The following is a 72,089-nucleotide window of genomic DNA, read 5'->3' as shown; positions in this document are numbered from 1 at the left end:
CAGGCACGCGCCATGCCAAGCACAGGCGAGCCTTTAGAGCCCGTAAAGGGAACGGGTCGAAAATGAAGATGTATTGGGGGAACAGGAATTACAACACCGCTGATTAAGTGATGAAGTGAACGGAAATGAAAAAGATGGCATCAATTATTAAGAAAATGCTGGTTGCTCCAGGCAAAGGCAGCCGACGAAGGAGGCTGGATATTGTTAAAGGTTATAGAAAGAACCCGCAGCTGTAACCCGAGGCCTCCCGGTGACACAAAGGAGAGGAATTTTACCCCAGCGTTTTCTATACTTGTTACTGGTTTCTGTATTTTCAAAGTTGTCTTTGATTCCCTAGTTAGCTGGCTCTGTCCACTGAATAAATAAAGGAAATGACCTCAGACGAACAGAAGAACACAAGTTTACACCTAGAATCAAAAGAGTTGAGCTGAAATATTGAGCTAGGCCATTTGGATTCCAGAGATCGTATTTTGAAAAACAATTCAGAGTGACAACTTCAAAATGCTTTCCTGATCAGCTCTACAGAGACCTGGATAGAATCCGCAAGTTTGTTGTTGTTGTTTTTATAATAATTTTTTATTATATTATGTTAGTCACCATACAGTACATCCCTAGTTTTTAAGGTAATGTTCCATGATTCATTACTTGCGTATAACACCCAGTGCACCATGCAATACGTGCCCTCCTTAATACCTATCACCAGCCTATCCCAATCCCCCACCCCCCTTCCCTCTGAAGCCCTCAATTTGTTTCCCAGAGTCCATAGTCTCTCGTGGTTCATTTCCCCTTCTGTTTACCCCCCCGCTTTCATTCTTCCCTTCCTTCTCCTACCAATCTCCCTGCTGTTTCTTATGTTCCATAAATGAGTGAAACCATATGATAATTGTCTACTCTGCTTGACTTATTTCACTTAGCATAATCTCCTCCAGTCCCGTCCATGTTGCTGCAAATGTTGAGAAATCGTTCTTTCTGATGGCTGAGTAATACTCCATTGTATATATGGACCACATCTTCTTAATCCAGTCATCTGCTGAAGGGCATCTTGGCTCCTTCCACAATTTAGCTATGGTGGACAATGCTGTTGTGCACATTGGGGTGCATATGGCCCTTCTCTTCACTACATCTGTATCTTTGGGGTAAACACCCAGTAGTGCAATGGCTGGATCATAGGGTAGCTCAATTTTTAACTTTTTAAGGGACCTCCACACTGTTTTCCACAGTGACTGTACCAAAATTTACATTCCCACCAATAGTGTAAGAGGGATCCCCTTTCTCCATATCCTCTCCAACATTTGTTGTTTCCTGCCTTGTCAATTTTTGCCATTCTAACTGGTGTAAGGTGGTATCTCAATGTGGTTTTGATTTGAATTTCCCTGATGGCTAAAGATTTTGAACATTTTTTCATGTGTCTGTTAGCCATTTGTATGTCTTCATTGGAAAAGTGTCTGTTCAGATCTTCTGCCCATTTTTTGATTTGATTATTTGTTTCCTGTGTATTGAGTTTGAGAAGTTCTTTGTAGATCTTGGATACTAATCTTTTATCTGTAGTGTCATTTGCAAATATCTTCTCCCATTCCGTGGGCTGCCTCTTAGTTTTTTTGACTGTTTCCTTGGCTGTGCAGAAGATTTTTATCTTGATGAAGTCCCACAGGTTCATTTTTTCTTTTGTTTCCTTTGCCTTTGGAGATGTGTCATGAAAAAAGTTGCTTTGGCCGATGTCAAAGAGGTTGCAGCCTATGTTCTCCTCTAGGATTTTGATAGATTCCTGTCTCACATCGAGGTCTTTCATCCATTTGAAGTTTATCTTTGTGTGTGGTGTGAGAAAGTGGTCAAGTTATCACTGCAGTGTCAAACGATCTGATCAAGAAGAGGAGAGGCAATGGGGTAGATTTTGGTAAATGGTAACGGTAAACGGTAATGTGAAAATTGGCCACATACAGACGTACAACCTTTTGGAAGGTTTGAGCATGTCTACCAATCAGTATAGTTCTCATTATTTTTTTTAAGATTTATTTATTTATTTGAGAGAGAGAGAGAGAGCAAGGGGAGGGGCAGAGAGGGAGGGAGAGAATCTTAAGTAAACTCTATGCGGAGTGCAGAGACCAACTCAGGGCTCAATCCCACAACCCTGAGATCACAAACTAAGTGGAAATCAAGAGTCAGACACTCACCAACTGCCTCCCAGGGGCCCAATTTCTCATTACTTTAAATTGTTGTGATAATGCTGTCAGTCCTGCCTCCTGCTGACCACAGGTGCATGACTGAATGGGAATCCATCTCTGTCTCTGTCTCTCTCTGTCTTTTTCCTCTCTCCTTCTCTTTTTACCTAGGTGCACTGTCTCCACGAGTTTGTTGGAGGACGGATTCTGTGCCTTAAAGATGGCGCTAGCAAAGATTATACAAGATGCAAGTGCAGAAGAAGAGCAGGGAACAGAGAAACTTCACAACCCCTGAGAGAGTGACTGCCTGGGCTCTCAATGACTTTGCCAGCACCATCAACCCAGTTCCTAGAAACTTAGCTGTGCTTCCTCTTCTGTTCAGGATCAAGGATCCTGCCAATAAGCCCCTCTCTCCTTGAACTAGTTTGAGGGAGCACCTCAGATCTAACAAAGGTAACCAGCTGGTTTATATGAGGCTGAAGGTCTCTCTACCATGTTCCTGATAAGTGGCATTCGGACTTTGCTTGATTACCTCTTATGACAGCAAACTCATTATCTTACAATGTCACTCATGCCATTTCTGAATTACTCAGGTACATAGGTGGAAATAAGTGCTTCCATCAATTAATTAATCAATTAATGGCATTAAGTCAAGGCTGAGGATGCAGATAGAACCAAAGTAAGAAAGGCTGGTCACAATCCTGTTATACATCCTTCCCCCAAACTGTCTTCCCTACAGGTTGGCAGCCATGCACACACCACTGGATCAGGAGTAGAGTCCTTTTTGTCACCTTGACCTCTGCTTAGATTTGGACCACCAGAAGGATGGCATCAAAAGAAAGACAAGAAATTACTCAGGAAATAACACAAAGCACTATGTCTGACTCTATTGAATTATACCTGGGGAATCATTAAAAAAAAAAAAAAAAAAAAAAAAACCTTTGTAACTTTTTTTGTCCATAGTTCCTTATGTAAAATTGTGTTTTTAATCCTGATGACAGAAGTAATAAATTTTCATTGAGGAAAATCCAAAAGATTGTAAAGCACAAAGAAGAAAGAAGAAAGTCATTTAGCATCCCACCACACACAGACAAATACTATCAATTCAGTGCATATCCTTTCGGGGGGGTTTGCCTGTTTGCTGTATTACTTAATTGGGATCATATTTTTCATGGTGTTTTATAGTTTTTATTTTAATATAACAATGTACTGTGAACATTTTTATGTTATTAAATTTTTTCAACATAATCTATAGCATTTGTGCAAAAAAAGTACCGATTTTGTTTATACTCCTACTTAGAGTGTACACACATGCTATTTATGTATTTGTATATCTGTTTATAGTGCTACTGACGGGCGCTTAGGCTATTGGCAGCTTTAGATAATATGACATGTGATGGAGGAAGAATCAGGAGCTCTGGAATCAGAGAAGAAGAGCTCAGTATCTGGACCTACTGGGGCAAGGAGAGCTTCCTGGAGGAAGCAACACTTGAATATTACTTTTCAGATTATAAGGTGTGATAGCGTACGTTAAACTATTTAGTCCCCACAATTGACCAAGATGGTCTTATAGTCCCCCTCAGTTGACTAAACTTCAGATAGATTTCTTCCTGACTCTAGGTTCTGACCTCCCTTTTCTAAAAGCCTTTGCTTTAGAAAACTTGTAATTGTAAATTCTCTCTCGGCTCCTTTGAGATGTAAACCTTTTTAAAAGCTTCTTGCCAGTTTTACAGCCCAAGAATTTCTCCAGAACCCAGGAGCCACCCACTGGAAACATAATCTTGGAGGAAGGCAATCTCTCCGGTTCTGTGGAAGGGGAGGAGCTTAACTTCTGTAGCCTAACTTCCTGCTGTGAAGACAGGAGAAGGTTTACTTTTCCTTTAGGTGAACGCAGTTAGCACACAGATGGCCTGTAAGCCCCTATTCCAACTCTTAACTCTCCTGGCCTTTGTTTCAGCAGAAATGAGCTCTCACTGAGTTCTGGCCTTTCTTTCCTATTACAATAGTCTGGAATAAAGTCTTCCTTGCCTGTTAAACTTTGACCCATGCTAGTTTTTTTTTTTTTTTTCACACAATAAAAGTCTTGAAAGGTGTCATATCCTATTGCACAGGAAAACATAACTGAGCCAGAAGTCCCCAGCTAGGAACTCCATGAGAACCTGCGGTAGGTGTTGGGAAAGTGTCTGAATCCTCTGAATTTCTACATCCTGCACTGGAAAAAAGAAGCTGAGAGTAACTAGAGTGGTTAAATTATACAAATGAGATCCTTGTTGATAAACTGTCTGGCTCCTCCTTGGCTTCTTCCTCCACAAAATGAGACCAATAATAGTACCTATTTACAGGGTTGTTGTTAGGATTAAATGAATTAGTACCTGAAAAGTGAAAGATTAGTACTGGCACACACAGAGGGCTGTTTGTATTACCATTGTTATTAATGCTATGAAACAGCCCCAATTTTAGAGCCAGAAGAGGCTGCGATCGAAAGGCACCTTCATCACCTCCTGGGAGAGTGAATTAGGCAACTAACTTGTGTCCGAGATTGTCCAAAGGTTTAAATTAAACAGCATATGCAGAGCAAATGATTCACATTGGTCCTGTGGTAGGCAGAATTCTGAAATGGCCTTGCAGGGTTTCTCAATCCAGTTATTCAATCAAACACTGATTCAAGTACTGCTATAAAGGGATTTTGCTGATGTCATTAAAGTCCCAAATCAGTTGACCTTAAAACACTGAGATATCCGAATGGGCCTCATCTAATCACACAAGCCCTTTAAATATTAGAAAATTCCCTCTGCTGTTCAAGGAAGATCAAGTCAGAAAGAGTCCAAATGTGAAAATGTTTCGGTGTGCAGTTGATAGCCTTTAAGAATGAGGGGACCACTGGAAGGAACTAAGGAGAACAGCTTCCAGGTGCTGAAGTTGACCCTCACCTGACAACCAGCAAGAAAGGATTCCTATATCCCAAAAAGCCTACACTCCAAGGAATCGATTCTTCCAGCAACTGAAATGAGCTTAAAAGTGGATTCTTCTCCGCATCCTACAAAGGAGAGCACAGCTTGGTCAGCATCTTGATTTCAGCCTTATAAGACTCTAAGCAAAGTTCCCAGCCAAGCAGCCCCAACTTCTGACCTTCAGAGCTGTAAGATGATAAAGGAGGGTTGGTTTAAGCCACTACGTTTGTGGTAATTTGTTAAGCATGCATCAGTGGAAAACTACCTCAGGCTCTTGGCAATGTGAAGTTTCTTTTTTTCACCCCAAACCTTTCTACCCCTGTCAAACCCCAACAAAGGTGAAATGGGGGGGGGGTGCAGCCATGCAACCTGCTCTTTCCTAGGTGTCCATATACCTTGACCCAAGGTCAAGGTACCACTTATCCCCCAAAGGACACCCTGGCCACACAGGCAGGCACCCCAGTTAAAACACGAGGGCAGCCTCAAGAGTCCCTTTGAAAATATACTTGCTTTTCAAGCCTCAGCACCAATTCACTAAAGAGATCAGACTGTTTTCAGAATTGAGAATCACAGGCAAGTCCATTTGTACCTTTTTATTGACATTTCTGACCTTGCTGGAAAAGCATGTTATGTTTTGCTATAAAAATTATCAGAGAGCGCAGCTTGCCGAGTGATATTTTATATTACAGGACAGAGCACTCAAAGCCACTCTCCTCAAAGAAGGGCTCCTGCCCTGAAGAGCTCCCGGATCTCGGTGAGCCTTTTTCTCCCCTGCACCGTGTCCACACTGTTAACGGGGCTGCCACGAGAGTCAGTAATTCGGTAGATGGAACCCCAGTGTGACATTTCCTTGATTGAGTTACTCCAAGTTTAGATGCAGTTTTAAGTAAAATACTAAAAGTAAACTTAAAATCTTAGGCCTTTCAAGAAAGAAAAATCATCATTTCCTAAAAGTTCTTGGTGTATATTGAGGGTATCTGTGAACACTGGGTTTGTTCAGAGGTTGATTCTTCCGACAAGTCTCAAGACAAAAAGGAAATCAAAAACCAATGGGGATCAAATAAATAAACAAGCCCTCTGGGCTCTATATCATTTTGTCTAGGTTTCTTGTCTTAAGATAGAAAACTTTTTATGTTTAAGATAACAGTGCTATGTATCTGTAATCCCTACCCACTCTAAATAGCAGAATGGCCATGTTAGCCAGTATTCATTCATAATTCAATTAAGTGTTGACTCATATAGGCTAAGGACAGTGATAGGTGCTGGGGATACGAGTGTGAAAGAGACATAATCTATAAACTTAAATAGGAAAGGCAGATAGATACTGACCTTTTTAAGGAACTCGACCTACTCGTTCCTCCCTCCCTATAGAAAATCAAAATAAAAAGCTGCATTGCATATTAAAAGGACAGTTGGACAATAAGGGGTCAACTTCTTTCCTACCTACTAGCCATGTAACCTTGGACAAGTCATCTAAGTTCTCTAAACCCCACTTCCATCATGTATAAAATGGAGGTAATAATGATAGCGAGATGATGGCATTGTGAAGATTAAAGGAGATGGTCCCTGTAAAAACACTTAGCTCAGAGCCTCCTCATTAGCAAGCAAGTGGTGAGGATTATTGTGATGATGATGATGATGATGATGATGAAAGGCCTTACTCGGCCCCTACTGGTGCAACGGGTAGATTTTTCCATGTGAAACAGTTAAAGCTCTGGTTCCCATGAGGTGTGACTTTTCTAATTTGTCCCTTTGTGGGGTTTGGGGGTTTTGTTTTTTCTTTAATTTTTTTATTTGAATAGAGTTGACACACGATATTACATTAGTTGCAGGTGTATGACCTAGTGATTCAACCATTCTCTATATGGTATGCTATCTACACTCACTGCAAGGATAGATACCACCTGTCACCACACGATACCATTGCAACGTCTAGTTTGTCTCTTTGGACTGCTCATTAGCACCAGCACAGGGCAGGAGGCCATGAACTTCCTAGGTTGAGGCCATCCCCGACCCAGAGAGATGCGGTCTGATAAGACCTGTGAGAAGACGTGTTCACCTCTGATTGGAAAGCTTCCCAGAAGAGGGCAATTTTCTGGGTGGACAAGAAGACAATGACAACTGTAATGACTAGTGTTGACAAATGTTATGATACATGTAGTGGTCATTGGAATAGCCGGATCATGTGTGAGAGAAAAGAAATGGTAAAAAAATGAGACCGGTAAAGTAAGCAGGGATCATTTTGTGAAGAACTCCCTGTCCCGCCGCAGGGACTTTGAAGCAGAAGCACACTGTTTAGGAATGTGGTATGCTCAAACGCCCATTTTTAAAAAAGATCACCCCAGTAGCTATGAGGCGGGATTTATAGAATGGCAAAATGAGAGGTTGGGATCTTAGGAAGCTGTTATACTGGAGAGGGAAAAGAATGATTGAGAAAACATAGTTATAATGATGCGGACTGGGGTAGATATTATGCACAGAACCATGAAGGAATATTACAGGGTGTCATGACCTTTCAGTTATGTGGACCATGACCCCTATTAATCCAAATGGCCCACATTGTGTGTCTTGCTGATGCTATAGTAGGATTTGATTGCCCCGCTACTCTTTGAGCCATCTTGTCCTTTTTTACTGTAAAAGCATGAGGTTTCCAGCTCCCCCCATAGCTTAATACTCAGGCTTGTATTCACTCGGCCCATTTAAGTTTTCATCTAACTGCATACTTTTGCAAATCACTGAAACCTAAAGAATATTTTTTCAAAGGCGCAAATGGCCTTTAAAACTGATTGAAACTGATTTGACACTAATCACACTTCCACTTCTTCATGGACCACTACCTCTTTAGGAAGAGAAAGATCAAGCTCGAGATGATTAGAAAGTGGGGAGGGGCACTATCCCTGTAACAGGTGGCACCTAGGGTATGACTCTGTTACCATTTTCCTGGGCAAGGAGGGAATTTCAAGGGCTTCGAGGTTCCCTCTTAGGCCAACAAATGTATCCACTAATTCACCTGCTGCATTTTCTTTCGTTGATTTTCTCCCTGATCTCATTATTCTTCTAGTCAATCTAAACTGACCTCAAATCAGTAATTTACACCTTTGCAATCAACTACATTTAGAGAAATTTCCCATTTGAAACTTGTCTTACTGATTAATTTGCATCTTTCAAATATATAACCACTGTTATACTTGCATTTAGGTACAAGTCAATGTGATTACTCCCACCAAAATTACATATAACTAGAGGAAGAATCTACAACTGGTAAAAGTCATAGCGATTTACTCTCAGGTTGGTTTTTGTTCTGTTTTGTTTTGTTTTGTTTCAGTTCTTTTTTTTTTTTTTTTAAAGATTTTATTTATTTTGACAGAGAGAGACAGCCAGCGAGAGAGGGAACACAAACAGGGGGAGTGGGAGAGGAAGAAGCAGGCTTCCCAGCGGAGGAGCCCGATGTGGGACCCGATCCTGGAACGCCAGGATCACGCCCTGAGCCGAAGGCAGCCGCCTAACGACTGCGCTACCCAGGCGCCCCTGTTTTGTTTCAGTTCTGATAGTGTAGGGTTTCTTTTGATGATGATGATGACGATGATGACGTTTTTGTACTCCAAAGTAGGGTATAACCTCACAATGGCTATGAACACTAAAACACGTGTTTCTGTTAAGTCAGAAATAAGCTGAAATTGATTAAAAATAATTTTTTGTTTTCACTTGTAAGGCTGTGCAAAAGACTAATAACAATACAAGAAACATGATTGTAATACACACTTCTTCATTACAAACATTTTATCAAGCTCCAGCAGATGGCCGATCACTTTCAATGCTAGTCAGGGTTTACCTGCTATGACTGGACTTTGAGGAAAATCTAGATTTGCACAAAACAAGTTCTGGCCTCTATTCTAACACATATTTTGGGTAAGTCACCCATTTTCTCTCTGTCTCCATCTCCTCACTGTATTTGGTATGCCTAAAAGTTCCTTGATCACCATGATTGTACAATGTAGTGACATAGCAAAACCACTATCCACAAAACATGTGAATTGTCCCTTCAAATTTATTTTAAAATAAAAGACAAATTAAGAGAAATAACTTTTAGATAAATGCATTGCCTCCTTTAAAATCCCAACTACAATGTGTGTTTCTCAAGACCAGTATCCACAAGATATTTCTCTTGTTTCTCTGATTCCCTTTTAATATATTTTTATAAATACAATAGGCACTCAATATTTTTTTTTATTCAACAACTGATTGAATTCATCCAGAATATTGTCATTTATTTCCCAGACTCAGTTGGATCCATAGAACATACAACAGTAAATCAGGACAGCCTCCAGTCACAGCCACAGCAAATAAATAATGCCCCAACAACACAAGCTTCTTGTCTCATTTGGTCATGTAACAAGACACATAACTTTTCTCAATTCCTGCTCAGTTTTCTTTGCACTTGGGTAGTATTTTTCTTTTCTGCACCAAACTAGATCTTAAAACAGTACTTTCCTGTGCAAATATGCTATTTTATCCAAACAGAATGTGATGGATTACAATAGCTCTTTGATCAAATACTGGAAAACTCCGAAATTTGGGGAGAGAGTTTTTTCGTTTCTCCACCACCGGAATCCTTAAGATGATGTTAGGCAACTGGTGACCAAGGCTGCTTTCTTTTCTTGCCCTTAGCTTTATTTTCCCTCAAGGAACCAGTCTTCCCACTGATCCTACAAACATTCCTGAGGCATCTAGTATTGGCCAAAAATATGTTGAACGTGAAAGTGAATAATAAAGACAGTCCCTGACCTCAAGTAGCTCTTAGTCAGGTAAAGAAAGTCTTTAACTGCTGTAAGCGTGGCGTTCTTAGTGACTCCAGTTGCCTATAATAGTACAGACGTCACAAGGAGGATGTGAGTGGAAGCTCAGACAAGACCATGCGCGAAAAATGGTTAAGTCCAAAGCCCAGCGAAGAGTAAGCTCTCTACTTGTCCCCGCAGAAGATGGTGGGAATCAAGCCCCCAGGGCAGGCACTTGGAAGCCTGAGAAGAGAAAAATTTTTCCCAAGTGATGGGTGGAAATGTTACTGTGGCTGGTGATTGGGAATATAACAGAGTCAGGTGATTGGGAATATAACAGAGTCAGGAGAGGAGAAGTCCTGGGGATTTTCTTTTCCAAGTGGAGTCTTTGGGAGGATAAAGCAAGAGGCAAAATAGTTTGTTTTTCCTGAAGCCATGCTCTTGTAAATTTCTACTCTAAATATCAATTTCTCTTTGACTATGCTCTTCGCTTTCTTAGCACTAGCCCATCTCTCCAAGGTAGCTGTGTAGCCCCTTCACTAAGTGAGCTCAGTGGTCACTGTGCACGAGCACCATGGGCAGGGAGCTGTAGAAAGGTCCCCCGAAGAGACAGAAAAGGGTGAGTTGCTCTCTCCACCACCCCCGGGGGGGGGGTGTGGAGAGGGGTGGCCATGAGACAATGGGCTCTCAGGCAGCTCGACACATAGACTTGGAGAAAAGAAGCTTCTCTGCTGAATTTCTAGTAACTGGGAAATTCTAAAAGCCTGCAAACCATCTCTGGGCTATGCTCTCTCTCTAGATCTCTCCATTAGATCACTAGCAAGTGGCAGAATTTTTTGTCTTCTACATACTTCTCAACATTGCCTCTCCTCTCTACTCTGATTCAGTTTGACTTCTGCACTGACGTCCTTACTTATCTTGTGGCTTTCAGTCTTTGCCATCCGTTGCTCATTGCTTAAAACGCTCCCATGCTCCTTAAGATGATTTACAAAACCCTTCCCAGGCTGTCTGACCCTCTGCCTCATTTTCCCCAGTGCTGTCTCTCACTGTGTCCTCCAGCGACTCTGCATTGCTTCCAGTTCCGCTAGAACATCTCATGCCGTTTCTCTCCTCCTTGCTTTTGCTCATGCTGCCTTTGATCTAGAATGCTCTCCTCGAACTCCTATTCATCCTTTAAGAAGAGATAATGACAATACCTCCACTAAGGATGACTAACTCATCTGGAGTTGCCTGAGAATCTCTAGGGTTTACACCGAAAGTCCCACATCCCAGAAAACTCCCCGTAAGTCTTCACCTTCTCTAAGCCTTTCTTACTCCTCCCTGGTCAGGTCAAATACCCCTCCTCTGTGATCCCATAGTACAGGTGTTCTGTCCTTTCCTCACTGTAGCATATAGCATGTAGCAAGATACATACTTGTAAATCTTGACCCACACTTTGGCTCTGAGTTCCTTAAGAGTAGGCGCTACATTAATTTATTTTAGTTTCTGCATCCCCACACAGCATGGTAGGTGAAACACCATAGGCACTTAATAGGACAGGAGAGAAGAAAGGAGGGAGAAGAGAAAGATAGAACGAAAGATGGAGGGTATGTTACAGTAAAACATGTTGTTGAGCTCCAACAGACTAAGACGTCATGGGACCCTCAGTCACCATATGCACTGAAGATGTAAGATCTGTTGGTTTAGTTTTTCCTCTCAAATGAAACTCTTTCTATAACAATACATGAAAATAAAGAGCAATATGCTATTTGATAGGATATCTTTTCCCAGGTATATACTGATGGGGGACTAAGGACAAATTCTAAAAAGCTGCTGTAACCAATAAACACCAATATTTCAATAACATAATAGAAACGTATTTCTAACTTACACGGTTGAATTTAGGAAGCTAATGTTCCCCATTGGCAGGCAGCTCTCCCCCACGTGGTCACTCAAGTTCCCAGGTTCCTTCAGTCTTATGTCTCTGCCATCCCCTTGAGGTCAGAAGTCCCCTAAATCCAGACCTCAAGCAAGAAAAGAGCATGGAGGATAGATTATGGGTGGTTGTATAGGTCAGTTCTGGTAGGCCTTCCACACATCACTTCCCATTGGCTAGAACTCAGTCACGTGGCCACACCCAGCTGCGGGGGAAGCTGGGAAATGCAGCCCCCTGTGTGACCAAGAAGAAGCAAAAACAGGTTTGATGAGTGGCAAGTCTTCTTCTGCCCCACAGGGAGGATGTGAGGTGAGGTTCAGATGAGATAATGCACATAAAATGCTAAGTACAAAGCCTGAGCTCTTTCAGTGTGCCATAAATATGCATTAGTATTTATTAGCATTATTATTACTAATACTGTTACTAGTCTTACTGGTATTACCACTACTCATCTTTATATCAAGTGCATTCATTAAAAAATTTTTTTCTGGATCCCTTGGGTCTCTGAAAAGCCATAGCCACCTTCACATAGTCTCACCCCCTTCATCAATCCCACCCTCAGGTCCTCTAGCTGCCTTATAAATCCTAAGCCACCAGGAGGAGAGAAACAGAGTTCAGTCCTTTGACCACAGATATACTAAATGTCAAGTGTTACAAAATGCAGTGTTATCCACCATCAGACAATGATAAACTATAATGAAATACAATTTCCCTTGTACTCAACCATGCATTTTATGAGGGTACCATAAAGTTTACCATTGGCCTCAAAAAGCAATAGTAAAACCCTATGATTCCTTGTGCTCTACTTTCCTGGGTGCCTTCAACAAAGAAAACTGTTGGTTTTGAGCTGTCTGAAGCTCAGTCTATAAAAAATTGCCCTCAGTCCATGGCTTTCCTTTTACTGGGCTCAAATAATGGGAGAAAATGGGAGGATACCACAGAAATACACAACCGAGGGCATTATCTGGAGTCTAGCGGTGAATGACGGCCTGCATTTTAACTGAGCTCAAACCTGAAACCTGAAACCAAAACCCTAACAGTGCAGATCGGTTTGTAAGAGAAATCCCCATTCTTTCTAATACCAAACTGGGTCAAAGCAGAGGCAATCGAGACATAGTACTTCAACTGCACAGAAGACTTCTATCTTCATAGGTTTCTAAATAATTCATTACCATGTTTGATCTTCACAATCCCTGTGATGGAGATTATCAGCTGCATATTACAAATAATTTTTTTTTAAAGGCTTTGAATTTAAAGGGGTTGTCCAAGGTGATAGGATGCAGTGTACTAGTGACTAGAACCCATTTCTTCTGTTCTGATTCCTGGAGCATTGCTCGTTCCTAATTGCTGACTTCTCATGGCACACCATCAAAAACCGGGATGCACCAAGTAGGAGGGTGTATACAGAAGGAGCCAAGATTGGAAAGGGATGAGATGGAGGGGAGAGACAAAGAACAAGGACTGTGAAAAAAATATCTCTACCACAACTTAGTCCAAAGTTGATGACCCCAAATGAAGCTGGCAGGGACAAAATCTTTAAGAAGTCAGGAGGATTTCATTCTGGAAGAGATGCTGGAATAAGATACGAGTTCCAGAGTGGCTTCTTTCGAACCAAGGCCACAGACCACCACCACCAGATCAAACTTACTCTTGTGGTCAAAAGGAACGTGGGTGGCTGTGGAGTCTTCTTACCCTGAATCTTCAAAGGAGAAAGACGTGTTTGGTCTCCTGAAGTTCCTGGCCTTTGACCTACACGTGACAAAAAGGCTACAGTAAACAGCAGATAAAAGGCCCAGATATTTAAATCCCCTCCCCCCAGTAAGCTGTCTGAAGTGACCATGCCCTTCAGACAAGGTGGCATGTATGAAAGGAAGCTTCTAAATGGTGGGGCTTATTTTATTTCCATGCTTATTTCCCCAGAATGCCTGCAGAAAAGAAAGATAATCAGCATCGAAGCAGCTGCGGATAATCCACAAGGAGCTACTTAGTTCTTCCTAAGTGATGGCAATTTATTTTCAGATTTTAATTTAAAACACACAGCTGATCCAAAACCCAGCAGTATAGTTCTTTGCTCCCCAGCGTGTGGATTTTCTTCATGACTCTGTGCTAGCGTTTTGTTTTGTTGTGTCATGTTGTGGTTTTTCCCTTCTCCGACTGCTCTGCTCTAGCTTGATGAAGGGTTTGTGGGACATCGAGGGGGAGCACACATGGCACATTTACACTGCACCTGTGTCACCTATGGCCCCCTCACTTCCACGCAGAGATCCCCCTACAGAGGCAGTAAAACGACCACCAGGAGGCACAGATGCCGCGCGGTTTCGGGGAATCATTCGTAAACATGGCTGCCTTGCGCACACCTATAACTGTTCAACTCATTTGTAGTCTCCACGCTGCCCACCCCCACCTTGTGTGCCCCCCAAACTGTCCCCTGAAAATATAAGTTCCTCCCGAATATGCATTACCCAAAGAATAAATGCAGTCATCTGTACAGAAGTGTTTGTGCACGAAGACAATAATAAGAAATGACTAGAAAAAAACAGTGGCAAGTCAGAAGCTAGTAGCAGCTGATAGCTTCTGTACAACCTGTCTCAGGCAATTTGGTAAGGGTGATTTCAACCCACACGTGGGGTACACCCAGCTGGTTAATAGTCGGCCCCAATCTGCATCAGATCTTTCTGGCAATGGCCTCCTCCCCACATCACTCAAACGCAAAGGCAAGTTAGTGCACTTCTGCCATGAGATGTTTGCTGCAATGCAGTCTTGTCTTGGCTCCTGAACTTCATCATTTGGAGCCTGATGATAGAAACAAAAGATAAAAGGCTGTTTTCACATTCTATTTAGCCTGTTATTGGAGTTGTACAGGCCTCTGTTCTTCGCCACAGCCCTCAGTGGCTTGGCAAATATGACAAGTGTGATTAGGCTGGAACCTCATTACACAGTCATTGAGGTAGCTCAGTATTTCATCAAGCAGAGTCCTTCTAGCCTTTACTTGATTACCAGGTCCTTGAAGAGGGCCCGGTGCTATTCCAGTGTGCGCCCCCCGCCCCCAGCAGTGCCCTGCACTCAGGTCTGCAGGGCACAGGGGATGCTTTTCCAATGGAACGGAATGCAAAGGAGTTTATATTGAAATAGCAGAGGGATCCCTTTCCTCTCCGAAAGGTCTCCTTGCAGGTGAATTTCATTTTCTCATTTGGCCTTTATACACTTTTCTTCAGATTTCCTGACACGAACATTCATTACTTTCGTAATCATTTATTCTAAAATCAGTTGTTTAAAAATGAAGTCTCCTCAGAAGACCCTGGGGCTCTGCCTGCAAGAGGGCAAATTTTTATTCTGAAAAATACATAAAACGCAGCCTTTCCCAGATCACTCCAACCTTAGCTTTATGAAATGATTGTCTGCACAGAGGGGAGAAGAAGCTGTTTGGGACCAAGTCATACATATATTTGTAGCTGCCAAGACACATGATACGTAGATGCCATATACATATATAATGGCCCTCATATCCGTACGTGTACAGGCCCACAAATGTGCAGAAGCCTTGACTATAGCTCCAGGGTTTTAGCTCAGGCATTTAGGTAACATTTATTCCCTGGACGAAAAGACGATCTAAGCCTTAGATTCTAAAGATGTACGTAACCTTCTTTTTATGGCCACAGAACCCAATCTGTTTTGATAAGACTGCTATCAGCATAATTGATGGACCCCCAGTTTTCCCAGCCCCCAAAGCTTTAGTTTCTTAACTGAGTGAAAGGGATGGATCCTGAATTCTTCCTGCTGCACAAGGTTCCAGCAGTTACTCCTTCACAGATGCTCCTCTCTGCCTTGAGACCTCTCCTTGTCACCGTGACTGTTCCCCCAAGAGCTGTCGCTTCCTGTAATCGATGCCTCCCCCACCACATACATGCACCCACCCACACACATACATGCACACACACAAACACACATATACACGGCTGCAATTGTGGCCCCCTCCTGAGGGATTAGAGCCCATCGGAGCAGACATTTGCCTAAACACTGCACTGCATTGGAGTGCGTCCCCCAAACTTCTGGGTACTCCGTGGTCTACGAGTATATGCACACCTCGAATTTTGTGAAGATAAGGGTGTTTGTCTCTTCTCTTCTAGCAGGAAGCCCCCATGGGATGCCTGCCGCCTACCTTCTCTCTAAAGTTCTAAGACTTCTTCCGTTTCTCTTTTGGTTGCGGAAAAAACACAAAAAGAAAAAGTCACCTGTGTCCCAGTTGTCTTTTCTCTTACTGAATAGCTAACTTTGCTCTCGCCCTTTTGTATTAGTCAAGAGCTACTCCGGGAGCCTAGACAGCTACCTGGCTCTAACCAGCGCTTTTTTTTTTTTTTTTTTTTTTTTTTTTTTTTTTTTTTAAGATTTTATTTATTTATTTGACACAGAGAGAGCCAGTGAGAGAGACAGCCAGTGAGAGAGAGACAAGCAGGGGGAGTGGGAGAGGAAGAAGCAGGCTCCCAGCAGAGGAGCCCGACGGGGGGCTCGATCCCAGAAGGCCGGGATCACGCCCTGAGCCGAAGGCAGACGCTTAACGACTGAGCCACCCAGGCGCCCCACTAACCAGCTCTTTTGGAAAAGCAGAGCATGGAGGCTGGCGGAGGGCATTGGAGCCATTGACTCAAGTAAACAATAAAGGCCAAGAAATAGCACAGGTTGAGGGGACTCAGGGGCTCACTGAACCCAACCCCCTCTCCCTCTTGGATCAGCTTCTTTCTGGGGATCAGCTGTGTTTTCTCTGGAATCTATATTTTGGTAATTGCAGCCTTAGTCTGGGCCCTCAACATCCATGTCTTGAAGTACTCCACTCCCTCATTTGAGAGCTTTTTACAGAACATGGAGACTATACAAGAAAATCTCTGTGCTGGGCACTGCAGAAATAGTCTGGCTGTTTCACATCCTCCAAAGAACTCATGACTAACCCCCTTGTCTTGGTTCTCACAATAACATTTCCGTTCATCATCGAACCTTGACATTCTCCATAAGTTGTCAGATGCTTTAACATTCGGCAGGGTTCTGGATAGACTCTATTACCCTGACACGTTCCTCGTCTCAGCCTACATACTTCATGCACCTGACATTTGCAGTCCAACAAATCCTTCTTCGATAATTTCACTCGCACCTCTAGGGTGTCTAAAACACAACTCTCTCTTCGTATGTGGATGCTGTTTACATATCTGGAAGGTCTCGTGGCTCATCGGAAGCCAGGCACCTTTAAAGCAAATTCAACATTTGGCTCAACTATTGCCTGGCTGGAAGGTCTTGGGTAAGATGAAACTCCTCGGCCTCAGTTTTTGGATCCAATAAGTGGGAATAATAATCTTGTCTACATTTCACAATTATTGTATGGAAAAGAAATAACTTATATCTGGTGCTTGGCACTTAGTAGCTGCTCAGAAATTTGTATTTTTTTCATCTTTATCAACATATTGATTGCTTTACATTTTAAACTCTTGAAGAGCAAAACAAAAATGCTAGAATTGTATGTGTCATTTAAACCTGTGGGGAAGGTAAATTTTTGTCGGGACATTTAACCAGTACCTTCTTCATATATCTCAAAGTTTGGCTTTATTCCTGATTTCAGTTATTAGATAGTGTTGCCTAAATTCAGATTTCTACTTCAAATGAGATACATGACCTAATTATTTGGCTAACCACGCAATGAGAGACTTTTTACTTTAAAACATCAGTTGTAAGTCCCTATGTTGCTCGGGCTGTATTTCAGTGCCAGGGGACCTTGTTAGATCATTTCTCATAATCAATTAGTGCGTGTATAGGCAAGGCTATAAATTCTTTAGCTGTCCTCTCCCTCCAGGTTTTGATAATTTTCTTCCTTCTTTTTATTAAGGATAAAACACCCAAGAAACACCCTGGGCAGTTGCCATCACATTTCCGATGGTTTGAAAGTGATAGCCTTCTCTGCCCCAGCTTCCCCGCCCGCGGCGAGCTGGAGGTCCACGGCAGCCCCTCCCTGCCTCATGGTGGAAGGCAACCCACTCTGGGCTCCCTGAGGATTTCAAACAAAAGCACACAGTGCCTTGGAAAGTTACTGCGGATGCAAAATACCACCATTAAAGGAACTATTTTAAACTAAATTGATTCTTTGTTCTTTAGCCAATTGGCTAATCCCCCTCTTGAGACGTGCTTGCATTTAGGAAAGCTGAAAACACAGCTCTGAGGACTGAGACCTAGGAAGGGAGAGATGCTGACATAGACATTAAGTAGGATTGAGCCATGAGGGCAGCTGCATCCTGATGAGCTTCTTAAGGGTTCCTCGAGGCTCCGCAGGCTCTCTTGGCAGGAGCGCATCGTGGAAGGAATAGAAGAGAAGTCAAGGGAAACTGAGAACAAGGCCTGGGTGTCTGAGTCAGTGACGATGTCAGCTTGGATTGTCCATCACCTGCATGCCAGCCGCTGGATTCCAGAGGGGCTCCCTTCCCCGCTGCAATGTTTAAAATAGTGCCTGCCTCCCTGACCGTCACGAAGAAACTCGGGTATCCTGGTCCTCACCTTCCCAATGTGGTCCCGAGGAAAACCCTTAGGTGTATGAAGTAAAACCATTCAATCTTCCACGTGGGGTTGGTGTTGCATTCACATAGGGAGAATTCAAGGTGGGGGAAATGAGAGACATACAGGGAAGGGGGAAGTTGGAATAAGTCCAGAAAGACAGAGCTATAGGGGCTCCTGGGTGGCACAGCGGTTAAGCGTCTGCCTTCGGCTCAGGGCGTGATCCCGGCGTTCTGGGATCGAGGCCCACGTCAGGCTCTTCTGCTATGAGCCTGCTTCTTCCTCTCCCACTCCCCCTGCTTGTGTTCCCTCTCTCGCTGGCTGTCTCTATCTCTGTCGAATAAATAAATAAAATCTTTAAAAAAAAAAAAAAAAGAGCTATGGCCTTAGCCTCATCAACATCTCTCCTAAACTTTATAAGAACTTTCTTTTTTTCATTTTTAACCTTTTGCTATGATTTCATTAGTGCATGGTGTCCACTCCATGGAGAAAGGTAGAGAGACAAAATACCAGAGAGATTATCCATAACCCCAATGCCCCAAATCCTTCTCGTCATTTATATCCGTATACATGTATATGCATCTTTTATGTACATGAGACATACTGTAAATGGTCTTTACTTAATTATGTACATCATTCATTCATTTGGGACTAATAAATGGTGATGTTTAATTGTATATGTCAACTTGACTAGTCTACAGAGGGCCCAGATATTTGGCTAAATGTTATTTCTAGCCGTGTCTAAGAGGGCATTTCCAGATGAGATTAGCACCAACTCAGAAGACTGAGTAAAGCTGATTGCCTTCCCACTGTGGGTGGGCATTGGCCAGTCCCCTATCTTTTGAGGGCCTGAATAGAACAAAAGGTGGAGAAAGGACTGCTGCCTGACTGCCTGACTGCCTGACTGCTTGAGCTGGGAGGTTGGTCTTCTCCTGCACTAGGACTAGAACTTACACCACTGGCTCCTCTGGTCCTCGGGCCTTCAGTCTTTGGCCAGAGCTCTCCCACTGGCTTTCCCGATCCTCCAGCTTGCAGATGGCAGATCATGGGATTTCTCACCCTCCATAATCCTATAAACCGACAATTTATAATCTCTCTCTCTGTCTCTCCATCTCATCATATGTCTTAAGTAAAGTATTCCAGAGAACCCCAACTAATACATGAGTATACATCTACATTGATATTTTTAGTGATTGCATAAAATCCCATTGTGTTACTGAACCATAATTTTTTTTGTTTGTTTCCTATTGGAGGACATTTACATTGTTTCCAAATTTTTAGCTATTATAAGCAACTGAGAAGAGCATTCTTGAACACGCATTGTTGATGCATTGTTCTAAACATCCTGGTGGGCCATGTTGGTTTAATCATCCCTCCAATCCCAGTCCCTAGTTTCAGTGCTAGATTATGACAGACGATGCAGGCCTATGCTGTTGCCTGGGGTAAAGGAAAGCACAACGCCACACACTTGACTCAATAAACCTCCAGGAGCTGGGTCATTCTAGGTACCCTCAGAAGCTCAGATGCCATCGTCATCCTCAAACTATGATTGAGTAGTTGCTTTGTGGGGAACACACAGAGCATGTGCTCCCCAGACAGAGCAGCTGAGTCAAGCCTACTAAGCACAGCCCAAGGGGCCACTCCTCAGATGAACTCCACTCCAACCTATCATGAATCTAGGTCAGAACTGAAGCTTCCAGCATCCACCTTAAGGAATTCAGAACAATGAGATCACATCGTATGGTTCTCTTATTCCCACTCTGTTTTGAATAATTTTAGAATAATTTTTAAATATAGTAGCTTAAGATTGATGGGGTTGGGAGCCTGAACTGGGGAAAGAGGGAGCTGGAGTGGGTAAGTATAACTATCTCCAATTAGAAGTGCCATCAGTACACATAATAAAATATTCAACAGCTTCCCAGGGATGTCAACTTATTCATAATTGATTTAAATGAATCACTGGGAAAAAAAAAAAAGGCCTTTAATCTTCCACATAACATGTCTCTGAAAAATTAAAACTGGAATCACAGTTCAATAAAAAAAAAAAAATCCAGCCAGTGTTCCTATCACCTAGATGGCTTTGCCTTTTGCTGTGGCCGCTTGGTTAGGCACCCCCACACTTGAGGCAGGTCAGGACTTGGGCTCGTGGCGTTTAATGTAAGACATACCCAGGAGGCTATGAATAGCACTGTCCTTCACGTGATCAGTGCATTTTAAAGTATTTTTCGTCTGGAAACTAAAAAACAGAAATGAAAATAATGGAAGATACATCCTTATGCTGCTCACCTTCCTTGTATTTACAATGTTTTAAAGTCCAAATGCAGGTGTCTAGAAGAGCCCCAGGGGGAAGCAGCTTCTGTGTGGCTTCTGTCCCTGAAATCCCTTTGCAGTGATGTGACTGTTGATGCCACATTGTACCAGCTGATGAAAGCCAACAGGGCACATCTCTTCCCAAATCCGTATTTAGTGATACTCAGGGAGCTTGACACTGGTCCCAGTAGGAGTTTTGACATCACAGAGAATGGCAAATGTTACTAATCAGGGATTCTTTTTTTTTTTTTTTTCCTCCTGAAAGCCAGTTGTTAAACATTTACCAACACCTCGCTGCTCCATGCCCTTGCCCACAGCCCAGTCATTCACCTCTACTGACCGCGGACCTCCAGAGCAGTGTGCACACACGCTCTTTGGAACATTCAAGAAGTAGCTCTTTATTAATTAATAAAAGACAAATCTCAGACTCACGAATGATAGGCATTTTCTTCTATCCTAAGAAAAGATGGAAATTCTACTTATAATTCTCATTTTCATTTTAATATTCCCAAGACACTTTGACACCCTGAACTGTCACAGTAGTTAAAATAAGAAATTAAATTAGGAACTCTTGAGCAGCTCATATATAAATTGCTCCGATGTCCATTTATCAAACTACAATTTTCAGAAGAGCTGTGACTCTTCCCTGGGATGTTCTTGTTATATGTACCTGTATCCTTGATGTCCAGCTCCCAGTAAACATTTAGTGCTCAAGTGATCTGATTGGCTCATATTCCAGAAAACCCAGAGTTAGATCTTAAGTGAGAGTTGCCGCTTCCCTGCTATGAATTAGTATCTTTCCACAGGAATGCATTAAATGGCCATCATTAATAATCACCCAAGCATGAAACTGACAGACAAAAGATTTTCAGGTTATGACTCTATCACACCAATCTCGTTTGTTCATTGATTCATTAAAATTTCATGGTTAAGATAATACAAATTTTAGCTAAGCTAACTTACATGGATCTTAATACTTTCTCTTAATACTTTCTCTGTGAGATACTATTACCAAATAGTATCTTTTTTGAGTCTTTTATTTTCTGTTAGTGGAAAAGAGGAATTGAATAGGGACCAAGATGTGTAGAAAATGCTTAAGATATCCTACTAATGACCAGTAGCTCACAAAAGCTTTAATAGAATACTAAACCACTGTCTTTGCCAAATGCCCATTCTAATAAAAACTCAGAAACCCCAACTTGCTGCTTGGGCTCAAAAAATTAAAAAAAGAAAAGAAAATACAATTCCACTTGCATTTCTCTGAGTCCAGATGCTCTTGGGAATCTCTCAACTCAGACTTCTGTCTACTTGAACTCATTACATGGGCTGGATCCAATCACCTATTGTAACACACCACCTTAGTGGCTTCGAACAACACAGATTTATGATGTTCAGTTCTGAATGGCAGAAGTCAAAAAATATCTTAGAGAACTAAAATCAAGGTGTTGACAGAGCTGCATTTTTTTCTGGAAGCTACAGGGAAGACATTTTCTTGCTTATTCCAACATTTTCTTGTCTGCATTCCTTGACTTGTGGCCTCTTCTTTCATTTTTCAAATCCATCAGGGTATTGTCTTTAAAACAATCTCTCCCCCCCCCTTCTGCTTGCATTATCACATCTCCTTTCCTCTGCTTACCTGCTTCCTTCTTCCCTTCCCCTTACAAAGTCACTTATGATTACATTGGGCCCACCAGGTAATCTGGATAATTTCCCTAGCTCATAATTCTTAACTTAATCACATCTGCAAAATCCCTTTTGTCGTGTAAAATAACATTAACAGTTTTTGAGGATTAGAACACGGACATCTTAACGGGGTCATTATTCTGTTTATCACAGTGAAGAAACTGCCACTGGGGGCTAGAAAGTTAGTGGCTCTGGTTTTAGTAAAATCAACTTGCGAAACTATTGCCTATATTAATTTGGAAAAGAGAAAATGGACCTGTACATCTTACTAAGGAGATCTCCAGGCAGAGCATTGAAAGGGCCAACAGGCTGTGTTCTATAAGGAAGAAAGAGATTAGCTAACAGACAGAACCGTTCAGTCTGCAAGCAGAATTTCAAGGAAATATAGAAGAACCAGGATGTACTGGGTTGGAAAACATTTTCACTATCTTTAGTCAGTAAAAGATTCAAAAATGAAGAAATGACCTCAGGGTTGAGATCAAATCAAAAGTTTATCTATAAGACCTTTTGTTAAAGGCCTCAGAAAGATTTAGCAGAGTGCCTAGTTAGACCCTCTCAACTAGAATAAAGAGTTTCTAAAAATCTTAAAGGCTATGTTCTACAGCACCCTGACACTTAGCCCAAAATAGAGAGAGGCCTGTCTCAAAAAGAATTATGGATGTGACTTTAGGGGCATGAGGTGAACCCAGTCGGATTCATAGAATTCCCACTGAGTGGACAAATGTAAAAGCTTTGTATCAGCTTGGGCTAAAAGGGGCAGAGACAGTTCAAAATGAAAAGAGACTCTGGGCCCCCAACATTCTACAAGCAGGGAGCAACTGGAGAAAGCTACTTAGCTGCAAACACAGGCCATTTCTTTTAGAAAAGGCAAGTCCAACGGACAGATGCAGGGTCCACAGAGAACAATGACCTGGGGAGCCACTCCCATGGAGAAGAACTGAGCTCTAGTCAAGGAATATTCCCTTCCTTCCTAGAATAAGGAGCCCCTGCGCTGTGTGCCTGGCAGGAGTTCAGAATTGTTAAGGACCAGCGACTGTTATAAGCCTCCTCCTACTTCTCTCTTTTTTATTTTTTGTTCTGTTTCTTTTGCATTGTCTTTCTAAGCAGGGCAGACCGCCACGTGCAGTACCTCATGTGGATGTGTCTGGAGTCTTGGGAGCTTGACCACCCTACATTCTCCTACAAATGGACCTTGAGAGCTTGTTTGGAGGGTCTGGCAGGGGAATACAGCTACTCATATACATCTACCCTTGACCAAAGAACAACTCTCTTCTCTTGGGGAAGGTCATCCTCTTCCATCAAGCACGCAGTTTTGGGAGGGACACAGAAGGAGCCGTAAGAGAGGAAGGGGACAGCCACCATGCCAGCCAGATCAGCCAGATCAACCCTGGTGATCAGTAGGTTGACAAATGTCAGAGCCAGATCAGCCTCACATCCTACCTATCTGTCCTTTTTGAATTAGGCTTTCAACTCTGGTTATCTTGACTCTGTCCTCTGTCTCACCATTGTGTATTCGGTGTAGGGGTCAGGTAACATCTTTTTAGTTCATGGATCTCAAGACGAAGAAGAGCTGCACCCAAAGGACTAGGTGAGACTCAGGGTCTTAGAAGGGATGAGTGTGTTTGAATATGGGAAAGCCTGGAGAGCAGACTATCACAGACTATCAAATTGATCTCCCCAATGAATCAGACCTCCCAGTACCCACATCTCTGTTGAGTCTCCTTGTATGGACTCCAAGCTTGACTACATGTTTATCTTTGGCCAATAAGGTATCAACAAACAGGACAGAAATAGGGGTTTGAAGGGAACTTGTAAGTTTGGGGTTTATCCTCTTATAATACTGCCCCCATTATGGCACAGTTTAGCCTCCTTGAAAATAAAAGACCATGGAGTGAAAAAGGTCCAACCATTTCATCTGTCCCAGCTGAACCCAACCTCCAGTCAACCCTGTAGCTCAGTACAGCCATGTGAATGAGCACAGGCCAACCCAGCAGAAAACCACCCAGCCAGATCCCAGAATAATCACAAAGCAATAGATAATTGAAATAGGAATTTAGTAAAAGTAGAGTCCCAGGAGTTATTGAGAGATGAGGGTAAGTTCCAAATGAATTGACCCTTTCCAGTGCCTGGAGCCAGCCTACCTCCCCATCTAACCAGCCTACCATTTTAGTTCCCTCCACTGGTACTGGATTCTCTCTCATAAATCCCATTCTTCAAAATCATAGTCCAACTTTTGCCCTCACTTGCCTCCACCCAAGTCTCCCAAAATCATACCATGAGGATCTTATCTTATGTTTGTCCATTTTAATGAGTTTTGAAGTAACATCAGACCTTATATGACATCATAAATACATCCTTGGGCCTTCCATATTCTACTCTCCCAGATGATAAAGTCGTACATGTGTCATGGGAATAACCCTTCATCAAGAGGAACCACCAGAGTAGCTTCTTTGAGGAGACACCTTTCTTTCTCAAGATATTTTGTCATTTTTGCAAAAAATATCTGCTTTTATTTTAAGCACCTTCCTCTTGTCCTCCAGGTTTACCTGAGCCTGGGCTCCCAAGCAAGTTCAGGAAAATTAGAAAACCCTCCACCGCACAGACTGATGAGGCAGATCCAAGTACCTGAGTGCCCAAGTCCCTCCTGGGAAGTAACTTCCATGCTCAGGAAAGGACAGTGACTCTTCCAGGTTGCAGCTCACTATATTTTCTCTCAGAAAATGAAAGAGGGAAATGATCCAAACAGGCTCGCTTATTCACTGTCAAGGACACTGGAAAGAAACAAGTTTTCACCTATTCTATTACTTCACCCGCTCCTGCCCTCAGACCCAGGAGGCAGGCAGACCTGTATCATCATGTCCACTTTATGGATAAGGAAACCGAGCTTCCAGAAGGATAAAGGCCTGACATGAGGTCCCAGAGCTTGTATGAGGCATTATAACCACAGCTTAAATTCAGGTGCCTCTTTAAAACAGGATTCTGATATTTTTTTCTGCTTTTTTGGAGAAACCTGGACCCAAGGCCTGAATCTTCAGCTTATAAGCAGGTGAATTTGAGCTCATTTTATAACCTCACATGTGAAGTGTGGGTAATGGTGGCTGCATGACAGAGTTCTTATGAGGACTAGATGAGATAGAGTAGAGGGGAGACAGGGAGGCAGCCGTTCAAGACGCAGGCACTGAGCCAGACTGCATAGGTTCGACTCCCAGCTCTCCTACTTCCTAGCTGGGTGGACTGGGGCAAGTTGTTTAACTTCTCTATGCCTCTGTTGCCATGACTTTAAAATGGAGAGAAACACAGTAGCCTTATCTCATAGGATTTGGGGGTAGCTTGAGAAGGAGCTAATATAGGAAAAGCTCTTATAACAGGATCTGGCTTATAGTATCAGTCTCATCACCCAAAGCCTGGCACGTGAGTGACGTTCAATTGGCTGCAAGTCCGGCACGCTTTTCAAGTGCTTCTACAAATCCTTCTGCTCCGTGTTACTTCAAAACTTTAGAGTTCACAGGCTCAACTTCCATCATCAGATGTCCAGTTTCTGAACCAAAAACCACAAGTTCTCTTCGTTGGCACTGGTTTAAAAAATCTTTACTAGAATGAATAGAAAGTTTGTCTCTGCTTTGATGAAACGCACATGATTTTTTTTTTTTTTTGCCCAGCTGTAGTTGACTGTATTAAATAAATTATTCACTATGACAGAGTAAAAGCCTGAACATTTTGAACAAAAGAGACAGTCCTCAACCACCTAAGAAAGCTCCATGGTCCCCTGTGGAGTTGAGCAGACACCAGTAGGGATCGATGTCTCAGAGAACTGAGACTATACGTCAGCCATTCTGCAAACTTGCATCATCCTCTATCAGCATCGGTGACTCTGAGCTCTGGGCATAAAAGAAGAAGTCAGTCAGAAACATTAATAAATGCTGAGTCGGAAAACAGAGGAATTCAAACATCATGACAGAAGTTCAATGCATATTCAGGGAGTTCCATTATATGCACATTTAACTTATTATGCTTTAAATATATGCTCTCAGGTAAAGAGAGAGAAGGAAAGTCAGAGGGACAGAGAGATAGAGAAATAACTACACACGGAATGTAATTGATTCCAAGCAAAATTCCCTAACCCCTACGCCTGGGAATAAAAGTGACATGGGGCCATGACTCTGCTACCCTTCGGGAGATTCGCATGTGTCTCCCCACCACGAGCTCTCCCCTCACACAATGAGTGTGAATGTAAGGCTAACTAACAGGAAACTGCTTTTCACACAGCTGCCCCCAAATGCAAGCCAACATCTTCCCCTGGTGCCCAACGAAAGCAAGAGCCATCTGCTCCAATATTGGAAGAGAAACTGGCTGCCGTGGATTTCCTGACACAGATGTCAGCCTCCAATGAGTTGCCTTCCTAAGAATTTTTAAGTGTAATCTTAACAGCAGGAGATTTTCACATTCTAGGCAACTCCATTGTTGTGTTTCTTAGATTTTCTAGAACAACGTTTCCTCCCTGGATCTTCAGTGTAACCTAGAAAAAGAAACTTTAGTCTTCCTTCTGTAATGCTAGATGTCAAGCCTTCTCATTTCTCACCCATAAATTTAATCAGATTGTATTTTCATGATTTAAAAGATTGTAATCTTTTGTTAAAAAAAAAAAAAAAGAAGAACTATTTATCCCTTGCTTCACCAATCCTAACAACTACCATGTGTTCATCTCATACTTAGGGCACTAAACTTTCAGTCTCGAGACTCTGGCTGCATTCTCTACATGGAATATAGTGTTTGCAATAAAAGAACTCAGCAGGAGTCATTTCTTTGAAAAAAATGAGCATAGCATTAGTAATGTGCTTTCATCTCCTGCTATGAAAGTGATACCGCTGTCAGAAGGACTTGTTTCAAGTTTATCTGAAACCCACTTATCCTGAATGGGTTAAAGCATTGCATCTCCCAGGAAATTATCCATGGGTGGGGAGAGGGGAGGAGAAAACTTAGAGACTTTGGAAACACAACTTTTAACACAGAAGAGATTCAGACAGGTAAAATTTCAGTTTTCATTTGAGCGAAAATTTCTTAAACTTGAAGCTTTATTTTACATATAAAATGACAATGGAATTATCCTATTTTCTCTTTCTGAACTTGAATATCAGTACATTAAATTCAAATTTTGGCCTGAGTTATGTTATGAAGAAACAAAGCAAAAAAAAAAAAAAAATCCAAATCCTGGATTGATCGCTGCGCATTATAACTTAGGAATTGATAGAGTGATTGCTATTATTCCCATTTTACACAAGAGAAGCCTGAGGTTCCAGGAAGTTAAATGATATACTTTAGTCTCCTAAATGATGGAAGTAAGATTGAACCTTGGTCTCCCGACACCAGAGTGGCTTCTTCTCATATGATTCAACTCTCTGAATCATAGGACCAGAGAAAAGGTAGCTAGTTTCACTCCCTTCATAATCTGAGATGTGTCTACTAGGTTCTGAGCCAATGACCAAGAAAATAAAGAAGAAAAACACCAAGCCCTCCTCTACGCCAAGACCTCAGACAAATCCAGAAGTTATAGTGTCCTCTTTCTCAGGGAAAACGCTTCCTTCCCGAGAGCGGGTGGGAAAGTGCATACACTCTGTGAAAATCACAAATCCATCCATCAACAGCCCAACCCCAAAATCAGAACAAACGAGACTTAAAAGCCCAAAACAATTCAACTAAAATGACACTTGAAAGTATAAAAGATTTAAAAATGTAAGGAAGGAGCACCAATAAAATTGCACCCCGATGGCTGAGCCCTTGGTAGAGGAGAAAGGGGGGCTTTTGTTTAATGTATGAAACGTGCTGCCGGTGCGACCGCTGGGCCTCCCCAGGCCTCATCCTTCACTCAGCCTCAGGGAACTAGAAAAGCTGCGGCCGCTGAAGAGCACTGGCAGCAGCAGAAAAAGAAAAAAAACAATCTGGGTAACTTGAGATTCACTTTCTATCCCTCAGGCACATATACGCAGAGTGGGCAGAAGCGAAAAATAGAAATTCCCCAGCACTTCCTTACATTCTTCCCCCAGGATTCTCCGAGACCACTATGCGGTCGATGGTGGCGATGTGTATCCCTCCCCCGAATCCCAGAAGACTGGCTTCTTCGGTAAACACGTTGTTTTTCACACACCTTGATTCTGTCTTTTATATTTTTCAATTTTCTAATCCATTTCTTCCAATAGCTTCCAAGAGAAAAGGAAGAAACCTTTCAAAGCATCATGTAAAAGCAATACGAATGGATAACCATTTGTGTGTGCATTTCTGGAGGCATTTAAATGAGTATTTTGATTCTGCCGACAAAGCACAAAATGAAGTGGATACTAGAAAATAAATGGGTTCCTCAGGCATAATTCAGGCCTTCCAAAATCAAGCGGAAGCCCAAATTATTTGGTCAAGTGAACCTGATAATAACTAACCACGCACTGTCGGTCAATTGTGTGGGGGGACAACTTGGTCCGGAGCCATTGCCCGTGACTGGCATCGTTGCCCTCTACCATGCAGCATTTAGACACTTAACAAGTTTTAAGTAAGCGTTGCATCTCACCACTTACAATGGTCCTAAATAATGAACTCTCGGAGGCTTAATTTATACATCCGCATAATTAGGAGGTTCAAATAAATAATCTCTGATAACCTCCCAGCTATCTCATTTTCCAAAAATTATCTAAGACCTTCAGTATACCTAAAATACAAGCATGTTGTAAATTCTAATTTAAACCAAATGAAAGTCAAGAGATTATTTTAATGCGGTCATAAGAGCAATGGACAAAGTCAAAAAGATTGGGTTCTAATTCTGGTGCTCCTATTATGTGTGCTGGTTATCTCCTGGTTGTTTAAACACCACTCCAAACTTGGTGGCATACGCAACACGAATCAGTTCTGAGCACTTCCTCTCTGGAAGTTTCCGGACTCGGGAAATGGGTCCTGTGCAGGTGCAGTGCGATTGCCGTCGGATGGTGGCTGGGGCTGGCGTCATCCTAAAGTCTTCCTTACTCCCACGCATAGCTCTTGACACTGGCCGTTAGCTGGGACTTCAGCACAGCACACATGTTGGCCAAATACTGGCATGCAGCCTGCACTCCTTGCGACACGGCAGCTGGATTCCAGGAGAGAGCGCTGTAGGAGAGACAGCCAGATGTGTTGTGTTGCCTTTTACCACCTGGTCTGGAAAGTCACATAGTTTCACCTCTGCTGCACTCTGTTTGGTAGAAGCAAGCCACTAAGGCCTGTCCCTATCCAAGAAAAAAGGAGTTCAACTCTACTTCTTGATGGGAGAAGAGTCAATGATTCACAACATGATTTTTGAAACCTCCACATTGGCTTTGGTCAATTCTTAACATCGAGGGCGCTGTGATTCAATAATGTATCAAAATGTGTCCTTTCAATATCTAAAAGTCAAATATGCAACAGCAATGAATTCAACTGTATTTCTCCAAAGATTCTCTCTTTCAAGAGATCAATAGCAAAACTAATAAACATTCATTATGTGATTACTATGCTAACTGCTTTAAGAATATTTTATATTTCCTGTCGTAGTTACAAAAGTCATTCCCTTTAACTCCTACAAATGCACCTTAAATTCAAAGTCATAAGCTAACATTCAAGAATACTGACAGACTCTATGTTTGCAATTCCCCACATAAAGAAAGACTGTCAACATTTCTTTGGAGCTCTTGAGAGCAATGTATTTTGGTTTAAGACATGTTTTCAGTATGCTGATCATTATGAGGGAATGTTACTTCTTTTTTATATGAAAAATGAACACAACTGCCTCAAGTCCCTCTTTCAAGTTCCTCTGGGCGTAGTCTTCTGTAAAATAAGTCATCCCTAAAGGGGTTCCTTTAACCAGAAGACACATATATGTCATGATTCAGCAGGTAGATCCCCCGGGAAAACCTGTGAACCACATTTGAGGACACCCATCCAATACAGAAAACTGTCCCCCATCAGAAGAGACGCTCAGCACTTGGGGCAGGTCAGGCTATGGCGAAATCCCAGAAATCCCAAGAGTAGAACTTTGTAAGAATAACGGATCCCTCGCCCAAGTGTCACTGAGCACCACCCCAGAGAAGCCTGCTCCCTCCCCAGATCACTCCGTTCAAGCTTGTCTCATATTTTAAAACATAGCCACAAGCTTAACCAGAGGTACCTGTGAAAGCTGGACCCCCCCCAACCCACGTGATCAGGGACTCAGCTGAAGAGTGAGTGTGTGCAAAGACCAGGGGTTAAGTTCCACAGTGGGGGCTCCCCCACTGATTATTGACATATTGATGGAGATGAAAAGTCAGAAAGTCAGGCCATACCTGAGTCTTGCTAATCCACACCGCTTTATTGCAATGGAAAATACCCTTGCAAGGAAGCTGGAGAGCACGATGCTGATGGTACTAAACGAGCCCAGGTCCCTGAGAGGTCTTCCTTCCCTCATTTCCTGATGACCAGAGTGACCTTTTGGAAGAGGTCAGATTTAACTCAACACAAACATCCACAAGGAGCCTGGAGTCCCTTCTGTGTTAGTCTTGGAGGAACGAGAGGAGAGGAGAGGAGAGGAGAGGAGAGGAGAGGAGAGGAGAGGAAAGGAAAGGAAAGGAAAGGAAAGGAAAGGAAAGGAAAGGAAAGGAAAGGAAAGGAAAGGAAAGGAGAAAGGAAAAAGGAAGAAAGGAAAAAAGGAGGAGGGGAGAGGAGGAAAAGGGAGGGAAGGGAGGGGAGGGGAAGAGAAGAGAAGAAAGAGAAAGAAGAGAAGAGAAAGAAGAGAAGAGAAGAGAAGAGAAAGAAGAGAAGAGAAAGAAGAGAAGAGAAGAGAAGAGAAGAGAAGAGAAGAGAAGAGAAGAGAAGAAAAGAAGTAGAAAACACCTCAAGAAGGAAGGGTAAAGAACAGGCGCTGTTCGACTTTCTCCTAGGAATTCATTCTATTAAAAACTGCTTCATGCACACTCGACACTCAAGGGCCTGAGGTTTTATTGTGGATCAGTACAGCACCAGGCATATACAAAACATAAATCTAAATCTGATATTGCTTGAATGAAAATATCCCTGAAAAGAAATCAAACCATCCCCTTGAGAAACACAGGGGGAAGTCCAAATAAAACTTAATAACAGCATTTATCGAAATGGTTGCCATGCAGTTAGATTTCTACCAGTTTAAAACACCTGGTGAATAGTCACTGCTATCTTGTGGAATTTCTGTTAAACAGTTAGCTTGGAAACCTTCCCCCGACTGTGAGGGCTTTACGCCCTCAAGGATGGTCGGAAGGCTCGGAGATGGCCGCTGCTTGCTGAGGAACGCTTTGTCTGACATGCTCTCATCCTGGGCATGTTGCTTGTCGCCCTCACGGTCAGCAGTCACTTCTCACTGACCACAAAGACTCAGAATTAATTTTAGAATTACTTAACGTTGCTAAGTGCTTACTGCGTGCTAAGGACTATGCAAGGTGCCTTCAAATGCTTGCATCTTATTTAATCTTTCTCTCCTCATCTGGGTTGAAATTCCCACTTCTCCTCCTACTACACGACTCGAGTAAATGACTTGACATTTGGAGTCTCAGTTTTCTCAGAAACAGTGGGAGCAATTATTGTACGCACCTCTAGGATTACTGTCAGGATCAAATAAAATAATGTGTGTGTTGGTAAGTAGGGATTTTTTTGGTTGCAAACAAACAAACAAAAAAAGACTCAAAGAAAAGAAATGACTTGGAGAAAATATGGAGGAAGTAAAAGGATTAAAGAGAAAGTGAAGGACAGGGCTCTCCCCAGATAAGAACCCGGAGACTCCCAGAGAGTGTTCATGGCACAATGCGCTTTGTAGCCCCACGGCAGAGCCGCTCCTCTGGGGAATGAATTCTATCTGTATCTTCTAGATACTCTGTTCAATATTTAAGATCCCCAAGCCTGGAAGTCTGCTTAACCATATGTGGAGTATGTGACTTCCCTTTAAGTATATTGGGCGAAGCAAAAAAAAACCAATCTGGCAAAAGGACCCCATCCACTGCAATGGTGAGAAAGGAGGCTCCTAGATCCACAGTCCCTCCAAGAGCACCCACACTAGGGGAGAGGGGGATCCCCCCGAGCAAACTGAATGCTATCAGAGGAAAGAAGAATGGATGCTACATATCATCCAAGGTGACAGAAATACGACAAAAATCCCTACAATGAAAAATACATGGCACGTGTCAGGACTCAACAAATGTCAGCTCGCCACAGCTTCTTGATGCTGCTGCCATTATCCCCATTTTGCAAAGAGATAAACTGGAGTTGAGAAAGGTTAGGTGATTTTCCCAAGTCACACACGACATAAGTCAATCCAATCATCTGAATGCCAGGACCAACACTTTCAATGGGAAGAATTAGAGAGGGTAAAGAGCTGAGAAAAAACAGAGTGCTGTTTAGGTGGGTGAGGACTAAACAAAATCTGTTTAGGATGTTGGTCTTTGGGACGCCTGGGTGGCTCAGTCGTTGGGCGTCTGCCTTCGGCTCAGGGCGTGATCCCGGGGTTCTGGGATTGAGCCCCACATCGGGTTCCTCCGCTGGGAGCCTGCTTCTTCCTCCCCCACGCCCCCTGCTTGTGTTCCCTCTCTCGCTGGCTGTCTCTATCTCTGTCAAATAAATAAATAAATAATCTAAAAAAAAAAAAAAGGATGCTAGTCCTTAAAATGGCTTTTCCTTGGGCACAGTATGAATTTTGAATGTCATGCTCTTAAGTTGAGCGGTATGTTCTGTGATCTCTGGACACGCGTATCTGTGGGGTCAGATGTCGTTACTCCCCCTTCAAGAAGCCTGCTGCTCAATAAAAGAAAAGCCAAACTTCAGAGAGGTCAGAGGGTGTAAGCACAGTTTTAACCTCCTGTTTTCTGATGAGATGGATAGGGGATAGTAAAAGTTTATGAAGCCAGACACACATGAATGTTCAACTAATCTCACATGCAGGAAAGGGCACCTAAGGCAGCAGAGATAGCAGAAAGAATTGGTATCTTTTGACTGTTATCTGGAGTTTGCCTGAGCCTGAGACCCTCATTTCTAATTGATAGCGAAGTCTGTTGCCACCAGCAAAAATACCAAAACTTGAAGAAAAAGATTCCATTCATTTCTGAGTTGCTTCCCCATCCCTGCCCTGCAATCACATTTCCAAGAAAAAAATTTTAATTTAAATTCGATTTAGTTAATATATGGTGTGTTGATTTCAGGGGTAGAATTTAGCGATTCATCAGTTGCATATAACACCCAGTGCTCATCACATCAACTGCCCTCCTTGATGCCCATGATCCAGTCACCCCATCCCCCCACCCACCTCCCCTCCAGCAGCCCTCAGTTTATTCCCTATAGTTAAGAGTCTCTTATGGTTTGCCTCCCTCTTTGCTTTCCTCTTATTTTATTTATTTATTTTTAATTTAAATTCACTGCTTGAGATTCTCTCCCTCTTCCTCTGCCACTCCCACTCGTGTGCTGCCTCGCTCTCTCTTTCAAATAAATAAATAAGTCTTTATTTTAAAAAAAGTATAACATACAGTTAAGCATGACTTCTCCACATACTGCTGGAATTAGCTAAAATCCTGGCCCCAGTGCTTATCAACTATGTAATATAGGGCATGTTGCTGGATTTTTCTGTCCCTCAGTGTCTTACTCTATAAAATGGGGTGGTAATATTGCCCCCACTATTAAATTATTGTAAGAATTAATTATTTTTATTTCGCACTTCCCTTTTTTTCCTTTTCTATCTGTCTAGTCAAACAGTAAGAACTTTTTGTAACTTCCCCTCAAAACTCCCAAAGCACTGAGAACTTTGGAAGCCACTAAAAAAATATGTTGTTGGCCTGCAGGGGGCCAGGGAGGCTCCTAGCCAGGAACAGAACATCCTGGTGACACGATTCTGGGCAGTGCAGGATAAAATCTTGTTTTGTTTCTTTGCCCCAGACCTTTCCTACATCAGCCCAATAACCATAAGTGAATCTTACAATAATAAGTGAGCTTCCAGCTGGCCCTCAGGAATCACCTTCTTAACAGTAGTTTTGGTGTACAGACAGTAAAAGATAGAGCCCAAAAGTCACTGAGCCTATGAGCTGCCTGATTAAAAAAAAAAAAAGAAGTTAAGTTCCAGATTTCCACGATGTTGGGAAAATACTTCTATCCCTTTCCTTGCTCTCACTATGTGTGCCTCACATTAAACTTATATGTACATGTCCTGTCTTAGCTACTAGCCTGTCAACAACTTGAGGACAGACTGAGCATTTGAGATTTGAGTCTTCTCCTGTGTCTCTTACAGCGACTAACAGAATAGGTTACACAGAGGAGGTGCTCGTTACATATTTACTGCATGAATAAATGTCAACTGCTTCTCCTGATTCTTTCTCAAAGACAAAGCACAAAGTAAAAGAAAGAAATTTTAGTTGATTTAGGGCTTGGTGTCACTGGGTTCTGAAGAATTGAAGTCTTGTAGGTGTTAAGGTTTCTACTGTGTATTACAAGTTCCTCTTTCGAAAAGGAGTATTGAAACTTAACAGAATCTGGAATTCCCCAGGAGGTCCTCATTCGAAATTTACAACCTAAAAACTTGAATGGATTTAATCTTGAATTATCAGGAATTAGATGATCAGAATAGAACAGGAAATAATAACAATAATTAATGATAATAATAATAATAAAAAACAATTGATACCTAGTTAGCATGTGACATGTAATAAACGGTTAATCTCACCAAAATATGAAGTTGGCATTGTTCTTAACCTCATTTTATACATAAGGAACTTAAGGCACAAAGTGATTAACTTGCCCAAGGTCACGCAGCTGGGATATGACACACCAAGATTTAGCCCCACGCAGTATGGCTCCAGACCAACACCTACCTTTCTATTTTGCAGGGGACATGTTGTTAACAGTCTTCTAGGAACAACGCGCTCTGAGGAGAGAAGGCCTGTTATCTAAAGCCCTAGAGTTACATCAAGAGACCTGGGCTTGATTCCTGAATCCATCATGATATGTTGGCGAAACCTCAAGCAAACACACAAGTCACCTTTTCTGGACCTCAGTTTTCCTAACTATAAAGTGGGGGTAATGATGACAGCCCAGAATCTACCTCACAGTTACCCAGGCTGGAATGAGATCATGTATATAAGAAACACCTTCTACACTATAGAGAAAACTCTCATGATCATGACTTCCAAGGAAATAGAATCTCAACATTTAGGTTGGGAAAAGGGTAAGAAGAAGGATACATTCGTCTGCTCAGGCCGCCATAACAAACTCCCACAGCCTGAGTGGCTTACACAACAGAAATGTATTTTCTCACAGTTCTGGAGCCTGGGAAGTCCAAGAGCAATGGTGTCAGAAGGTATGGCTTCTTCTGAGGCCTCTCTCCTTGGCATCCAGATGGCCTCCTTCTAGCTGTGCCCTCACATGGTCTTTCTTCCATGTGCATGCACTCCTGTTGTCTCTTTTTGCATCCAGATTTCCTCTTCTTATAAGGACACTAGTCAAATTGAATCAGGGACCACCCTAAAGGCCTGATTTGAACCGAATCACCTCTTTAAAGAATCTCATCTCCAAATACAGTCACGCTGTAAGGTTGGGGCTTCCACATATGAATTGGGGGGTGGAGTCACAATTCAGCCCAGAACAAAGAAAATCTCTTTAAATTAAAAGAGGTATTAGCTATACCCACTGCCCCACAGGAAGTGGGTACAAGTAGAGGCATCTGGGTGGCTCAGTCAGTTAAGCATCCAACTCTTGATTTCAGCTCAGGTCATGATCTCAGGGTCCAGGGATTAAGCTCCATGTCTGGCTTCGTGCTCAGCGGGGAGTCTGCTTGAGAATTATTTCCCTCGCCCTCTGCCCCTCTCCCAACTTGTGCTCTCTCTCTCAATCTCGCTCTCTAAAATAAATAAATATATCTTTTTTCTAAAAAGTGCGTACAAGCAGGTGACATGGAGATGTCCAGAGGATGTATGCCCCAAATTCTGAACAGCCCAGATCATCCAGGTCGTCATGAGACTTGAAGCTGCATCATACAGCCAATTATCTTGATTATCCTCATTTCACTGCAGTGATAGTTCAGGGATTATGAGCAGTCTTAGAAGATTAATTATAATGGCAAATTTCACCAAAAAAGTCTAAAAATAATTTTAAGTATGTTGCCAACCCTACAGGTTATTGGACATCTTTAGACTGGAACTAACAAAAAAAGGACTTCTAAAATTAGAGAACTCTACATCCTGTATGGTGGGAGGGAAAAGAGGGTGAATTTGTCTCTAGCTGTGTGTGATAATGTGGCTCTGTAGTTAACTGATGCTTTACTAGTCCCATCCCCTTGCTTAGGCACACTCCTCTGTTGAATTCCTCTTTCCTCCACCAATTAAAAAAGGTTAGATTTAAATACCACCTTCTCCATGAAACATCTTTTGATCACTGCAGGAAGGAATCTTTTTCCTCTGAAAGTCATTCTATTTTCTTGTATTTCTCAGAATGACTTAGGAGTAAAGACTAAGCTCTTACAACAAAAAGATGCAGAAATCTTGAGGCTTGAAAGAGATGAAAGTTTATGGCTGTCAAAAGATCCCTGAAATGAGCAGTCCAGGTTAGTCCCCACCATTTAGAGACCCAGACTTCCTCCATCTTTTGGCCCCACCATACTTTCAGTCACTGTCTTTTTTCACTTGGTTGAAGTTGGGTCACAGGCACAGCTCAGGAGAAAAAAGAAATAGGGGTCTAGGACCTATAATGTTCTTTTATCTATTTATTTATTTATTCATTATTTATTCATTTATTTATTTTAAGTTAGCTCCGCACTCAGTGTGGAGCCCAATGCGGGGCTTGAACTCACGACCCTGAGATCAAAACCTGAGCTGAGATCGAAAGTCAGAAGCTTACCTGAGTTACCCAGGTGCCCCCGGTGATGTTTTTTTAAACAAAAGAGGCAACATTTGAAAATATCATTTCTGCTCACATTCCATGGGTAAAAACTGTCTCACAGTTATACCCAACTGCATAGAAGGATGGTGTGTTTGTCGGTGTTCTCCAGGAAAACAGAACCAATGGGATAGATAGATGATTGATTGATGATGATAGATAGATAGATATAGATAGATAGATAGATGATAGTAAATTCATTATAGGAATTGGTTCATGTGGTTATGGATGCCAAGATAGCCACAATTTGCTGTCTGCAAGTGGGAGAACCAGGAAAGACAGTGGTGTAATTCAGTTCAAGTTTAAAGGCCTGATAACCAGACAGCCCAGTATCTGGAGGTAGGAAAAGATGGAGTTTCAGCTCAAGCCAAAAAAGTGCAAATTTGCCCTTCCTCTGCCTTTTTGTTTTATTCAAGCCCTCAGTGGATTAGATGGTGCCCACATGCATTGGTGAGGGCACTCTTTGCTCAGTCTACCCGTTCAAATGCTAATCTCTCCTGGAAACACCCTCACAGACATACCCAGAAATAATGTTTAACAGCTCTCTGGATATCCTTAGCCCAGCTGACACATAAAATTAACCAGCACAGCCGGAAAATGTAGCTTCTCACCGGAAGATGGGGAAGCAGATCTTGTGGATAACTGGCTGTCATCACTCTACATTCTTATAGCACTTTTTCTCAGAGTTTCTTGCATAGGTGTTTTATTTCCTCAACTTGTTGTAAACTCCAGAAGTGCAAGGATGACTGGACATTTTGCATCATGACAGCTCAGTGCCCCACACGTAAGTGTTTAATGAAAAAGAGTTTCTTGAGTGAATGTTCACCTTTTTCCTATAGAGATCCTAAGGACGCTGTCTGATCTTTCTTCTTGTAAGACTTTAATTGTAATGAATCATTTATAAATGTATCTTTTTAATATTCCTTTGTCCTTGTGTATGCTATATTCCCTTGTGACACTGTCATTAGAATGAGGACAGGCACCAGGCCTACTGTGTATTTTCACATAGGAAATAGGCCAAAAATATTTATTAAATAATGAATGAGTGTATTTGTTCAAATAGTGGTGCTGGCTCCCTAAGAAATGCAGGGGGTGACGATGATATTGAGAAGTGTCATACAGACTAGTAACTGTTTCCCTTTTCTCCCAGACACAGAGCTCGTATTGGGAGTGGTTTGGAGGATGGCTTCTGGCTGATGGACTATGGGTATCTGGGTAAAGTGAGGTTCACCACTTCCAGCCCTGGGTTATACAACACCTCGAGTGCTATCCTCCACAGACACTTCCTCTGACTACTGACCAGGTACAAGAGAAGACACTGGGGTTTTGAGGCCTGGTGGAGCCATCAGACGGAAAAACAAAGGTTTCTGAATCACCACGTGGAGCACTGTCAGCTGAACACCTGCACAGAGTGGGAAATACATGTCATTGTCTTGAGCCATTGATGTCTTGGGGTACTTTTGTGAAAGTATCTTGTCCACTCTGATGCATGTGGGAAGAAAATCCCAGATGAAGCTGTCTGGAATGTCTTAATTGTTCTCAGCAACATGCTCCACTTCTTCCCTTATTTCCAGACATAATTTCTTCCTAGAAATACTTGACTTGGAAGAGTCAGTGCAAAAGGGCTATTCCTGGGTGTCCAACAGACGAGGGAAAAGGAGTGTCTGACCAGGGTCATGTTACCCACCAAAATGCCTGAAATTCTTACAACTCAAAATTCATTATTTTTAATTTCTAGGACCTGATGAAAAATTCATTATTTTTAATTTTTTTAAATTTGAGTTTTAAAAATGCTTTATTGAGGTTAATGGATATATAATAAGCCATACATATAAATATTACATATATATGTAAAATATATAATTAAATGTTTTTACACATGTATATACCTGTTAAAGCATAATCACAATCAAGATAATAAACAAATGCAGCATCCCTAAAAGTTTCATTATGCCTTTTTTTAAATCCATTCCTACCTTTCTTCCTTCTCCTCTCCTCCTGACAACCCCATCCCCAGATTACTCCTAATCTGCTTTCAGTCACTATGCATTTAGTTGCACTTAGATTTTTATGTAAATGGAACCACACAATATGCCCTGCTTTTTCTCTGGATTCTATCATTTACCATAAGTATTTTGATATTATTGTATAGTGTAGAGTATATCAACAGTCCATTCCCTTTTATTACTGAGTTGTGTTCCATTACATGGGGAGACCACAATTTCTTTATATATTCACCTGTTGATGGACATTAGGGTTGTTTCCAGTTTGGGGCTATAATAATTAAGCTGTTACGAACATTGGTGTACAAGCCTTTGTGTAGACATATGCTTCAGTTTTCCTTGGATAAATACTGAGTAATAGAAGGGCCAGGTAGATATATGCTTAACTTCTAAAGAAAGTGCCAAAGTAAATGAATGACTTTGCATTCCCACTGGCAAATATGAGAGTTCCACTTTTCCTATATCCTCACCGACACTTGATATAGTCCATCTTTTTAATTTTAACCATTAGTAAGTAGGAGTGGTATCTCATTTGCCTGATGCAAAAGTCCCAGAAGCTGCTTTTAAATGCCACCTTAACATTGTGAAAAGAATGTGAACCGCAGTGGTAGAAGAACTGGTTACATGTCTTCACAATATCATTTATTTAGGTACAACTTTGTCAAAGACAGAGGACATTCCAGAAGACGGCACATGCAAAAAACTTGAACATATGAAAGAGCATGTGGGACAAATAACAAGAATTCAACAATGCTAGAGTACAGAGTGAGAAGTTAGGACTGGCAAGAGAGAACTCCCTAAGAGCAAGCAGTGGCCAGTTCATGAAGGGTAAGGCATGCCCCGTAAACAGTTTAAGATTATGATCCTGGAAAAATATGGTGGAGAGTGCCATAATCAGATTCATGAGTTAGAACTGACAGGTCTGTGTGGAACAAGCTGGAGGAGAGGGAAGCCCTTCGGGAGACAGTCCTCTAAGAAGATTATTGCATTAGTGCGGCTCAGAGATAATGAGGACCTGATCTAGGGTGGTAGCAGCAGGTGGGAGAGAATGGGAAACAAGATACATAGGGAAGAGAATTAGCCAGACTTGGGGGATGATTCCCTGGGTATTGAATGACTTGCAGGATTTTGCTTTGGGCAGAGAGATAAGCAGGATGTCTCCTGTAAAATAAAGAACAAAAGTTGGAAAGCAGATTTGTAGGGGAAGATAATAATTTCATTCTAGGACCCTGAGTTTAAGGTATCTCTAAATATGAACTTGGAAACATTTGGAAGTGAGAATTTGCCTCACTTATTCAAAACAAACGTATTAACTCTTGTTTATGTGCAAGGCATTGGAGGGAGATGGCATTGTGTGGGGGTAGAAATGAGATCCGACTAGGAATTAGATATCTTGGTTTTCATACTGGATCCTCAGTCATTCGGCTAATTTGTTTTCATTTATCTTACAAAAGTCTCTTAAACTCTTGGTTATTCATCTGTAAAATAGAAGTAGTAATACCAGTCTTGGACATTTGCAATATAATAAAGAGCAGTATTATATGAGAACATAAGATGGTGATTCAAAGTAGAAAGTGTTAAAAACCATAAAAGACACATATAGGGTCCTGGACCCAGAAGAGGGTTTATTTCCAATTGGCTCTGGCCTCACGTTGCAACATGTAACTATTTATGGCCGCACCATTTATAGCCACAAGTGAGGAGAGGGTCTTAAGAAATGAGCCTTAAATGAACTTCAATGAGGCAAAGAGAAGGTCATGTCACAGCATGTTAATTGCGGCCCAGGCAGTGGGATGACTGGAGAAATTTGTTCTGTTCCTCCCAGAGGCCAGTGCGAAGGGACATCTGAGGGAGAACACAAAGTAACTCAAGATCACCATCACCATGTGATTTTGCAGGACAGCAGAAACTATTTGTAAGTTCCTAGGCTGATCCCCAGCTATGACGGTGCTTGTGTCAATGAAAAGAACATTCTCTAGAAATCAGAAGAGCAGAAGACCAGTCTTGCCACCACTACATAATAGCTACGTGACCTTGGACAAGTCACTTGCCATTTCTGGTTCTCTTTCCCCACATATAAAGAAGGGGCTTAAATGATCTCCACCAACCCTGCCAGCTCTAACAATGAATGTCTTTATGAAGCCTTTCTGGACACACTGACCCTTGAAAGGGGAGCTCCTTCCCTTTGCTGATAAATATAGCCTGTTTGCTCAGCAAGATTAAAGAACGTAATAAATATTCAAGCCAGGCACTGTGTGGACTGCGACACAGTTTAACAATGCTAATCTGCTGTGTGGCAGTCACAGCCCGCATCAACTTCACATATTTATAAAGATGCCCTTATCATCCAGTGCTTGGGTCAGTCATAAACTCACATTTGTGTGGGTAACTTCATTTAGCTATCTCCCTGCCACTGGCTCGTTAGCTGAGTCTAAAGCCCACAGCATAGGTCATCCAAGCAGAAGGAAAGTAAATCCCTCCACATATTTTGAGGATCTAAATACTATCTCAGGACTACTACGAAGTGGTCCAGGGTATTACTTTCGGGATCTGGGTTTTCTGAGAATAGATTAATTGCTGCCCTGGTCGGGGCTAATTTTGGTAACCTCCCCAGCTCAGGACCCTGGACAGGTGTACAGCACCGGGTAAGCTGGTAGGTGTTAGGTGAAACCCTGAGAGTCTATTTGGTGGATTGAAGAAAGCTGCCTTCGAACTTAAATAGGGCAGATATCTTCGCAAGCAACATTGTGGAAAGCTACCTCCATCAAAATGTGCATGCTCTGCAAATGAGAAGGATGAGAGTCTGCTGTTCTCCAAAGAAGTGCTCATAAAGTTGGGGGGGAGGGTGCTAAAAAACTCTCACCAGTATCTATTACTGTAAAGTGCCAGAAGCAATTATGATGTCATGTGTTGTCTAAAATTGGAGCAGTAAGACAGCTTGGGATGCAGTCAGAGCTAATAAACCAAATAAAATCCTCCGAGTTTTACTGCATCATATTGTTTCTCTACACAATTATAAGCAGCGAGGAAGGCATCTGCCACATTACAGTGGATTTATTCCTTCTTTATTTTCTCTTTTCTCTTTCCTTCCTTTGTTAAAAAGAACGTATGTGAAGTTGGATTGGTTGGAGATGAATTTCAACAGTTACAGCAGGAAAAAGAAGTGCTGTTTTTTTTTTAATGTCTTCCTGGATAGATACAATGTAACATACTGTTGCAAGCTTTGAAAATAGCCCCCTGATTAAAAGAAGCTTTCCTGTTTTGTACTTCCTTTAGCATTAAGCATCTGAGAAAGAAAAAAAGAGCTTCCCATCTTACATGAGAAAAAGAAAATAAAAGGAATGCCTGCCACTTGGGATGCTTCTAATAAATTCTACCTAAGAAGGTCCAGCACAAAGGGGCTACTTTCCAAGGTGTTTCTTTAATCAGGTTCCTAAATTCAAACATATGTTTCTCTAATTTCCTTTGGATCTGACAGCATTAAGTTGAGAAAAGTCAAGAGCTTGTTTTTTTCATTTTCCGTGTGATGAAAACATTCCCACTTTCCATGTGATTTTCAGATGAGATCAGTTGACTTCTTTCTCTCAAATGCTGACAAGAGGAGAGCTGCGAGGGGAAACTTCAGGACCCAGAAGCTGCCAGGTTTATTTTTCCTCAGTCCCCAGCCAGCCAGACAAGCCAGTTCCTTACAGTCTAATCACAGAATTTACTCAGAGAAAGGTTTTTGCTGTTCTTGTTGTGTTGTGTTGTTTATTTCCCTTTACAAGCTGCAAAGATCAGTGAGAAGTGATTACAGAAAAGAACACGTGGGAGGACATGAGACTATGCACCATCATTTCTCCTCAATCCAGGCAACCTTCGCGGTCACTTACTTCCACTAACCTCGGGCTGCCCGCTTCCTCTCCGTCTCCGCAGTCCTACATGCAAGAAGCCGACCTGGCATTAATTATGTGAACCACATCTTCGCATGGGTTGTGGGAGCTCTCGGACCACATCTGTTGAACGCCAAGGCCAAAAACACCCAACTCCACAGGGATGTTGTTTGCTCTGCCCTTTTGGTCATCGGTAGATTGATTTTCATGTTCTGGCTAAACAAACAGTTAGCAATGCTGAGCATTGTTTCCTGCTTTGCACTGAAGACCCAATTAGCAAACACGGTCAATGAACAGGTCGAGAGTTGAGGTTCAGATGGGCTCCTCGAGGCCAAACCTCTCTGTTTGAACAGCTTTCCACTGACCTTTGTCCTCATCACAGGTGATCTCCTTTGAAACATGTCACCAAACTCCACGTGCAGAGCCAGCGAGGAGATAAATCGTGGTTTATCCAAATAGCATGTGTCACCGCACAGACAAATCAAATGGCTCCAGAAAGATCATTAGTGATAAAGAATGAACTGCTAGCACAGAAATGTAAGGATCTAGGTCAGGTAGGGTCTGAGCTGTAAAGGCAGATAAATACACGGTGAGTGTATAGAACTGGGCTGGGTTAAGGCCAGTTGAAACTGGATGTTACTTTTAACTCACAATAAGCCAGCTCTGTGGGTTTTGGTATGTTGGCCATCACCTGTTAGTAAGCAATGGGGATTTCTTGTCTTTGGCTCTACTTCAGCCTGACGCTATAAATTCATGTCAGATTTACAGCTTTCTGAGCCCCCTTGGCAGAGTTATGGCCAATAACACAATAGGAATGGCAATCTGGCTAGTTGTTTTACCCCCCACACGTTTTACAGATTATGGTCTTTAAGACACCAAGGAGTTGTAAGACCCGGATAATAAATCCACCAGAGGTCAGAGCTACAGGGATCATGTTAGACACTAACCCATGAAACACGTGTGGGCTGATAGGATTTGTCTATTTGTCTCCTGTGAGGTGCTGTTGAATAGCAGACCCATGGCTATAAAGGCTGCCCAGAGGGAGAACAGATTAAGCACTGGTCCATCCACCTAGTTCCTCTGTAATCCAACCACAGGCGTGGTCTGAGGTCCTCCCTCCCAGTAGGTGCAACTGGGGTCACCAGCCAGCTGCACTGCCTTGTCCTCATACTGATGGGAACAGAAGACGCCCAAGCAGCATGGATCAGCTCTCTTGGAGTGTTTGTAGCCTTCACAGCTCATTAAGCTGACTCCCCTTGGGCATCAGAATAGTGACGGCGATTAGAACAATAGAGTGAGTGGCCACACATGGACTGTCCTTTCATGAAAGGAGAAATATTTTCCCGAGGCTGGACTTCTCCAACCAAAAACATTTATGACCAGTTCCAAGCATTGCGGGTAGAAAAACAAAACCAACCTAAACAAAACTAACAATTACCCCAACTTCATAACTCACATGTATCAGGTGGGCACACAGAAGAAGTGACGTGTGACAACACTGGTCTAAGACAAGCCATGGAGCTGACCCCAAATTCTAAAGACCATTGATTTTAACTCTCTAATATTTTTCTAATCAGCATGCTCCATTTTCACTATCAGCAGGGTGGTCACCAACACTCCATCGGTTCCCTCTAGACAGAGGAACTGAAGCTAAACAACATTGTCTGAAATCTACCTAAAGTGAGGCAAAAGCCAACGTCTCTTCACACAGAGTTCTAATAACTTGGTTACTAACTTGGTTAAGGACTAACTTGGCTAGGAACATAGAATAAACTTGGTTTATCCGGGTCTACAACAGAAGCTTCATATCTTCAAGAAGACAGTGCTAGAGAAGACTACAAAATAACTCTGAAACTAGGGTAGCTTTGTCAATATTTACGTTCTAATTTTCCAACCACATCACGTCTGCAGGCTCCCCCTTTGCCTTATTGATCTTACTCCCAAGCCCCCTGCCACTGCTCAGTCCAAACTTGGGTCCAAACTTTTCCTTCGAGCCACACAACAGTGAAGCACACATCTTGCTTTCTAATCTGTTCTCTGTGCTGCCCAGAAGGCAGGTGTATCCTTATATCATACAAAGAGAAAAAAAAAACCATAAGATTGAATCTAAGGGATGTTTAGAATGCCCTTTCTAGCCCAAATAGCCCCCTTCCTCTAATCCCACCATTAAGAACTATTTGGTTGAGTCTTAAAGGATAGTTTTGTTGTTGTTGTTTTTGTTGGTTTTTTTTTTTTTACCAAAATCACTGTCACAAATAAATCCCCAGTGAAAATATAAACCTCAACTCCTTTATCAGTATAGTTCCATTTAAGCATGAAGCCTGAGCTTTCCTTTCCACAACATCTCTGCCTCTCCAGACATATGACCTCTAACCTGTATTTAGGGACTCTTCTGTGTATCTTAGTCCACAGAGAAAAGTCGATGCTCCCCCACGCTGAGCAGTTAGATGGCCTCGGTGAAGTTTCATCATCTACAATCCATGAGCTACCTGAGGCAACGCCCCATGAAAAGTCAATACCTCACAAGGTCATGAGACTAATGGCTTCACCAACATGGTTTTTTGAATACCTGAAAATGTGCAGTCCTCTCCCCACTGGCAGCAAATGGTCCGCCTGTGAGGGCTGAGCTTCCAGGGTACTCCATCACGCTCTGCTTGGCTTCTCCTACTACCTACACCTCACCACCTCTCTGGCTGGTTTATACCACCTTCCGCCATTAATCATCCATCCTACTTTCCCCTCATTGAGGTCACCCATCCTCCTCTCTGATTCTCCTCTCTTTCATGCAGGGACCTACCAATGTGGGGTAGAAAGACGAGCAGCCTAGCTCTCTGGTTCTTACTCTACCTTCTTTCCAGCTTTTCTGGTGATGGCCCTGATATCTTAGGACCCACTTTGAAGGTTGGTAAATAAAACTTGACTGTTTCTTGTGGTTTCTAAAAGTACCATGGATGCTTCTGATTAATGGAATGGGGTGGAGGATGGGGGTAGGATAATCATATAAAGGAAGTGAGGAAAAAAGAAGCACGGACATTAATATTTCAAAATATCATCTGAGTTCATCAGACAATGGCATTTAGCCCTTAAAGAAAAGCAAAAAAAAAAAAAAAACAAAAACAAAAACTATGGAGTAACTGTGCTAGGTGATAGAGTATTCCTACTTCACAGGGCTGTAAAAAGGTCAAGATAATATATGTAAAGTACTTAACACAGTGCTTGGCACACAATAAGTACTTCGAAAAGTTAGCTATCATTAAGAAGGAAGAAACGGAGTTGGAAGTAGCCTAGGGGAACACAGAAAAACAAACAAACAAACAAAACAAAACAAAACAAAGAACAGGGAGAATTCCACCACTGCTCAAGCTTAATGAAAGCCAACAAAACCGGTCCCACCACCGTGGTTTCTCCCCCCTCACCAATTCCTCTTTGAATTAGCTTTTCTCTTATGGCAGTTAGGAAGTTTCATCCTACTGACCTGCCACAAATTATTAGATCCCAAGGAAGCCCACTTTATCTGCACTCAAACTCTTAGTTAATTTTCGGCCTATTCTTTATAAAATTTCCAGCAGGGATTTTGCTGGACCCGTAATTATATCAAAACACTCTTATAAAAATTAAACATCAGCCTGATATTGTAGCAGATAATGCTCCTTCAGAGTGGCACCATCAGGCGTCCAATGACAGGATGCTGAGTGGAGTGGTCCCCTCCAAGTCACCACAGAGACCCTTTGACAACAGGTAAATACTACAGAACTATTCATTAGAGCCTGCATATAACCCGCCATCACCGCAGGGAAAGCCAGTTTCAAATCATAAATGTCAAGACATAATTAGCTTAAAGGTCAGGTTTAATTACAGTTGTTGAAACTGAAATACACTAATTACTGAAACCATGTTGGAAAATTATTTTAATGGTTTAGAATGTTTTGTTGTTACCTTTGTTTTTACCAAATGATGGTTCTTATTGCTGATGAGAAGAACCAAAAAAAAAAAAAAAATGGTGATGGGCATTTGCTTCCCTGTGTGGATGGAAGCAGAGAACAAAACAGAGTGCGGATGGAAAAGCCCACGACTCCAAACAGCTCCGCAGAACAGTTGCCCCACGTTATTGTATTATTAATCATTTTCTTATAATCGGTGCTTTAGATATAATTTTAATGAAGCTTCAAGGAAGGCTCGATGCATTACACTGTATCAACAAAGGAAGCACATTTATCACTCGGTTCGCAGGTTTAATGGCAAAACAAATCAATAAATAAACAACTGGTGAGAAAATAACTCAATAAGTGGAAAAAGTTGTTTACCTGTAGGATTTCTAAGATTTCTACCGGGAATATTTATTGACTCACCTAAGTATTTTTGTTGAGTTTTTTATCATCTTTTTCCTTTGGGTTTCCAACGCCCAGAAAGTTTGAACAATCTTTCATTTAATTTTATTTTGTTTTGTCTCCTGTTTTGTTTAAAAGGAAAAAAAAAAGTAATAATACCTTTCAAAGTTGGGCTCTGTTTTAAAAAAGAAAATAAAAGAAAAAACTGCACAAGGAATTTAAGAGATAAGCAACCACAGTTACTACCAGAAGCTCCTCCTATTGGTAAGAAAGGGCCTTTGGAAGATATGGTCTGAATACTGATGCATATCCCCATAGGGGAAAAGGAAGTTTTATGCAGTGTAGTTCTCGTATGGAGATTAGCACGTCTGAAGAGAACTAAAACATCAATTTCTGGAGGAAAAAATATTCTTAAAATGAGGCAAGAACTTACAGAATGTGTTTTGTCGAAATGGAGAAGAAAGGGCTAAGGAAACGGTGTTTTACTCTCTGAAAGACACGTTGAGGGAGACAGTTTTAGTGAAGACAGGAGAAAACGCATGACACCAAAGCATTTAAGAAGCTCCAAAGAACCCACTTGTGACAAAGCCAGAGCTGAGCTCTTTGCCAGGGAGCCACAGACAATGCAAGGGGAGTCTGCACTCTGCTCTAGTTCAATAATGGAAAAAGAAAATGACATTTCATTAAGAGTTGCCTGCCTTCCAGGTACTTATGACATTGAAATCAGTGTGGACATAGGGCATTAAAGCTGACATCAACATAGTTCACCCAAGAAGTCATTTACTTAAGATTTACAGCCAACTGCAAGAGAAAAGTGAAAATTTATGAAAGGTTTCCATCTGGCAGGCTATATCATTAGTATTCATACTGATAGCAGCAATGATTTAAATTTCTTAATCTAAGTGAAGATATGCATCAAAAAATTCCCCTAAAATATGTCTAATAGCTCTAACTGACTTCTTTATTAGAGTCTGCCTGGGAAAAAAATGTCAGATATCAATGAAGAAGTCATCAAATGTTAATTTCAGTCTATTCAACTAATAGAAATTCATAATAAAGTGGCATCATTGTGGCTGAAACCCCCACCCAAACTCTCTGAAAGAGACACAATAAACGCATACTTTTCATTGCTTTAAAAAATAAAACCTGATTGCCGTGTTTGATCTGGTTACAGCAAGCATTTCAAGTCATAACAATGATTATTTGTTAAATATCAATAGCTCTCTTGGGGGATGGAGGCGGGGTGGGGGGAGCAGGCTTTGGCACGGGTTGTTCAGGGACTATGAATAAATCCTGTTAACAGAGAGGAGGAAATAAGTATAAATCTCCTACTGCAGGAGAAGCAGTGTGCCATTCATTTTTCTGAATTAAAGCACACTGTCACTACAAAATGCCCTCATGTTGTCAAAACAGGACTGTGTAAGAAGATAAACCCTTGATACCCTCTCTTAAAACTGTAGATAGAGAAGTGTTTAAAACAAAAAGACATGTGGTTTACATAGCAGAAATAAACCCAAGACTTAGAATATCCTCCAATGGTACTGGGTATAGCTTACAAATATGTTCAAATTTAAAAAAGGTTAATACAATTTCAGGGATTCCATATAAGATACCAGAGGAAAAAAGACACGATCAAGAGTTCTAGGATCAGGAGGCAGGCTGACATTAAATTTGATTCCACCCGGTGACCTTGACACAGCTGTTTATCCTGCCTGGTCTTCTGTTTCCCCATCTGGAAAATAACGCCCAGCTCATAGGGTTGTTGGACTATGAGTGAGATGTTGGAAGGAAGCTCCCAAAACAACCGTTCACAAAGAGTTTCTAGCTATGAAAAGCTTTCCAAGGTTCTCCATGGAACTGAAAACACTGTGTGCTTTGTGGAGCTCCTAGGCCCTTCCAACCCCAGAACTTAGGTGCAAGAGTTAAAGGAACAAGATACGATAGACACTATTAGTTTTCTATCTTGCTAAGGAAATGTCAGTTGCACACAGATATGTCATATAAATATGCCAGGAAAATAGACCGCTCCCATAACCTAGGAAATAATCATGATTGGTTTTATGTTGGGTACATATGATCATAATTAGAGCTATTAGTCAAATACTTCTGGCTCTCTGCCTTACATGTACAAGGTAGTCTTGCATTTCCTGGCTTTTTTGTGTTTTTTGATGGGACTATGTTATTCATCATAATTAATGGATCAGGAATACAAGTAACATTGGGATTTAATGAATTATGGGAAACCCTCTCTTTTCCCTCTGGCACAAGATGGTGGCTGCTTGCTCATCCTGAGTCTCTGAATGATGATGCAGAAAGAAATCCCAAGCAATTCACAACAGGCATGGTTGTGACCAATAAATAAACATTTGTTGTTGCAAGCCACTGAGATTTTGGAGTTGTCTGTTTCCATAGCAGGTCCTGAATTATCCTTACTCCTACAATATATACTTCCTACTGGGACCAAATGAAATGAAGAAGAAATGAAGAGAGAGGTGCACTCGGGAAAAGACCTCACTCTTCCAGCCAGAGTTGGGAGGGAATATCAAGGTAGACTTCATAAAGGAAGTAATGCTTGAAATGAAGTGTGATCTTAAAATATTTGAGGGGTTTACTAGATTGATTGTAATAGGGAATGAAATGCATTTCAGACACAGAGAGTAGTTGACTACGTAGACAGGGACAGGGGGTAATGCTCTCAAAGATTTGTCTAAAGAGATAAGCAAGATAACAGAGATGTCCTTACAGTTTTCATGGTATTTGAACTTTATTTGGTGGGCCAGGGGCTTTTCCCCTATAAAACCTATGGAAATTGTTATATATCCTTGGACAATCCCAGATTTTGAGTGAAATAACAATGACAACATCACCATCCCTAACGACGGTTGTCACACGGTGTATCCCATGACATAAAAAAAAGATCAGCTGCAGCTTACACATAACCTCATCTCTTTCTAGTCTATTCAGAAAAGAATATTGGAGGCCAAAATTGTGAGATTCCTACTTAAAAAGTAAATCACTGCTGATCTTCAATTCCTTAACTTAGTTAGTAGCAGACATTCAATTCACACTTTACAAGTGATCCTAAACCACGATAGGTCCTGACAAAGAACTTCTACTACAGGCACTGGGAGCCATCAAAGAATTTAAAGCAGGGGAATGACATAACTAGAGATGCACATTTTAGAAAAAAATTCCTAGGAACAATGGGGTGGATGGAATTAATGGCGCAAAATGATATTGAGGACAGCATTTAAGAGAGCGTAGCAATTATAGGCTGTTACACCGTACAAAGAAAGACAAGAAGGGGCATGTGTCCGTCTGCCAAATTCCAAGAGAGTGAAAATTTGTCTTTCTTGACGTCTGTGGTTATTTGAAAACTACCTTCAGATAAACTATCCTTTTTTTCCTCCCAGTAATCTCTCAGTAGAAGTGCTTATCCACCCGCTTCCACCATATGTCTCTCCTTGCTCTCTGTCTCTCCTCCCTCATCATTGCTTCATCCCTCCCTTGGGAGAACTCAGAAGTATGCTTTAACACCTTGAGCAGTTGCACAGTTGGTGGAGTGGAGTGTTTTTCCCTTTTCCTAGAAAACCATGGTAATAACAATCCAGGTCAAGATAATGAGGGTCTGCACTGAGACAGTGGTAATGAAAGGAAGAGAAAGAAATAGAACAAGTTGATGGTAAGCTTCAGAACTAAATACACCTTTATATTGACAGTAGAACCCACTTTTCTGGTTGAATTGTCAGATTCCTAGAATGTTGTAGGCACTCAACAAATATTTGCTGAATAAACATGTAAGTTTGACAAGCAAAGTGCAAAGCATTGAATGTATGAAGATAGTTCAACAATGATGCTTACTCTAAGAGCTTCTAGCATTGTGATTGGCCCAAAATCTTAAGGCATAGATGGCATCCACTACCTCTCCTTCATTTTCTCATGGAAGTCATTTTAAATTGACCACTGTCATTTTTCACTGTTTTGTTGGACACATCATCAGAAGCCTTCAGAAGACAATGCTCCAGAAAATCATTGTCAGTTGATCCAAGTTGGTGAAGTAAATGGAACCCAATCACCATTTATGGGACTTACTAACGTATTTAATGAGTTGAAAGGAATCAAGCAGCAAACCAAAAAAGAAAGAACTATATTCTGTGCTTTATTACTACTCTCCTTTTAATTATGTTTCTCGGGATTCTGTCCTAATGAAGCAAAACGAGAGCATTTGAGGTCAGCAGATGCTGGCCGAAAAGTCTCCAGTCTCAAGGGCGGTAGCAATGAAGAGTAGGCCTGTGTGGGTTGAGGAAGGGTGGAAAGAATGGAGTGGGTGGGTTGGCCTATGCAAGCTACTTATTTTGAGAGAAAAAGAAGAAATTTGTTCTATCTGTTTTGTTACCACAAAATCTGCAAAGATTCCTCCTACATAGAACTTTTCAGTACAAACCATCTAAGACAAATAAGGGTTATGAAAACCACATCACACCAGAGAGAAAGAACTAGATCATCAAACCCTTCTCTCAAAGTGAATTCACAGAGTTACCAGAGATAATATCAGCCACTCCTCAAGGTCCCTTTTAGTAAACCGAGGGTCAGAACTCCTTCCAGTAATGGTAACAATCACTTATCGAACACATAGTGTGTACTAGACAACGGGGTAAACATTTTGCATATTCTATCAAAGCCAAGACTATATCTCTTTTGGAATCAGGAATGGTGAAAAGCCACCCCCCTTTTATTTTATTTGTATCATTATCCCCACATGACACATGACAGGAATCAAGGCTCAGTAAGATTAAGGAACTTGTGCTTATGTCACATAAGAAAGAAAGTCTGTCTGGTTCCAAAGCTAAACATAGGAACCACTATGCTATACAGAAACTGCTAAATGTCATTTTTCAAATTACAGCCAGGCAGCTGGGCTAAGACTGAAGCTTCAGAAAACAATACAATCCCCATGTGTCACAGTAACACTTCTGTTTAGGAACATAATACCGACAAGTCTCTGAAAATGAACACCATGCAGCAGACCCAACCTGTTTAACGACTAACAGTGTCCTGCTATGTACTGGCTGACACTGGCATATAAAACACCTTATGAGGCCTTTATTGACCTGTTAATGTCACTCCCAGGGCTAACAGAGTAGTACATTATCTACAATGGAACTGTGGAAACCTGTATCCAATGGCAATCACTAGGACGAACCCAGAAACACAGAGTTCGCCTGGGCCGGCTGCCATCAAATCAATGAAGAACTTTGGCTGGTGAATCTTCTGAGGGCAACACCACAGAGAAAGCAGTGCCCCGGTGAACTGACTGCCTCTCTTTTTCAAGAAGTAGACACCACTCTAGCCTTGGCAATCACTAGATGATCTTACATTGCATCGGGCAAGAAACAGGACATTCTGGAAATGTGCTTTCTCAACATTTGGTGCCTCAAAACTAGGGGAAGAAAAAAAACCTGGCAGAATTATTTGGAAAGATGAAAAATGTAAGCGCCATTATGAACCCTTTTCCAATGGTAAATAACCAAGCTTTTATTGGATGGATGTAATTAGAGACAGATTTCAGTGCAGCTTGGACACAGCTGCTTCGGTCCTCCTGGCACCAGACTCTTGCTGGATCATTCTGTGGCCATTGGCAATTTAGCCAATCAGTTCCACCTCGGTGCACCCAGCTGACCTCCTTCTTCAGTGAGATGATGGACCTGCTTATTAAGACTGCTCGGAATACTAAAATGAAGTCTCAAAATCTCAAAGGCACCTTGAAATATGCACCTCTGATGACATTTCTATCAGGTTTTATCTTACATTGGTGTTTGTTCTGGGTATGTTTGTGTTTTAGGAGGCCCTTGGGAAATAGTTCCTACCATCAGCCTGACACCTCCCTGTCGCTGCCAGGTCATGGTTTTTGCTTCTCCCAGAGATCAGAAAGAATTTAAGTACAATGGCTATTGTCTCTTTGCCTGGGGGGAGATGTACAAAGGCCTCTGTAAATCATTAAGAGAGAGACTGTCTGCAACAAAGAGCAATATTTGTAAATTCTCTAGACCCCTTTGGGTTTTGGGGGGGGGTTAATAATAATTTTTTATTATGTTATGTTAGTCACCATACAGTACATCCCAAGTTTTTGATGTAAAGTTCCATGATTCATTACTTACGTATAACACCCAGTACACCATGCAATATGTGCCCTCCTTAATACCCATCACCGGCCTATCCCAATCCCAAGGCCCCTTTGTTTTTAAACCCAAATTGCTTGTTCTTTATGGATATGTAAAACTGGGGGAAAGTTGTCTCTGTATAACCTAAATATGATCATACAAAATAGGGATTGGATGTCACCACCACTCTCAGCACCCATCTTAACAGCAAGAACACCTTATCCACACCTGGGTCCAACAGTCTTCAGACCAAAGAAGTCCCAGTTTCCACAGGGTTCTGAAGCAATACGAATAATACTTGGCATTTGTTAGGAAACAGGAACGGGGAAAACCCTAGACCAGTCTTTGCCCTTTAGCATTTTACAATTTTAGTCTCCTCATCATCACAAGAATCAAGTGTTCTCTGGTCAGGAGAAGAGAGGTAACACCAATTTGCACAGGGCCTAAAATAATCCATCTCTACCCTACATGGTGAGTAACTAGAGGACTCTGGGCATAGCCCTTGCCTCCCAATGCAGGCACAGAACTGTTCCTTAAAGTTGCTCCACGGATGTTTATTGCATTGAATTACAGTCAACATCGATACACTAAATGTCCTTTTCTCAGTTTGGCACTGAAGGGGTAACACTATTTTATAAAAGCTCTAAATGTAGTCCTTTCTTTGTTTTCAAGGTGACTACAAATAGAAATGACTTCTTTATTTTATTGGTACTTAATTCCTAAACACAAGGAGACTGAATATATCACTGTCTGTAGGGAAGAGGTCCAGCAAATAGCCATTGAGCAGTAATCTCAAGAGATGACTCTATCACCCTTCACACCAGTGAATTATTAAAAGCTATTATAGTTATTAAGAGCACCCTCACCCCTTTCCTTTGTCTGAAAAAGGCATTTTATTTAGATAAAATCCAAATTCCTTACTGTATTAAATACTACTGCTACATAAAAAAAAATGACCTGAAATTTAGCAGCTTAAAACAATATTACTTATTACCTCACACAGTTTTTAAGGGTCAGAAGTCTGGGAATGGTTTAGCTGAGTCGTTCCAGTTCAGGGTCCCTCATGGGCTCGCAGCAAGCTGTTGGCTAGAACAGCAGTGATCTAATAGCTTGACTCGGGCTAGAAGATCCACTTCCAAGCTTACTCATGTTGCTGTTGACAGGAGGCTACATTTGCTCCCCCTGAGAGCCTCATCATAATGTTATTCTCAAGATGGTAGCTGGTTTCCCCCAGAGCAAGTGATCCACAAAAGAGGGAAGGATAAAGAAGGAGAGCACACATTCGAAATGGAAACTACAATGTCTCTTATAAGTAATCTCAGATGTCACAAACCACAACTTCTGCTATATTCTGTTGGTCATACAGAGTAACCCCACTACAATGTACAAAAGGACCACACAAGAGTATCATTGGGGTCATTTTGGAGTTTTGCTACCACACTTATCAAGGCCCATAATGCCCAACATGATATCTTCCTGCCTTGGTCTCATGCAAACTATGCTCAAGCAACATGGCTCTCTTTTAATTTAATTTAATTTAATTTTAATTCCAGTACAGTTAACATACAGTGTTATATTAGTTCCAAGTGTACAATATAGTGATTCAACAATTCCATACATTACCTGGTGTTCATCACAACAAGTGCCCTTCTTAATCCCCATCATCTGTCACCCACCGTCCCTCTGGTAACTATCAGTTTGTTCTCTAGAGTTAAGGGTCTATTTCTTGATGGCTCAGTTGGTTAAGTATCTGCCTTTTGCTCAGGTCATGATCCCAGGGTCCTGGGATCAAGCCCCACTTCGGGCTCCTTGCTCAGCAGGGAGTCTGCTTCTCCCCCTGCCCCTCCCCTGACTCATGCTTGTTCACTTGCTCTTTCTCTCAAATAAATGAATAAAATATTTTTTAAAATTTCACTTGAAAAAAAGAGTCTGTTTCTTGTTTTGTCTCTCTTTGCTGCTTTTTCTTGTTTCTTAAATTCCCCATATGAGTGAAATCAAGTTTTTCTCTGATTTATTTTGCTTAGTATTATACTAGCTTATTATATATAGCATTAGACTTAGCATTATACTAGGTCCATCCATGTCATTGCAAATGTCAAGACCACATTCTTTTTTGGCTGAATAATATTCCAGTGTGTGTGTGTGTATGTGTGTGTGTGTGTGTGTACCACATCTTCTTTATTCATTCATCTATCAATGGATACTTGGGTTGCTTCCACAATTTGGCTATTGAAATGATGCTGTTATAAACATAGGGGTACATGTATCCTTTTGAATTAGTGTTTTTGTATTTTTTGGGTAAATACCTAGTAGTGAGATTACTGGATTGTAGGGTAGTTCTAAGAGGGAAGTTTATAGCAATATAGCCCTACCTCAAGAAACAAGAAAAATATCAAATAAACAACCTAACCTTGCACCTAGAGGAACTAGAAAAAGAAAAACAAACAAAACCCAAAACCAGCAGAAGGATGGAAATAATAAAGATTAGAGCATATATAAATGATATAGAAACTGAAAAAAAAACCACAATAAATCAGATCAATGAAACCAGGAGCCAGTTCTTTAAAAGATCAACAAAACTGATAAACCTCAAGCCTGACTCATAAAAGAGAGAGAGAGAGAGAGAGAGAGAGGACTCAGACAAAATCACTAATGAAAGAGGAGAAATAACAACCAATACCACAGAAATACAAACAATTATAAAAGAATATTATGAAAAACTATATGCCAACAAATTAGACAAGCTAGAAGAAATGGATAAATTCCCAGAAACATATAAACTACCAAAACTGAGGCAGGAAGAAATAGAAAATCTGAACAGACCAACTACCAGCAAGGAGTAATCAGTAATCGAAAATCAAAAAAGGGTCACCTGGGCAGCTCAGTTGGTTAAGCATCTGCCTTCAGTTCAGGTCATGGTCCCAAGGTCCTGAAATAGAGCCCTGTGTCGGGCTCCCTGCTCAGCAAGGAGTCTGCTTCTCCCTCTTCCTCTCCCTCTGACCCTAACCCCACTTGTGTTCTTTCACTCTCACTTGTGCTATCTCTCTCTCTCTCAAATAAATAAATTAAATCTTAAAAAAAAAAAAAAAAAAACTCTTAACAAATGAAAGTCCAGGACCAGATCAATTCACGGGTGAATTCTGCCAAACATTTAAAGAAGAGTTCAATTTATTGCTCAAAATAATCAGGAGAGTGTCTATTAAATATAAAAAAAATTTCAGAGATTTGGTACTCAAAAATGCAAAATTTCTGGACTGTCCCCCCAAATTTCTAAAATGCTTATCTGTAAATCATTTAATTTTAAATATTTATGATTTTCATAGTTTTTGTATCTTCAGATCTAACTAAAATACAGGAGTTAAAATATTAGCACTTTAAAGTAGCTTTCCAGTTTGATAGTTTCCAAGTGTAAAACACAATGATACAGCTTATAGATTTGATAGTTCATTAGCATTGCAGCTTTCTATGTGTATAAAATAGAGAGGAGTTTCCAAATAAGTTACTCTAAAGTAAATAAGAGGGTGGTAGAAAACAGAAAGACAGACCAACAGACCAACCCTCAGTTCTCATAGAGGTTCTTAGAGGGGGTGGAATGAGGGAGGGACAGACATGAGACACCAATGGTTTGTAAGATTCTATTTCTTAAGCTCTAAGTACCGGATACAAAGGTATATGTTTTTGTAATCTACATTTCTGTATGCCTGAAATATTTAGTAATTAAAAAAATAGACTCACTGATCAATTACAAAAAATAAAAATAAAAATAAATAAAGAAGAGTTAATACCTATTCTTCTCAAACTATTCCAAAAAATAGAAGGGAAACTTCCAAATTCATTCTGTGAGGCCACTATCACTCTGATACCAAAACCAGATAAAGCAACCACAAAAAAAGAGAACTACAGGCCAATATCTCCTCTGATGAACACAGATGCAAAAATCCTCAACAAGATACTAGCAAGCAGAATACAACAGTACGTTGAAAAAATCATTCACCACAATCAGTGGGATTTATTCCTGGGATGCAAGGTTGGTTCAATATACACAAGTCAATCAATGTTACACATCACATCGATAAGAGAAAGGATAAAAACCATACGATCACTTCAATAGATGCAAAAAAAAAAAGCATTTGACAGAGTACAACATCCATTCATGATAAAAACCCTCTACAAAGCAGATCTAGGGGGAGCATACCTCAACATCATAAAGGCCATATATGAAAAACCCACAGTGAACATCATACTCAATGGGGAAAAACTCTCAGGAACAGGACAGGGTTGTCCACTCTCACTGCTTCTCTTCAACATAGTATTGGAAATCCTAGCCACAGCAATCGGACAACAAAAAGAAATAAAAGGTAACATGGCCTTTTGTCAGTTCTTGGAATACCCTGAAATATTTCCTTCCTTAGTTTCTCTTCAGGTGCTCTTCCTTATGCCCGGAATGATTTTCATCAGTTCTCCAGATGGGTAAATCTTTCTGGTCAGTTTAAACACCAACCTATCAGAGAGGCGTCCTCAAACCATCTACTTCAAAGAACTTTCTCCATATGACACTCTATTGTTTCTGTCTTTCATAGCACATTTGTACTTACTTTTATTCAGGTATCTACTTGCTGATTACTTTTATCTAAATATAAAAAATGTCATAAAGACAGGGACCCTGCCTGTCATGTTCACAATTGTATCTCCATTGCCTGGCAAAAAATTGGTGCTCAATAAGTATTTGTTGTCTGAATGAAAAAGGCACAGTCAACAGTTCTTCCCAGTCACCATCTTGTTTTCTAACCACCTTGACTCACGCCTACACAGTGGGCGGAAGACATTTCCCCAAGTCAGGCATCAAAGAAAACCTTAAGATACTTACTCACTGCCACGTTCCGCCATCTCATGACTCAGCCTCCTTTAAATGGTCACAGACAGCCGAGTCCAAACTGGTTCAGCGCACTCAAGATTTCTCTCACCACCTTCTGATGTGGCATCAGGCTCTTCTCTGAAAGTCTCTGGAATGTTAATGCACAGTCAACTTATAATCTTCCAGCTAAGCTAGCCTCTTTTGATCTCTGGCAACTAGCTTCAACCCAGTTGCCACATACTCAGTTTCTACTGCTCAGACCAATGTCTTTACTGTATTCTGTTTGTGTGAGCTCTCTTACCCAAGGATATCAAATTCCTGATCTTTCTCAGCCCCTCATTCTTCAGATTTGTCTGGCTCCACTCCTATACTCCTCCAGAACTCCCAGAATCCCTGCCTGGGTCCAGCAAGCAAGCATCACCCTGAATCTGAACAATGTTAGAAGTTCAGACAACTGGTTACTCCTTGTTTTTCTATGGCCTCTTGTTCTCTAGAGATCTCTTTATCATTTGAACTCCCATATACAAGGTTTTCAGATGCTGAAATTCTTTGAGTTTATCTTTCTTCCATTGGTTGCAGTTAGGGCACAACTGCGGATCTTAATCAGGTGCAGGATATCTAGAAATACTTTACTGAATGGTCCATACCTTCAGCCCCAATTCTGCACTGCAAAGTGGAATCTGCCAGTAGATCTATGTTCAAGCCCAAATTCTAAATTTATCCTAGTTTCCCGATCCATGAAGTAATAATATAGGCTTAGATGCTCTCAGAGGCCTTCCTAAATATTCAAAGTGTAATACACAATGCCAAGTCACATGTGGCTTTCCTTAGTTTTTTATCTCTGATCCTTCTGGTACTTCTGAAACCAGATGCCGTTTCCTTCGGCAACTCGCATGAGCTCCAAAGCCCCAGTTCTTCCCTTTGTATGCGTTCCCTTAATCCAATAGCTTCCAACCTCTGCCTGGAACCTTCCTTCTTCTCCTTTTCTCGAAAATCCTTAGAAGCAGCTTCCCCAAATGTGAATGGTTCCACACCCTGAGACTCGTACTAACCTCCAGAGGTCTTTGTACAAATCATCTTTGCCATCGTTGCTCCTCTTCACTGGTACAGCTCAACTTTCTAATCAACTGAGACAGTCAGAGAGGCCAAAGCGTTTCTCTGTTAACACCCTTCCATTAACATCCAAGGCCAGAAAGAAAAAGAGGAAAAATAAATAAGAAAACTAAACTGTTTGAACCTGAAGGCCAAAATATAGATACTATTTCTCTTTTCAGCTCATTATTGGAAGATATTTCAAAACACATTCTCAAAATCCATTTACATAAAATGTTCTCAACTGTCTTTGCTTTCATGCTCAATAACCCAGAATTCTTATGCAAGTTTTGGACACTCAGAATTAGAGCTGGAGTCACGCTTGGGAATTGTTAAATACTTGTTAAATAAAAAAAACAAATCATGAAATAACAGTCTGTACATATTACATTCTGTTTCTAACATTACCTGAGCCTCTCCCATTGCTCTCTGTTATATTTTTGGGCATACAAGGAATCAAAAGAAGAAACTGTGTTGTCTTTACTAGTAAGCAAAGTATCTTTTTTATAATGTTTAATTTAATAGTGTTGACAAAATTCCGATCTTTTAAACTCTTTACACACACACACACACACACACACCAGAAAACCTTCTAGGGAAAATTTCCACCCAATAACTATCACAACACATTCAAACACAATCTGCTTTCATTAAAAAATACAGTAATTCTACTCATGTTTCACATACCTCAGGAAACTTTTCACATTTCTGAGAGTAATAAAAGGTTACTTTTCCTCAACCTGAACCCCGTTTCTCCACATTCTCTTAAAACAACTTGTGTCAGAAAATACTTTTTTCTAATCTTCTTTTTAATTAAATCCTTACTGATATTTTTCTGTAGAAAAACCAAGAGATATAGTTCGGAGTCGGTGGTTAAAGAAACCCACTTGTGCGTTCCTATCAGAGGTTTTAAACTAAGAGGATTTCATCAAAGTCTATCATGAAAGAGTCCCTCAGTTATGCAACATACCAAGAGAAATAAAGTGTCTCAAAATTATCTCCTCTTGAGTACCAGTCCCTTCTGCTTCCTACCACACACATTTTAGCTATATTGTCATCTGTTTAAATTCATTATTAATTATTTTTCTTTTCTTTTGAGGTTGTTAATTGTTGTTAATCTGCCTTCAAGACAGGTTAAAATCACGCAAGCGAATGAACATCTCAAGGCAGGAAATCCATTCCACAAGCCTGCTTGATTGTCATAACTTATCCAGTAATTTTTAATAAAATGATGGTTAAAGGACTGGTTAGAAAGAACCAAGTAACTCTGGTAAAATTAAAAACCATTCCTTTAGTAGGGTATTAAGTACATATGAGAAATGTGATTTTCTTAGTATTAGATCTCTATAGTTTTATGTAGAGATACAAAGACATAAATTATAGATCAAAGATTTGTACAATAACTATGTGCATTAGGATAAAAGAATTAAGCAAATCATTATTTTACTTTATTGAATATATCAAGCTATTTCATACATTAACTATCAACTGCTTTGCCTTGAAAAAGAAACAGGTATCATGTATCATGTATTCCAAATGTTAAGGAAAAATAAAAGAGAGAAAGCTATCAGTAAAAAGGAAGGATTAAAATGGCAAAAAACAGTAACAGTTAATTTTTTTTAAATCTTGATTTACTGAACATTTTCTCATTTTCATTTCTGATTCTCTTATAAGCAGAATCTATGATATGCTACACATGTTTTTTGTATTGCCCACATATCTGCCCCCAAACTCAATTCTAGATCTCTTTCCTCCTTCTCTATGTTTCATCCAGTTCTAGGGCATTCACGTGCTTCCATGGCTTAAATTACCACGGCGATGGTTCCCCAGACACTTCTGCTTGGAATTCATGCCAACATATCAAAAAGCAATCCTGTTGTCTTCTATCCCAAAGACTCTAGCCTCGTCTCAATTTTCCTACACAGACATAGAAATCACCATATTTATATCTATCCAGTTTGGGTACTTGAAAATAATTTTTCATCTACCTATTGCTTCTGTCTACAGATCAGTGTCCAGACTAGAGTTTCAGCAGTGTGATTGTTCTCAACCCACTTCTTCCTTTTCAGTACTTAGCCAACATCATAGACCTAGCTATTGTTATATTCAACCTAAATTATTTATACGGCTACTTTCTGAGCCCTCACTCCTGACTCCCAAAGGACCACCATCAATGGATTAAGACTTTATCAAAAGACGTTAGCGCCACATACATAGTTCTCGAAGAAGGAAGTCTTCTTCCCAAGTTTTTGTCAGGTTCCTGAGCTTTCTCTGTCTGTGATCATGGCAGTAACCTACTGTTTCCTCTTCCAGAATATCCAGAAAAATTGCATTTTCCAAACTCCCTTGCAGTTGGGTTGAGGCCATTTGGCTGAGTTCTAGCTGGTGAAATGGGAATGGGAATTACATTGTCATCTTGCCTGCCTGATGCTTAAAACACCCCACATGATAACCTCATATCCCTCTGTGGTCACATTGGCGGCCACCTGTCCCAGAAGATATAGCAACAGATGGAGGAGAGCTACCCTACCCCCATTAGACTGTAGTAGAATGAAGAAATGAACTTACATAATGTTCAACTCCTGAAATTCAAGGGTTTCTTGTTACAGCAAGTGGCATTGGCCCCTACCATTTCCTTCTACCTCCCAATACACAGGCCCTTGGGTGAGATGGCCAAAGACTTTGGGAACACAAAGTGAGTAACTTCCTTAATCTATATTCATACAGTATGAGGGACAAAAACTAGAGGAAAAAGTAGGCCATCAAAATGGATCCACAACAAGAAATTATAGGGATATATGATACAGTCAGTGCACTGCAAAGCAGTACATGAGACGTCCTGCTCAACTGAATTGTTAATAAGAAGACTTAGTTAGTTTCAATCACTTCCTGTCCAAACCTGCTTGATTCTTTTATTAACAACAGGACTGGCTGCAGGCGTCCTATAAACATTTATCTTTTCTGTCTTAAAAGGACCAAGAAACTGTCCCCAGAACCACTCCCACCTTACAACTAAAATAAAATGTCCAAACTCTATCCCTTCATAGTCTACCTTGTTTTCGATGCCCTTCTAATTGCCTCCAGACTACCTCATTGGTTTGGACTCTCTGCCTAGCTCTGGATTTCAGCTTCTTCCAGAAACTGTCCCTTAGGTCTTCTTGGACTCCGGGCTCTGTAGCATGGGGCCAGCCCAGAGCTTGCTCGACAGCTAGCCCAGGCTCTGGGAACTTCAACCCGTCCCTCAAGGCCCAGGGCACAACAGCTCCAACTTGTTAGTTTTGAAGTATGTCAATCTCGCTCAGGACCTTAACTCTGCCCACATGCCTGTAAATAGCCCTGTCATCAAACCAGCTTAAAAAGATGATTGAAATTTCTGTTTTCTACCAGGAACTTGGTAAGAAGAAAAGGAAAGGAAAAAAAGAAAAGAAAAAAGAGAAGAAGGAAGGAAGGAAGGAAGGAAGGGAGGAAGGAAGGAAGGAAGGGAGAGAGGAACAGAGGGATGGAGGGAGGGAGGGAGAGAGGACGGGAAGAGAAGGAGGGAGGGAGGAAGGAAGGGAGGAAGGAAGGGAGAGAGGGACAGAGGGATGGAGGGAGGGAGGGAGAGAGGACGGGAAGAGAAGGAGGGAGGGAGGAAAGGAGGAAGGGAGGGAAAGGAGGAAGGGAGGGAAGGAGAAAAAGAAACAGCAGAAGCATTATGGTCTTTGTAGATGCGGCCATTATAAATTTGGAGAGGCGCGTAGTTCAATCAGAACACCCCGTTCAAGAAGAAACAGCACAACTGCCGAAGTGACTAAATTAAAGTAGTTTGAGCCATTTGCAATCCACCGCAACCCCAGATACAAATCTTAGCAAATCTTCGTGGGTACAGATGCAGAATATTTGGCATAGGCTCTTCCCCTGTCCCTGGAAATTCAGCTGCCAATGACACTCTCTATGTTAAAAATAATAATACAAATAAAAAATAAACACCTTGGTATGTTGTTTCCGTTGCCATTTCAAAAGAACTAATTGTCCCTACAAGGGGTTACTCCCAACACACTGCTCTCTTGTTTCTTGAATCAAACCCAACAGCATGCAAGGCTGGGAAAACCCACAACTCTACCCAGGCACAAACAATACTTCTACCTTTAGGCTTCCAGAAGCTCTGAAAGCCCTTTTCCCAGCAGAGGTTTCTTTGCAATTGACACCACAGATAGGCCTAAGTATGTTATTTGCCCTGAAACACAAAGAAGGGTTTGCATTTTTAGAAATACAGTGTGCTCCACACAGAAGAGAGAAGAATCTGTTGTTGTTGTTGTTGGTTTTTTTTTTTTTTTTTTTGGTTTGGGGTTTTTGGTTTCTTACTTCAAAGCACATTGTCTCTTTGCCAAGCAAAAGACAATGAACCATTCCCAATGACTATTTGCAAGGTGCAGGGTTAAAGTGTTTTTTTGCATGTAGTTAAAACCAGGCAATGAGTCAGTGAAAAAAATTTCCCATGAAATGGTTTTTAGATGTACTTGCTCATTGTTCGTACAAGCATTTATCTTAAAAGGATGTGCTCATCTGTTCCAGTCACTAACATTTATCCCTATCCAAGCCACAATTAACTCCTACTGAAAATTTTGTTTTCATGGTTATTATGGAACTTAATCATGTTTATAGACAAAGCCAGTTTAGTTATTTGAACCAGGCCTCTCTTGCAGAACAGTCTCCATCATTGTAGATAGACCACAAAGCACCTTCTAGACGAATGCTCCCCACAATCTGTCACCAAAGCAATGTGACGTCAATGTTCCACGGATGAAGGGCAGGGATAGAGGGACTTCCCGAATATTCTTGTTACCTGGAAGAGAACATTGACATGCGTGTGTGTGTGTGTGTGTGTGTGTGTGTGTGTGAATATTACATCCCAATAGTAACCTATAGGCAAAATATACCAGAAATATTTGCATAAAAATGTGTGATCTTTGTGGAAGCAGCTCTTACAAATCTGCACAGCCACGTGGCTCAATCAGAGCCCTCCAAAGAAACATAGCACAACTACCAAAGTTGTTACAAAGTACTTCAAGCCCATTGTAATCCACCAACAGCTCTCTGCCTTTCCCCATGCTTTTCCCTAACCTGCATCTGCTACCAAGAGTGACGTTTTCAAGACGCCCAAATCTTTCTCTCTCACATGGCCTCTGTGGCTTCTACAGGTGTCAGGAATGTAGACTGACCTAGCTTTCTCTCAGCCAACAAGAATCTCCCCTCTCTTTGGGAGTACTGAGAGAAGAAGCTGGAAGACTGAGGAGTACGTTTTTGCTCTAAATTACTTTCTATTGTGAGGAACAGAAACTCAAACTAGCTCAAGAGAAATGGGGGGAGGGGGTAGTGCAAGGACACAATAGGCATTCTTTGAGCATCCAACGTCAGAAAATTAAATATATCAGGGCCTCTCTGGAAATTGTAAATTCAAAAACTGAGTCTTCCCTTTCTGTTTCTCTGGGGCCTGTCTCTATCTCTGTTTATGTGTCCTGTCCTCTTTGATTCTCTTCCTAAGATTCTCTGTTTACTCATCTGACACATGACCTGTAATGGGGACTTCAGTCTCTGTTCTGTTACACTGGGTCTCCTAGTCAATGGGTGGCTTAGTTCAACAACCCAACAGAACAATCTGATTAGCTACTAGTAAAACAATGAATTCACTAGCCTTGGCTCAGAGAGTCTTCTCTGGCCCACTCAGCCATAGCTAGGAGATAGGGTCCCATGGGACATAAGAGTGCAAAGAATATGGCCTACTCTTCAGCCACATCTTTGGAATTCTGGAATCCAAGTAAGAACCAGAAGTATAATCCTGATATTTGACATTAGCTCCCGATGTGCTCTGATGGATGAGCTCACTCACCATTCATACCAATGTCCTTCTTCTACTGCAAATGGCTAAAAGCTGTATTCTTCAGACCCCCTTGAAGAGAGATTTTGGATATAAACTGGTTTCCACTAAGTTAGAAGCACTCTCATGAACTTCTAGAAGGTGAGCATGAGGTGGCAGTCTTCCTTTGGCTTTGGATTTGCTGTTGCAAATATGGCCATGGAAATATTAGGGTTTATTTACTGTGGCAGAATTTGATGCCCACCCCTTAGCCCCGTGTGAGTGGCTGTAGGAGCAGTCAGGAAGCTGGCCCTAAATCACAGCCAAGGTGACGTGTTCCTGAGAGTATGGTTCCAGTGGCGGCCTTCTGATCCCCCATATTCCTAACAAAAGGAGCAAGTTCCCTGAGAGCCAGTCTAGTATGCTTGTGGTGGAGGTCATTCTTAAAGGCCCGGCCCACATCTGAAACCTATAGCACTTCCAAAGATTTGTCGAGCACTAGATCTTACATTAAACCTCTTTCTGCTAAAAAATAGCCACAGCAGTTTCTATTCCTACAGCTGAAAGAATCACTGGGCCTAGATCAATAAGATTCCATGCACCAGTCAAACCCTAGAGGAGAGAGAAAGATGAACAGCCACGGACTGTCTCACAGGGATTGGAAAATTACCCTGAGGTAATTGAGAGGCTTAGTTTCTCCACTCTGGTTGACTAAATGTAGAGGGTATCTTTGGATGCAACCACATTAAGTATTAGACAAGTATCCTCTTTTGAAAACAAAAAAAAAAACACAAAAAACAGAGCTCGAAAGTCGTTAACACGGTAAAAATAGTATTCAGGAACTACTGCAAGACAGGAAAATACACCCCAGTATATAACTGGCCTCAATTCCAAACATAACAAAGAAAATAAATTCGTCTAGCCAAGAAGTAGGGTAGGGTGTCAGTGGAGAGAAAATTACTAAGAGGAAATATTAGGGATGAGGGGGACCCTGGTTAAATAGACTTCATAGGCTTCTTGGTAAAGGCAGACCAAGGTGATGAGTGTCACTTGAGGAATCATGCAGGATGATCAGCCATTGCGGTCAGATATCAAGGGTGGGGGCTTCTCTCCAAACTCACTTAGCAGGACTTTTGCTGAAACTGGCTGATGTGAAGATGAACGCAGATGTCCAAAGGTCAAGGTCTAGCTGAAAGAGGGTTCACAGGAACCAAACTAAAGTCTGGTCAAGAAGAGACTTTGTCGCCTCTACACAAGCCCGAGAGATAGGCATTGGGATTCTTATGGTGGGGACTCTAAGGAAATGAAAAAGTAAGACTAGTCTCTTGGTAATAAAGTAAAATGTCACACTTGGAGACCTACAAAAAACTAACTGAGAGAATAAAGCGGCACTGACGGGGAACAAAATCACCTCCTTGCACCAGCAAGATGACCACCATGTTGAGAACAAGCTTAGCAGCCACAGAAACCACAGTAACAAATTACACACTGGGCAGGGGAATGGAAACTAGCTAGGGTAAAGCAGGGAAGCTTTGATAGAGGCCAGATCGTGAAAGGCTCAGAACAAGTAGACAAATGTCCACTATCTCATCAATCAGTGGTAGAGCCCAGCCCTCTTAGCCTGAGCTTCAGGGTCATTCTTACTGAAATCAATATGTGGCCATATTTCTGGCCATATTTCGTAACACGAATATAAAAGAAGACTCAAATCCTTTCTTATTGGGGTCTTAGCATGATGTCAGAAGTAAAGGTACACACATATGTGGACTGGAAAAACAGGGAGAATATGAATCAACACATACATATATAGAATTAAGAGAAGACAAGGCCTTAGAGACTGATATAAACAAAAGGAAAGATCAATTTCAAAAGGAAAGAGGATGACAATGGCAATGGTAAAAAGGAATTTATTAAACAACATTTATTGAGTGCTTACATGTCCCGGGCATTGTCCTAAGCTCTGGGGATATTGCCAAGAATAAGACTACAAGGAGAAAAGGTGATGAGACTTAAGAGACTCTTAAGTCAGGTTAAGGTAAGATCAAGGAAGCAATTTTGACATTGTCCTTTAAAAAACAAGGAGATGTAGAATTTTTATTCTTTAATTTCAGAGAGATAATTCTGGTCTTTGTTAGAAACAGATCACAAAGAGAGAACACTTTCAGGAGGTGAAAAAGTTAAGGGGCTATTGCAATGGTCCAAGCAAAATTCATTGTCATCAGCATCACTCAATCTTGGATAATTACTTTGATTGCTTTCATCACTTTCTTTTTTTTTTTGTTAAGATTTTATTTATTTATTTGACAGAGAGACAGCCAGTGAGAGAGGGAACACAAGCAGGGGGAGTGGGAGAGGAAGAAGCAGGCTCCCAGCAGAAGAGCCTGATGTGGGGCTCAATCCCATAACGCTGGGATCACGCCCTGAGCCGAAGGCAGACGCTTAACCGCTGTGCCACCCAGGCGCCCCTGCTTTCATCACTTTCTATCCTGGATAATTAGATAGCATTAATCATGTAAATAAATGCAGAATAGAAGTGTTTTCTGTTTTGTTTTGGGTGTGAAAGGGAATTCAGAGTACTACTTGTGCTCTATTGAATTTAAAGTACCTATATCATAACTAAGTTGAGGTTAGTTCAACAAGTTGATAATTATAGCTTGAGAATTATGCTTTCCTGCTGATCTGAATGGAAATATCTCCATACCATGAGAAATAAAATTTTTAGTTTCTCCAGAGCACATACCACTGGGGGCTAGGAGCTTTCCCTGATTTTAGGTACTATTCCAACTACTCTAACCCTGTCTTCTCCTGCCGAGAGTTTCCTCCAACGATGAATTTCCTGCAACTGTCACAAGGAGTTTTCATAATCTTGGAAGAGGGTGACAGGTCACTGATTCCTGAGTTAGGGAAACTTCCAAACAGGCTTTTCAATCAAGTCCAAGTAAACCAGATGTCTGTGTCCAAAGGTAGTCAGTATAGAATCAGGATCCAGCACAAAGCCCAGTGAACTGATGACTAAAATGAGTTTGAAATAGCCCTAATACTCTACAGAAGCTTAAGTAAATAATCTGGACCAGGCATACCACCTCACTTACCTTCCCTCATACCCTTCTTCCACCTTGCCAAGTCTACCCCCAATATCATGTCCTAATGCACACGCCACATGATCCCTGCCTCTTTGACCATAGCTTATTGGACCAGAAGTAAATCCCTGAACCAAACTGGGCTATTAGATTCTCTCCCTTGGGAATTGCTTAATTAAAGCAATTCACTCTAAAAGTTTATAAAAATCGAAGTGCTCAGGCCACCATTTTGAGGTGATCTGTTGTGCACAACCATATGCAGGCAGATGAATGACAGAGAACCTGGACTTCCATCAGATAAAAACCCAGCAGATCTATACACAGATGATAGACCATATGCCCAAGAACAAGAGAGATTGAAGCAGTCGTTGTCTGACATTGTTCCAGTTCCTGAGAGCTTCCCAAGGACCCAAGGCCATCAGAGATGAGGAGCATTAACATGCAGATGCCTTGAGCCATCCCCTCTTATCTCCCCAGTCTCTTCTGATTATCTTCCCTTCTCTGTACTTCAAGGACGTTTATCTCTTTGCTAACTAGTTTTCCGTCCAATTGAAAGCATAGGTGAAATTCTGACAAGATGGGAGGAAACTGGGAAGAATTCTTGCTTGAATCAGAAAGGGGGGGGAGCCAGAGAACATGGACCAAGATAGAAAAAAATTCTGGAAGCACTGGGTTTCAGGAAGTGTTCTAGAATTAGTTTGTTGAAGTGAAAGAGCTTGGAGAGGGCTGAGGGTCAACGCAAATAGAGGATTTGTGACAATGTTGTTATCGTTTACAAATAAAACTATTTTAAATCATCTTCAAAAGATCAGAGGAAATAATTTCTTATTTAATATATTTTGGATGCCAAACTATGCTGATGCATAGAAATGACTAGATACTGAGACACAGCACCTCAGGGCCCTGGTTTGATAGGGGTTCAACCTATATTAAATTTTCCACTTTTTAGGCAAAATTCAGTGAATGCCCATTTCTTGTTCCTGAACCTTCCTTTAATATCTTCTTTAAAAATCCAAGACTGAATCCTGAATTTATCTCATTTCCATGCCATCTTCCCACCTTTGCGGCGAAACAGAGCTAGGTTCCCTTTGTTCTGACTTCACAGAGAGGGAAACCAGAGCTCTGAAGCTCTATTTGGAATGGAGAAAAATGGATTTGACTATCGTTTCCCTCAGCCTGACCTCCTTTTAATTTAGACGGAGTTTTAATATCTGTTGAAAATCAAAATAAATGGATAAATGTTAAATAGCAAAACAAGTATTAAAACGCCTGTCTCTGGCTTTTAATTCCCAGTTTTCTATCAGACTGCCCCCCCCTTCAATGTCCCCTAAATGTAACAATATTCACTGCTGTTTAAGTCTTTCTTCATTCAATAGCTGGAGAAATTGTCATTGGTATGCAAACTGGTCTCAGGCAAGGAACATTACTCTTTAATCTCCTAATTTTAATTGGTATGCCATCATGCAGACTGGGGCTGCTAATGGCCTAGTTTGTAGATTACGACCAGCAGACCTGAACTGCGGTATGCCATTAGTTACAAATAAAAAGAGGAAAAACACCGAACAATGATAAAAGAGGCCATTCCAAATCAAGAGAGAAGATGATTCTTCCTCATCTTCCCCAAGGTTCATGACCCTATTTCAATGTCCATTTGTAACAGGATTCGGATTAATGCTTTCTGCTTGGTCAGATAATTTCAGAACAGTTGGTAAATTGAAATGATTTGCTGTGTATATCCCAATATTATTGGCGGGCCCAGGAACCGCTGCCCAACGATCTGCTTCACGAGTAACATTGTGTCAACTGATAGAGCTGTTTCTTTCACTAGGAGACAATATTGTAAATGGAAAGAATCTTTCACTATTTAAGGAAAGCATATTTTTCTCCAGTGGAATTAACTATCATTATTACTTCTAGTGTCTTTTCACCCTCCAGTAAGTGCAGTCTAATACATGTTAATCTTTCATAAAGTTCACACATATATCTGTCACCAGTGAAGAAGAGTTCCAAATGGGAAAAGAAAAATTTTATGTAGGTAGCTATTAGATAGATGATTGATAGATAGAAACATAGAAACATAGACACATAGATACATAGATACAGATGGCCGATAGATGATAGAGGAGAAACAGAGAGGGAGAGAGAGAGAAACTGAAATACAGCAGTCTAATTAAGGGGTCAGTCTCTTTACCTCCCAGAAAGAGCAAATAAAACGCACTGCCAAGGGAAAGACAGTAGACAAAAAAGAAAAGAAGGTTACATTACTCTGAAAACAAAACGAAGGAAATAAAATACAAGTCTGCCCTTATCTGCAGGGGTATGTTCCAGAACAACCCCCCATGGATGCCTGAACCCACAGATAGTACTGAACCCAATATACACTATGTTTCTTCCTATACATACGTACCTATAATGAAGTTAAAATTTATAAGTTAGGCACAGTAGGTGATTAACAACAGTAACTAATAATAAAATGGAACAATTATAATATACTGTAATAAAAAGCATGTGAATGTGGTCTCTCTCTCAAAATTTCTTACTGTACTGTACTCACCCTTCTTCTGATGATGACGCGAGAGGATAAAATGCCCGTGTGATGGGATGAAGTGAGACGCGTCACGCAGGCATTGCGAAAAAGCGTTAGCTCTGTCCTTCTGACAATAAGTCAGGGCTGAGCTGTACCCTCTAGAAAGATATAATGAAGTCCTACCACTCAAAAGCTATACATCTCATAAGACCTTGTAGATGATCGAGTTATGATGAGGTCACTAGGGTGGGTCCTGATCCGATATGACTGGTGTCCTTATAAGGAAGGGAAATGTAGACAGAGGAAGATGGTGTGTAGACACACAGGCAGAAGACGGCCACGTGACTGGAGTAGCACATCTACAAGCTAAGGGACACCATGGATTGTCGGCAAACTCCAGAAACTAGAAGAAGTAAGGGAAGAGTCTCCCCTAGAGCCTTCAGAGACCACATGGCATGCTGACACCTTGATCTTGGACTTCTAGCCTCCAAAATATGAAACAATAAATGCCTGTCATTTAAAGCCACCCGGTTTGGGCCACTTTGTGACAGGAGCCCTAGGGAACTAATGGAACACCTACATTGATTCTGTACTCGCCTCCCCTCTGCCATTATTCTAGCTTACGTGTGTTCCCTCCTCTTCAAAGGAATTTAGTTTTACGGAAGGTCACAGAGAAATAGCAGAAAGTAGCTAATATTTCTTGAGAGCTTTAATAAACCATCTTACCCAATCCTTAAACAATCCTGAAGGCACATAATATCACTAGAACTCTGAGATGTTGAGAATCTTGCCCAAGGAAACCCCGCTGGAAAGCAACAGAGCTGGAATTAAGTCAGCGCCCAAGCGTGCTACCGTACAAGACGTTCCACCCTACTGCACTCCCTTGAGCAATGTTTCAGGGCACTTAACACACAAAGACTTCTGGTCTCTGGCAGTTAACTGCACCATCTCAGAGCCAATGTTGCCATAAGCTAGAATGGACGATTCTGGTGACTGGGAGGAAGGATAGGACTTGGGCATTGCTGAGGTGAGGAGATGGGAGGTTTCCCATGGCCCTCCTCCTCCTCGAGCTCTGAAGGCTGCTTTTGCAGGGATTGAGCTCTACTCAGA

General features: G+C 41.4%; 1 long non-coding RNA gene across 1 annotated transcript; it reads right to left on the bottom strand.

Moving 5' to 3' along the window:
• Positions 1-24,479: 24,479 nt before the first annotated feature.
• Positions 24,480-59,604, bottom strand: LOC130543247 (uncharacterized). Its single transcript, XR_008958446.1, has 3 exons — positions 59,497-59,604; positions 58,457-58,592; positions 24,480-26,199 (listed from the first exon to the last, which is right to left on the bottom strand). It is a non-coding gene; the product is annotated as an uncharacterized LOC130543247 (long non-coding RNA).
• Positions 59,605-72,089: the final 12,485 nt, after the last annotated feature.

This window comes from Ursus arctos, unplaced genomic scaffold (genome assembly GCF_023065955.2).
Source record: "Ursus arctos isolate Adak ecotype North America unplaced genomic scaffold, UrsArc2.0 scaffold_9, whole genome shotgun sequence".
NCBI classification, from domain to species: domain Eukaryota; kingdom Metazoa; phylum Chordata; class Mammalia; order Carnivora; family Ursidae; genus Ursus; species Ursus arctos.
Note: the sequence above shows the minus strand (reverse complement) of the source record. Positions and strands in the feature narration are given on the sequence as shown.